The sequence below is a fragment of the Melanerpes formicivorus genome, unplaced genomic scaffold, assembly GCF_026170545.1.
Source record: "Melanerpes formicivorus ecotype bairdi unplaced genomic scaffold, bMelFor1.0.p_v2 SCAF_9, whole genome shotgun sequence".
Taxonomy (NCBI): Eukaryota; Metazoa; Chordata; class Aves; order Piciformes; family Picidae; genus Melanerpes; species Melanerpes formicivorus.
In genome coordinates, this window is record NW_027142361.1 from 20,560,442 (window position 1) to 20,632,530 (window position 72,089).

Genomic DNA, 72,089 nt, shown 5'->3' on the forward strand with positions numbered 1-72,089 from the left:
TTGGTGCACCAGAATTAGTCATAAAATCAAAGAATGGATTTGGTTGGAAGGGACCTTCAAAGAGCTTCTAGTGCAACCACCTGCAGTGTGCAGGGAGATCTTTTCAAGAGGGGATTGGATGTGGCACTTGGTGCCATGGTTTGGTAGTCATGAGGTCTTCGGTAACAGGTTGGACTTGATGATCTTTGAGGTCTTTTCCAACCTTATTGATTCTATGATTCTATAATCTTCAGCTAGATCAGGTTGCTCAGAGCCTCATCCAACCTGACCTAGAATGCTTCCAGGGATGAGGCTTCTACCACCTCTCTGGGCAACCTGAGGTCTCATTACTCTCAGGACAGACAATTTCTTCCTTCTGTGCAGTCTCTAAATCTCCCCTGGTTTAGTTTGAAACCATCAACCCTTCTGTCACAATAATCCCTGCTAAAAAGATCATCTCCATTTTTTCTTATAGGTCCCCTTTAAGTACTAAAAGACCACAATAAGTTCTCTCTGGAGCCTTCTCTTCTCCAGGCTGAATAACCCCATCTCTCTCAGTCTGTCCTCACAGCAGAGGTGCTCCACCCCTCTGATGCTTTTCTGGACTTGCTTCTTTGCCTTTCCTGTGCTGAGGACTCCAGAGCTGGACACAGCACTGCAGGTGAGGTCTGTGGGTTAAAGACAACCTTCTAACACCCCTAGCAAAGAAGCAGTAACTGGTATTTCTTTCCCTAGTGAATGTGATTCTTCTCAGTTCACTGATGAAGCATCATCTTCTACTGATCCATGTCAAAGTCAGAAGTGCTGAGCCACTGGTGTTTGCAGAAACTACATCTTTGTTGGTGACATGGACAGTGGAATTGAGGTCACCCTCAGGAGGTTTGCTGACAACATCAAGCTGTGTAGTGCAGCAGACACGCTGGAGGGAAGGGATACATCCAGAGGGACCTTGACAGGCTTCAGAGCCGGGCCCAAGCCAACCTCATGAGGTTCAACAAGACCAAGTGCAAGGTCCTGCATCTAGGTCGAGGCAATCCCAAGCACCGATATAGGCTGGGCAGGGACTGGCTTGAGAGCAGCCCTGAAGAAAAGGACTTGGGGGTGCTGGGGGATGAGAAGCTCAACATGAGCCAGCAGTGTGCACTTGCAGCCCAAAAAGCCAATCACATCCTGGGCTGCAGCAAGAGAAGCACAGCCAGCAGGTCAAGGGAGGTGATTCTCCACATCTGCTCCACTCTGGTGAGACCCCACCTGGAGTACTGTGTCCAGTTCTGGAGCCTCTATTACAGGAAGGATCTGGAGGTGCTGGAACTTGTCCAGAGAAGGGCCATAAGGATGAGCAGAGGGCTGGAGCCGCTCTGCTATGAGGACAGACTGAAGGAGTTGAGGCTGTTTCATCTGGAGAAGAGAAGGCTCCCAGGAGACCTAATTGTGGCCTTCCAGTATCTGAAGGGGGCTCCAAGAAAGCTGGGGAGGGACTTTTTAGGGGGTCAGGGAGTGATAGGACTAGGGGGAATGGAACAAAACTAGAAATGGGTAGATTCAGATTGGATGTGAGGAAGAAGTTCTTCCCCATGAGGGTGGTGAGAGACTGGCACAGGTTGCCCAGGGAGGTGGTGGAAGCCTCATTCCTAGAGGTTTTTAAGGCCAGGCTGGATGTGGCTGTGAGCAACCTGCTGTAGTGTGAGGTGTCCCTGCCCATGGTGTCTTCATCTCTTGTTCTTTCCACCCAGAGAGCTCAGGTTCTAGTTGCCAAAGGTATTTCTGGAGTATTTCTTGGTTTGCATGGGTTTGTTTCCTGGAGGGTTAAAGGGACAATTGGCTCCTGATTTGTTCTTGAGGAATAATATACAGTGCAATCAGCCCTGAGTCACAAGACAGAGGAAGAGCAGTGAACGCTGGGGTGAATGAGCACAATCCTGATGCTAAAAATGCAGAGGCACTGCCAGGAAACACTCAGAGGATATCTGAAAAACAGCATAGGAAATGAGATGGAAGCAAGGTCTAATTTAGGGATGAACTATCCAATTTGCATTTATTATCCTCACACCCCCTCCTCTGCCTTCCCTTTGGCCAGTTTCAGATCCAGGACCCTTTCTCTTTTTTTGAGGTTATCATAGAATTGTCAGGGTTGGAAGGGACCTCAAGGATCATCCAGTTCCAACCCCCTGCCATGGGCAGGGACACCTCACACTACAGCAGGTTGCTCACAGCCACATCCAGCCTGGCCCTAAAAACCTCCAGGGATGAGGCTTCCACCACCTCCCTGGGCAACCTGTGCCAGTGCTCACCACCCTCATGGGGAAGAACTTCTTCTTAGATATTGATGATTGTTTTAATGTTTACTTCAGCCAGGCACAGGAAAATGATCCTAGGTGATATGCTACCTGGCCAGAAACCAGACGAGAGTGAAATGGATTTGGTAGGGCTTGGTCTCTTCTCCCAGGCAGCCTGTGACAGAACAAGAGGACACAGTCTCAAGCTGCACCAGGGGAGGTTTAGGCTGGATGTTAGGAAGAAGTTCTTCCCAGAAAGAGAGATTGGCCATTGGAATGTGCTGCCCAGGGAGGTGGTGGAGTCACCATCATTGGAGGTGTTTGAAAAGAGACTGGATGGGGTGCTTGGTGCCATGGTTTAGTTGATGAGATGGTTCTGGGTGATAGGTTGGACTTGATGGTCTCAAAGGTCTTTTCCAATCTGGTTCATTCTGTATTCTGTAAATCTGTACAGCAGGGGTGTACACAGCTTTGCCCAGCAGCCCCTGCCACCTGGCTTCCTCAAAAACATGCTAGCAGCCCAAACATGTCCAGGCCCTTCCTTCAGGTGGGAGAAAGCTGAGTTTCTCCTGGCACTTCAGATGTTCTTCATGGACCAATTTTCCACAGGCAGTGGAGCTGCCAAACACACAGCTGAGCACCAAGATGTTCTTGCAGCTTAATTTTTGCTAGTCTGCATTTTATCAGCTTGCACAGGAAATGCAGATCACAGAAGACCATGGAGAAAGTTTGTGTCCACCAGCCAGAGGCTCCAGCATCCAACTTCACCATCTCACTGCATGCAAATGCACAGACAGCAGCAGAGCCCAGCTGTGCAGGGGAGCATCCTAAAGATGAAACACACCTCCAGCCTTCCCTCCTCTGGGTTACCTTCACAGTCTACAAGTCATTCAGTTTTTGATATAGAGTTGGCCAGCTTCATCAGGCAGTGCTGGAGAGGATGTCATGGCTCATTCCTGGGAAACAGATTCTTTCAGTCTCAGTTTCCTGAGCCTGATTTGGTCTATGAACTAAAATATCTTATTTGCTGCCAAACATCTCCACCACGGGGCTCTCCTGCACCCTTCCTCCTGTGTCACAGAGAGGGTATCTGCTCTGACACAGTATTTGGGGACATGGTGGGGATGAGGACCCAAGCCCATCTCTGCAGGAAATCCCTCAGTAGCCTTTCAGGAAAGAATTTGGCTGTTTGAAACCAAAACATGAAGGCTTTACCAGTTTTCAGCTGTGCCTTCTGGTGGTAACAAAATTTCCACTACAAAAGAAGGTAAAAGAAGGCCCCCCCCAAAACAAAACACTAAGAAGAAAACTGAATTCTCAGTCCTGTATCCCCTTTTGCCCTTGGAAAACACTGAAAATGAAGAATTGCTGACTGTTCCCACTGCAGTGCCATGAGCCGAGTGAATGGAAGCAGCTGAGAACAGCCAGCTCAGTGCACGCAGAGCCACGACTTGCAGCTGGGAGGAACCAGTGGGGGGCTGGATCCACTTTGCCTTGCTCCCAGAAAAAGAATCATAGAATCAACAAGGTTGGAAAAGGCCTCAAAGATCATCAAGTCCAACCTGGAGAGATGCAAGTCAGTGCAGAGAGTCTCCCTGATTTGGGGGGGGCAGGGGGATGGGGCGAAACCAGTATTTGCTCATAAACCCGGATGACGTGTATATCACCTTAATTGATGTCAAACTTCCAACCTGACATGATCTATAAACCATGGGCAGCTTTGATCTCCTTGTCTTGGCCTAGAAATGCAAGGATTAAAAAAACATTCTGAAAAGGAAAGAAAAAGGGGGCACCAAAAAATGTCTTTTACCAAGGTACTTTGCTCCAGCAGATAAGGCTAATAAGCACAGAAACTCCAAGTATTAGGAAACCAGGCTGCTGCTTTTCTTTTTCCTTCCAGGGATATACTCCAGAGTGGTGGAAGGGTGAAAAGTCTGAAGGATATTGATGCCTGTGCTCCCCCTGTCATTATTCCACAATATTGTTTATATCCCTGGGATGTGGATAAAGGTAGCTGTCACTTCTGGCACCGCTCTCCCTGCCAGGAGATTACAGAAAACTGTGTCTGACACTGCCCAACCTTGCGTTGACTGACAGCCCCCCGTGGCATGGTTACTGTCAGAGCCCTCAGAGGGCTGGGAGTGCCCGGCTCCATGAGGGATGGGGAAGGGGAGGGGGGCTTCTGGAGGGTGGTGGGCTCTGCTTGGCCTCCAGCACTTCAAGCAGGAGGAGGCAGCTCCTCTCCGTGCGGTGCTAGTAGAGTTGAGGGAAGGTGGTTTTTAACCATCTTTTTGTCTGCAAAAGGCTCGAGTCCCAAATGTTGGCTTCCCTTTCAGATGTTTTAGTGCCCTGCCCCCCCAGGATACTCAGGGATGTAGACAAAATGAGGCTCTGCAATGCAGGGGGAGCGGAATCTGAGCACAGGGAGAAAAGCTGAGCCTGCTGTAGAAGAGAGGTTGGACTAATGTAACTACAGCACCGGAGGTTCCACATCAACATGAGGAACTTCTTCACTGTGAGGGTCACAGAGCACTGGAACAGGCTCCCCAGAGAGCTTGTGGAGACTCCTCTGGAGATATTCAAGAGCCATCTGGATGCATTCCTGTGCAACCTGCACTAGATACTATGATCCTGTTCTGGCAGGCGGGTTGGACTAGAAGATTTGGACTAGAAGATTGGACTAGAAGATTTGCTTGTGGGTAAGAATTAGAGGGAAGACCGGCAGGGCAGACACCCTGGTTGGAGTCTGTTATAGACCACCCAAACAGGAGGAAGATGTTGACAAAGCATTCTATAGGCAGCTTAGGGCTCTCTCAAGATCTCCAGACCTTGTTCTCATGGGCGACTTCAACGTGCCTGACATCTGCTGGGATCTCAACACAGCAGAGAGGAGACAGTCTAGGAGGTTCTTAGAATGCCTGGAGGACAGCTTCTTATCCCAGGTGCTGCGAGAGCCTACCAGGGGCAAGGCTATGCTTGACCTCCTCTTCACCAACAGGGAAGGGCTGGTGGGTGATGTGGTGGTGTAATGGGTTGGGGCAAACCCCCTCCCCACCACAGGGCAGAAACAACGACTCAGACAAAGGGATTGCAAAAGTGATGGAAAGTTTAAATAGAAAAACAATTTAAAAACAAACAACAATGAAAGCTTTACAGAGAACCACTAGCACTGTGACAAAGAGAGAGATCCCAGAACATGCCCAAGAACATCCCATCCCCACCTGGGTGTACACCCAAACCCCCCCCAGGGCTCTTTCCTCCCCCCCAACCCAGCCTTGGGCCTGGGCAGGCCCAAGGGAGGCAGCTCATGCCATTTTACCTAGGCTGCAGCTGGGGACAAAAGAGGAAGTGGAGACCCCGCATGGACATTTTATAGGGGAGCAGGGCATTATGGGAAATGGAATACCTGCTTGTGACCACCCCCGGGGCTGGGCCCACCTGTAGGGACCTCCCAGGTGTGTTCTGTGCAGTGGCATCCGGGCCAGCACCCAGCCTAAACCACCACAGGTGGTTGGAGGGTGTTTGGGGTCCAGTGACCATGAGATAATTGAATTCTCGGTATTTGGTCAAGATAAGAGGGGCAGCAAGAAGACCTCCACTCTGGACTTCCGGAGGGCAGACTTCAGGTTACTCAAGGAACTAATTCAGAGGGTTCCTTGGGATAAAGCCCTTAAAAACAAAGGGGTCCAGGAGAGCTGGACCTACTTCAATGAAGAACTGTTGAAGGCTCAGGGACAGGCTGTGCCAATGTGCCAGAAGATGAGCCGCTGGGGCAGATGGCCAGCCTGGATGGCTAATGAACTTTTAATAGAACTGAGGGAAAAAAAGAGGGTGTATCACCTTTGGAAGAGAGGGGAGGCAACCCACGGAATGTTTAAGGATGTTGCCAAATCATGTAGTAAGAAAATTAGGGAGGCAAAAGCACACTTGGAGCTTAAACTGGCCTCTAATGTGAAGGACAACAAAAAGCCCTTCTATAAATACATTAATAGCAAGAGGAAGGGAAAGGACAACCTCCACTCCTTGGTGGACACGGAGGGGAACATTGTAACAAAGGATGAGGAAAAGGCAGAGATACTTAACACCTTCATTGCCTCAATTTTTACTAGACAGACAGAACGTCTTCCTGACAGCTGGCCTGCAGAGCTGGCAGAAGGAGCCAGGGAGCTGCACAGTTTCCCTATGTTCCATGAGGAGGTGTTTGGAACTCTCCTCAGCAGCTTGGATCCCCACAAGTCCATGGGACCAGATGGGATCCATCCTAGGGTGCTGAGAGAGCTGGCAGATGAGCTGGCAGATGAGCTGGCGAAGCCACTATACATCATTTTCCAGCAGTCCTGACTCACTGGAGAGGTCCCAGAGGACTGGAAGCTGGCCAACATGGTGCCCATCCACAAGAAGGGCCCGTTGGATGAGCCAGGGAATTATAGGCCTGTCAGCCTGACCTCAGTGCCAGGCAAGATCATGGAACAGGTCATCCTGAGTGCAATCACACAGCACTTACAGGATGGCCAAGGGATCAGGCCTAGCCAGCATGGATTTAGGAAGGGCAGGTCCTGCCTGACCAACCTGATCTCCTTCTATGATCAGGTGACCCGCCTGGTGGATGTGGGGAGGCCTGTTGATGTAGTCTACCTGGACCTCAGCAAGGCCTTTGACACCGTCCCCCATAGCAAACTGCTGGCCAAGCTGTCAGCCCATGGCTTGGACGGGAGCACACTGCATTGGGTTAGGAATTGGCTGGATGGCCGAGCCCAGAGAGTGGTGGTGAATGGTGCCACATCCAGCTGGCGGCCATTCAGTAGTGGTATGCCCCAGGGATCAGTGCTGGGCCCCATCCTCTTTAACATCTTTATTGATGATCTGGATGAGGGCATTGAGTCCATCATCAGTAAATTTGCTGACAACACCAAGCTGGGGGCAGGAGTTGATGTGCCGGAGGGTAGAGGGGCTCTGCAGAGAGACCTCGACAGGCTGGACAGATGGGCAGAGTCCAACGGCATGAGATTTACCACATCCAAGTGCCAGGTTCTGCACATTGGCCACAACAACCCCATGCAGAGCTACAGGCTGAAGTCAGAGTGGCTGGAGAGCAGCCAGGCAGAGAGGGACCTGGGGGTACTGGTCGATGGTAGTCTGAACATGAGCCTGCAGTGTGCCCAGGCAGCCAAGAGGGCCAATGGCATCCTGGCCTGCATCAGGAACAGTGTGGCCAGCAGGAGCAGGGAGGTCATTCTGCCCCTGTACACTGCCCTGGTTAGGCCACACCTCGAGTCCTGTGTCCAGTTCTGGGCCCCTCAGTTTAGGAAGGATGTTGACTTGCTGGAACGAGTCCAGTGAAGGGCAGCGAAGTTGGTGAGGGGCTTGGAACACAAGCCCTATGAGGAAAGACTGAGGGAGCTGGGGTTGCTCAGCCTGGAGAAGAGGAGACTCAGGGGTGACCTTATCACTCTCTACAACTACCTGAAGGGAGGTTGTAGACAGGCGGATGATGGTCTCTTCTCCCAGGCACCCAGTACCAAAACAAGAGGACACAGTCTCAGGCTGCGCCAGGGGAGGTTCAGGTTCACGAATGATCCACCAGGACATTCTGTGGAAACCGAGGGGAATTGGCACAAGAGGAGGACAGGGCCGGCCCAGCTGAAGTGCTTCTATGCGAATGCGCGCAGCTTGGGCAACAAACAGGATGAGTTAAGGGCCACTGTGCTGCTGGGATGCCACGACATAGTGGCTGTTACTGAAACTTGGTGGGATGAATCCCATGACTGGGATGTAGGGATAGATGGGTATAAACTCTTTAGGAAGGATAGGCAGGGAAGGAGAGGAGGAGGTGTTGCCCTCTATGTCAATAGCCAGTTGGAATCAGTGGAGCTCCAACTGGGGAGGGATGATAAGCTAGTTGAGAGTGTATGGGTCAAAATTAAAGGCAGGACAGGGGAAGAAGATATTACTGTGGGGGTCTCCTACAGGCCACCTGACCAGCAGATCCAAGCAGATGAGGCCCTCCATAGGCAAATAGAAGCAGCTTCCAGGTCACAAGCCCTGGTCCTCATGGGTGATTTCAACCACCCGGATATCTGCTGGAGGGACAACACAGCAAGGCACCAGCAATCCAGGATGTTCCTGGACTGCATAGAAGACAACTTCCTCCTCCAAATGGTGGAGGAACCAACAAGAAATGGTGCTATGCTGGACCTTGTTCTCACCAACAGGGAAGGGCTGGTAAGCAATGTGAGGCTCATAGATGGCCTTGGCTGCAGTGACCATGAAGCAGTTGAATTTAACATCCTCAGGGCAATCAGGAGGAAGTATTCCAAGCTCACGACCCTAGACTTTAGGCATGCAGATTTTGATCGCTTCAGGGATCTGCTAGCCAAAGTGTCATGGGACAAAGCCCTGGAGGGAAGAGGGACCCAGAACAGCTGGTCAGTATTCAAGGACCACCTCCTCTGTGTCCAGGAGCTCTGTGTACCAACAAAGAGAAAAGCAGGTAAGAATGCTAGGAGGCCTGCCTGGATGGGCAAGGAGCTACTGGACACACTATTACTTAAAAGGAAACTCTACAGGAAGTGGAGGGAAGGACAGGTAGAACAGGGGGAATACAAGGAAGCTGCCCGAGCAGCAAGAGTCCTGGTTAGGAAAGCCAAAGCAGAGTTTGAGTTGAATCTAGCCAGGGAGATTAAAGGGAATACTAAGAACTTTTATAGGTATATTAATGGGAAGAAGAAGACTAGGGAAGGTGTGGGCCCCCTCAGAAAGGAAAATGGTGACATGGTCACATGTGATGAGGAAAAGGCTGAGGTACTTAATAACTTCTTTACCTCAGTCTTCACTGCAAGGGCCTCTAGCCACACTCCTGATGTTATGGAAATCAAAGCCAGGGACGGGGAGGAAGAACTGCCCATTGTAAGTGCAGATCAGGTTCGTGATCATCTGAAGAACCTGAAAGTGTTCAAGTCCATGGGACCCGACGGGTTACACCCACGGGTGCTGAGAGAACTGGCAGATGAGGTTGCTAAACCCCTCTCTATTATATTTCAAAAGTCCTGGCAGTCTGGTGAAGTCCCCACAGACTGGAAAAGGGGAAACATTGCCCCCATCTTCAAAAAGGGCAAGAAGGAGGAACCAGGGAACTACAGGCCAGTCAGTCTCACCTCTGTGCCTGGAAAGATCATGGAGCAGATCCTCCTGGAGTCACTACTCGCTCAAAAGAATAGTGAAGAGGTGATTGGGAGCAGTCAGCATGGCTTTGCCAAGGGCAAATCCTGCCTGACCAACCTGGTGGCCTTCTATGAGCAGGTGACAAAATTAATAGATGAGGGGCGAGCAACTGATGTTGTTTACCTGGACCTGAGCAAAGCCTTCGACACTGTCCCACACCACATCCTGGTCTCCAAACTGGTGACACATTGGTTTGATGGGTGGACCACTAGATGGATAAGGAACTGGCTTGATGGCCGCACCCAAAGAGTGGCTGTCAATGGCTCCATGTCCCAGTGGAGGCCAGTGACAAGTGGAGTCCCTCAGGGATCAGTCCTGGGACCTGTCTTATTCAACATCTTTGTGGGGGACATGGACAGTGGCATTGAGTGCACCCTCAGCAAGTTTGCTGATGACACCAAGCTGTGTGGTGCAGCAGACACACTGGAGGGAAGGGAGGCCATCCAGAGGGACCTTGACAGGCTGGAGAGGTGGGCACAGGCCAACCTCATGAAGTTCAATAAGAGCAAGTGCAGGGTCCTGCATCTGGGTCGAGGCAATCCCAGGCACAAATACAGGCTGGGCAGTGACTGGCTGGAGGGTAGCCCTGAGGAGAGAGACTTGGGGGTGCTGGTGGACAAAAAGCTCAACATGAGCTCTCAGTGTGCACTTGCAGCCCGCAAAGCCAATCAGATCCTGGGCTGCATCAGGAGAAGTGTGGCTAGCAGGTCGAGGGAGGTGATCCTCCCCCTCTACTCAGCCCTGGTGAGACCCCACCTGGAGTACTGTGTCCAGTTCTGGAGCCCCTATTACAAGAGGGATGTGGAGGTGCTGGAACGTGTCCAGAGAAGGGCCACGAGGATGATCAGAGGGCTGGAGCACCTCTCCTATGAGGACAGACTGACGGAGTTGGGGCTGTTCAGTCTGCAGAAGAGAAGGCTCCGAGGAGACCTAATTGTCGCCTTCCAGTATCTGAAGGGGGCCTACAGGAAGGCTGGGGAAGGACTTCTCAGGATATCAGGTAGTGATAGGACTAGGGGGAATGGAATGAAGCTGGAGGTGGGGAGATTCAGGCTGGATGTGAGGAGGAGGTTCTTCACCATGAGAGTGGTGAAACCCTGGAATGGGTTGTCCAGGGAGGTGGTCGAGGCCCTGTCCCTGGGGGTGTTTAAGAGCAGGCTGGATGAGGCTCTGTCCAGCCTGATCTAGTGTGGGATGTCCCTGCCCATGGCAGGGGGGTTGGAACTAGATGATCCTTGTGGTCCCTTCCAACCCTGAATGAAACTATGAAACTATGAAACTATGAAACTATGGATATTAGGAAGAAGTTCTATACAGAGAGAGTGATTGCCCATTGGAATGGGCTGCCCAAGGAGGTGGTGGAGTCGCCGTCATTGGAGGTGTTCAGGAGGAGACTTGATGGGGTGCTTGGTGCCATGGGTTAGTTGTTTAGGTGGGTTGGATTGGTTGATGGGTTGGATGCGATGATCTTGAAGGTCTCTTCCAACCTGGTTTGGTTTATTCTAAATAAAGGTTTATTCTAAATAAAGATTTCCTGAGTTCCCTTCCAACCCCTAACATCCTGTGAGCCTGTGACTAGTTGATCTGCAAGAGTCCCTTCCAGCTCCCACCATTCTGTGATCCTGTGAGATGGAGATGAAGAAGGCAAATGATAAAACAGAGCTGTAAGACTTGGCATGACAAGTCAGGACTCAGGTTTGGATTAAGATTAATCGAGTTCCCCAGGCCAGTGTCTCCCTGCGAGCTGGATGTCTAAATTCCCTTTATATTCCCTTTACTCCCCATAGCACCCTTAGACACAATTTAATCGGCCAAAGAGAGGCAGTGGGAATGCCTGAAAGCACCTGAGATGTCAATGCAAGCTTAGAAGACACAGCATAAAACTCACACTCATCTGAAGAGCAGCAGAATCTCCAGCTAAAATTACCTTAGATGCTCATGTGACAACCAAATCCCACCCCAGGGCTGAAGCCAACAGTTACTTGTTCCACTCAGCAGCAGAGACCTAGGCTTGGTCAGCTGCATGACTGACTTGTGGACACTGAAATGTGGGGTGTTCATAGCTGCAGACCAAGAGCCTTCCCCGTTCTCCTTCCACAATAGGAACCACTCATCCCAGTCCATGGGAAGTGTCTGAGCTTTTGAGGAGCTTTGTATAGTTGTGGCATTATCTTTGAAGTTAGCTATGAAGTTTTTTCCTTGGTGTAAGGTCTCAGATGGAGCACTGAGACCTCTTTCTGGGCCCTGGGCTTCAAGTTAAAAAGGGCTCAGACTGGGGGCTCAGCCCCCCAAAAATGTGAAGAGAATGACAAAGGGAGTAGAAATCAAAGACTGAGGAGGAAGCTCTGAAATTGGTTAGTCTGCATAGATGCTTGAGGGATGGCATTACTTCATGAAAGGTAAAAGAAGGGAGGGAGGAAGGGAGTTTAGTGGCAAGTTCAGGGAAGGCTAGGAAGGGGAAACTCAAGCATCCTTCAGAACAGCATCTGACAAGGATAAGTAGGCAGATACAGCTGAGTCTGCCTTGGGGCAGGAGGGTGGATGAGATGCCCTCAAGGAGCCCCTTCCAAGGCAGTAGTACTTTGGCCCTTGTCTGCCAGGGCTGTGGCAGCTGCCATGGGATGTGACTTGCCGCAGATGTCTCTGTGCTTTCGGGGTGGAGCAGGGAACAGGACCCATCTCTGCGGGCGCCCACACCGTGTCTGGCTGCAGGGCCACCCTCTGTATCTGCCTGTGTCTGTCAAAAAAGCTGATTAAGACATCTGAGAAAAGCAAAACCCAGGGGCTGGGACTGTCTTTTGATGGCATGGCTTGGGTCACAGCAGGTGAACTCTCCCAGGCCTTGTCAATGAAAATGTCCAGCCCTGCTTGCACTGTCCCAGGCTTTGCCATATTCCTGCAGGACATTTCCCACTCTTCTCACTTTGTAGGCTTCTATTTACCCAAACAAAGCCACTGCAAGCAGGATTTGCCACTCTCACAAGACAGAGGGATGCACCTAACCTGCCCACGTGATGGGATTTGAGTGGAACATCAAATGAAAAAGAAAACCAAATCAGATGTTTACATGAATGAAATCACAGAATCAATGTGATTGGAAAATAAGATCATCAAGCCCAACTGTTAACCCAGCACTGCCAAAGTACCACTAAACCATGTCCCTAAGCAGCACACCTTCCTGTCTTTTAAATACCTGCAGGGATGGAGACTCCACCACTTGACATTGCTAATTAACATGATTTAAGATGGCAGGCCATCTAGAAGGGACATTAGCTCTCCTGCTTTGGGGGTTGAAAGCAAGCGCCAGTTTTACAAGTCCAGTTAAGTCTTCTTTGAGAAATGGGAATTGGGCTCCTAAATCAATTAGGCTGCCAGCTCTACAAAGGGAAATTTATAACAGAGCAGAGAATTAACCCTGGACCTTGCAAACCATGTGCCAAGCAGCTGAGCACTGCCTCTCGCCTCTTCACCTACCATGCACATGGCCTGGAGAGAGAAATTACTTTGCAGTAATACTGTCAGAGACCAAAGCAAATCTGATGCTCCCAAGCATGTGGAGGGCAAAGGCCTTGACCTGTGACTGTAACCATCTGCAAAGAAAGGACCCACCCATCTGAGCATGAGAGGAAACCAGTGTGCAGCATCGCTGGTTTTCTGCTAACTGCCTCTCCGCTCCACCTGAGCTGGCTGTGAGAGGAGCCCTGTCAAAGTCCAGCATTGTCCTAAGAGCCACCAGCATGGTCCTGAACTCAGCTTTATACACATTACCTTTCCACATGAAAGACAGAGACCGTTCAAGGAAGCATGTTGGAACATTTTCTTCACCAGATATCAGTCCAGTTCTGGGCCACTCAATTCAAGAAAGATGTTGAGTTGCTTGAATATGTCCAGAGAAGGGCAGCGAGGCTGGTGAGGGGTCTGGAGCACAGCCCTGGGAGGAGAGGCTGAGGGAGCTGGGGTTGCTTAGCCTGGAGAAGAAGAGGCTCAGGGGAGACCTTATTGCTCTCTACAACTCCCTGAAGGGAGGTTGTAGCCAGGTGGGGGTTGATCTCTTCTCCCAGGCAACCAGCACCAGAACAAGAGGACACAGTCTCAAACTGCAAAGGGGGAAGTTTAGGCTTGATCTTATGTGACCGTTTGAGGCTGTCCCCTTAAGAAAGGGAATATGGTGGATATTTGTAAACGAAAAAAAGGATCTAAACTAATTTCATTGGTAGATTGGGAGGAAGCACCTCTTGAACTGGGAGTGCAGGAGGGTATCCTGGGCATTCCTGCACTTTTCTAGTCAGGCTGTCTTCCCTCCTTCGGTGGCTTTGCAGCTCACAGCGTTCTGGGCTTTCGGCCAAGGCTTGACCTTGAAACTGATAAACTGAAAGGCCTGTATTAACTGCTTTCCAATTAACACATAACTGCTTCTAATTTTTTTCTCTTTTCTCTCTTTCTAACCCTCTCTGGGGAAAGGGGGAGAGAAGGGGGAGCAGAGGTGGGGAACCCCCTCAGCAGAGGGGGGGAACTCTCTTATTTCTGTGCTACTTTATTGTATATTTTTGTATATATTGTAAATATTGTAAATTTGTATATTCCCCTGCATATCCTGTATTGCTTTGTAACTATACAGCACCCAGTGCTTTGCTAATTCAGCTGTGAGTTTTTTTTTCCTTTCACTTTCCGGGGGGAAGGAGAAGGTGCTGGCCTTTCCCTTCCAACCCTACGACATTTTTTTTTTCTTGGCGCCCAACGTGGGGCAGATAATTAGTTTAATTTATTACTTGATTGATTTAGTGTTTTCTAGCTGAATTAGCAAACATGAAGGTGTTGTGGTTTGTAGAGCGGTTATTCTTTTCAATTTTTGGGGCTCTGGTTTACAGATATTGTTTGGGTTTGATTTTGGATTACCTGGGCAAATATTTGGTGCGGACAATTTATCTGTGGGTTATGTATAGAGTTACATTATGGTATGGAAAATGCGTGGATTTCTTATGGCCAGCGAGATACAGAAATGTAACCTCCACCACTCTCCCAATTGAGATAAAGGGTTTTAAGATTCCACTGGAGGAGAGAGTAACTTTGGGTGATGGCTGGGATCCAAAGGTGATTTATTTGGTGTCTGTGATCCTGCTCTCGGTGATAATTAACGTGTATCTCCTGATTTCTTTGTGGCATAAGAGAAAGGTGTCCAGAGCTTGTTTTGTTATTAAAACTAGATCAAAGAGAAAACGGCATAGCTCTGGGTCAGTCCCAGAGACATCTAGCGATGAGGAGTGTGGAGAATCTGTGTCAGTAAAAAAGAAAGCTAAGAAGTTAATTGGAAAGGCTGCTCTAAATTACTTTGCTGCTGATTCTGGCAGGCTGCCAAGAGCGGCGGCTGGTATCAACATGGTGCCTACTCTTCCCCTCCTCCTTCTTCTCCGTCGGCCATTAACGGAGCAACGTCATTTCTGCCCAGTCTCTCGGTGGGACTGGAAGTCACTGCCCCAGCAGCTGATTTATCTCAGGACCTGTCAGCTTCTGATAAGGTGGCTGTAAATTCAAACACAGCTCCAGTTAAGGTGGCTGTTTTAAAGACTAGAAGTGGAAAGACCAAAGATGATGGAGAAGAAGAGCTAGAGACTGATCCTGGTGAGGAGCCCTCCACTCTAAGAAATCCTGCTGAGGAGGAAGAGAAGATTTGTTTTAAAGATCTAGTTAACCTAGTGAGAGCAAAGCAGGATAGAGATGAAGCTAGGAAAGGAGCTGGCAAAGGTGGTTCTCAGCTTAAAGAGATCCTTGAGAAAATGACAGCAGGATTATTAGGGAAACCAGTTGAGGGGGAGGAGCTACAAGATGACATAACTGAGTTTTCGTCTCACAGTATCACAGTATCACTTAGGTTGGAAAGGACCTCGAGGATCATCGAGTCCAACCTATCAACACAGACCGCATGACTAGACCATGGCACCAAGTGCCACGTCCAATCTCCCCTTGAACGCCTCCAGGGTCGATGACTCAACCACGTCCCTGGGCAACCCGTTCCAATGACGAATGACTCGCTCAGTGAAGAACTTCCTCCTCACCTTGAGTCTAAACCTCCCCTGGTGCAGCTTGAGACTGTGTCCACTTGTTCTGGTGCTGGTTGCCTGGGAGAAGAGGCCAACCCCTTCCTGGCTACAACCACCCTTCAGGTAGTTGTAGAGGGCAATGAGGTCACCCCTGAGCCTCCTCTTCTCCAGGCTAAACAATCCCAGCTCCCTCAGCCTCTCCTCATAGGGCTTGTGTTCAAGGCTTCTCACCAGCCTTGTTGCCCTTCTCTGGACACGTTCAAGTGTTTCGATATCCTTCTTAAACTGAGGGGCCCAGAACTGGTCACAGTACTCAAGGTGTGGCCTAACCAAAGCAGAGTACAGGGGCACAATGACCTCCCTGCTCCTGCTGGCCACACCATTCCTAATGCAGGCCACGATGCTATTGGCCCTCCTGGCCACCTGGGCACACTGCTGGCTCATATTCAGGTGGCTGTCGATCAGCACACCCAGGTCCCTCTCTGTTTGGGAGCTCTCCAGCTACTCCAACCCCATCCTATAGCTCTGCATGGGATTGCCGTAGCCAAAGTGCAGCACTCGGCACTTGGACTTGTTGAATGCCATCCCATCGGACTCTGCCCATCTGTCCAGTCGGTCAAGGTCCCTCTGCAGAGCCTTTCCACCCTCTAACTGACTAACATCTGCCCCTAACTTGGTGTCATCTGCAAACTTGCTGATGACTGACTCTACCCCTTCATCCAGATTATCGATGAATATGTTGAAGAGGACAGGGCCCAGCACTGATCCCTGGGGGACACCACTGGTGACTGGCCTCCAGCTGGATGTGGCACCGTTCACTACCACTCTCTGGGCCCGGCCCTCCAGCCAGTTCCTAACCCAGCACAGAGTGTAATGGTCCAATCCACGGGCTGACAGCTTAGTCAGCAGTTTGCTGTGGGAGATGGTGTCAAAGGCCTTGCTGAAGTCCAGGTAGACCACATCCACAGGCCTCCCCATGTCCACCAGACGGGCCACCTGATCATAGAAAGAGATCAGGTTGGAGAGGCAGGACCTGTCCTTCCTAAATCCATGTTGGCTGGACCTGAGCCCTTGGCCATCCTTCAGGTGCGCAGTTATTGCACTCAGGATAATCTGCTCCATCACTTTCCCTGGCACTGAGGTCAGGCTGACCGGCCTGTAGTTTCCAGGTTCCTCCAACCGACCCTTCTTGTGGATGGGGGCCACATTGGCCAGTTTCCAGTCATCTCCGAGGGAGGAGCTAAGAAATGTCCACAAAGACTACACCAGGGCACATAAGAAGCCAGTTCTAGCTTGGCTTAGTAGGTGTTATGATACAGGTGCTCCAGCTCTAACAGTTGGAGACAAGTCAGCAGCTCAGTTAGGAACTCTCTCGAGGGATAATGGAATAGAGAGACATCTAGGCAGGGTTCTCGGTAAGGTTAATCTGTGGATACACCTTTTAATGGCAGTTGCCCTGAGATACCCTTCCCAAGATGATCTACCATGGAATCCTAAGCCCTGGACTACCATAGATGAGGGAATTAAGCGCTTGAGAGAATTTGCTGTTAGAGACATACTCTATGGTGAACATGAAACTCTGAATCCTGATGACATTCCTGTAGGTACAGGTCTTGCTAAAAAAGATCATCAAACTTGCTCCTTCTAATTATGCAAACATTCTGGCAAGCAGAATTGTGTCAAGAAATTATGGTGGAGCTCCTGCTACGGTTGGCCAATTCAGTGATCTAATGAGACAATTGGAGGATAGCATGACACGTGGTTCTTTGGTTTCGGCCATTAAAACTATGTCTGGAAAAATGGAGAGTTGCATGAAGGATCTGAAAGACTCCATATACCAATTGGCACAGAAGGATAATTTCAATTCTTCCTCCAGGTGGATACAAGTTTCATCTGTGAGGAATACACGTCCTCCAAGGAGGTCATTCCAAAACAGATAAAATCAAAACAGACCACCAAGGCAATCACGTAGAACTATTTGGATAACTCTGCGTGATCAGTTTGGTGAGAACATGAACCGCTGGGATGGCCAATCAACTTCCAATCTTTTCAGGAGACTGAGGGAACTGCAAAGTGGCAGAACCTGAGGTAGCAATACCAGAAGGGTAGCTGTTACTTCCACAGTTCCCCAGAACAACCCTAGTAGCTCCAGCAGCGGCTCCAGTTATAACATGCAAAGCTATAACACTGCACACTGTGCACAATGCACATGTGGGCATGTTCCCCATAACTAGGGGTGCCCTGCCTCCCGCCAGGGGGAGGAGAGGGATAACAGAGATAATAGAATCTATTGGGATGTGTACATCCAGTGGCCTGGCACTTCACAATTTCGGAAGTACAGGGCCTTGGTTGACACAGGAGCTCAGTGCACCATAATGCCATCAAATTATCAGGGATCAGAGTCTATAACTATTCTGGGAGTCACTGGGGGATCTCAAGAGGTAAGTAAGGTGGAGGTTAGTATAAGTTTAACTGGTAAACAATGGAGGAAGCATACAGTTATGACCGGACCTGACGCACCTTGTATTTTGGGAATTGATTTTCTGAGAGAAGGGCGTTTCAAAGACCCTAGAGGTTACAAATGGGCTTTTGGAGTAGCTTCTGTAGAAATGGATGGACAAAAATTTAAGCTGTCTGCTAGACTTGAGCTTTCTGATGAATCTGCAGTTGTGGGACAACATAAGATACAGGACATTAAATTGCCGGTTGCTTCTCAGACTGTGCATCACAGACAGTACAGAACCAACCGTGACTCTTTGTTGCCCATTCAGAATCTGATTCGTCAGTTGGAGAGTCAGAAAGTCATCAGCAAAACTCATTCACCTTTCAACAATCCAGTGTGGCCTGTGCGGAAGCAGAATGGAGACTGGCGTCTGACGGTAGACTACCGAGCCCTGAATGAAGTAGCACCACCTATGAGTGCAGCAGTACCAGACATGATGGAGCTACAGTATGAGCTGGAATCCAAAGAGGCCAAATGGTATGCTACCATAGACATTGCTAATGCATTTTTCTCTATTCCCATGGCAGAGGAATGCAGGCCTCAGTTTGCTTTCACCTGGAGAGGAATCCAGTACACTTTCAACAGATTGCCAATGGGCTGGATCCATAGCTCTAGCATCTGTCATGCAGTGATCCACGATGCTCTGGAGAAAGGTGGTGCTCCAGAACACATCCAGTTCATCGATGATATCATCGTCTGGGGTAAAACTGCTGAGGAAGTCTTCGAGAAAGGTAACAAAATCATTGACATTCTTCTGAATGCAGGTTTTGCCATCAAGCGAGACAAGGTGAAAGGACCTACCACAGAGATTCAGTTTCTGGGAGTGCGGTGGCAGGATGGACGCCGACACATTCCAGTGGATGTGGTAAATAGAGTCTCTACCATGGCAAATCCCACAAACAAGCAAGAGACCTTAAGTTTCATGGGTTAGTGGGATTTTGGAGACTGCACATTCCTGGATACAGTCAGATTGTGAAACCTCTGTATGATGTGACACGAAAAAGAAACAGTTTCCACTGGGGACCGGACCAACAAGCAGCCTTTGACCAAATAAAGCAAGAGGTAGTTCAAACAATGGGTCTGGGACCTGTCCGAGATGGTCCAGACATTAAGAACATTTTGTACACGGCTGCAAGTGACAACGGTCCAACCTGGTGCTTGTGGCAAAAAGCTCCAGGTGAGACACGTGGACGACCTCTTGGTTTCTGGAGTCGAGGTTACAGAGCTTCAGAGGCAAATTCTACTCGAACAGAAAAAGAGATTCTAGCTGCCTATGAAGGAGTAAAAGCATCTTCTCAAGTAATTGGAACTGAATCACAACTTCTCTTAGCTCCCAGATTACCAGTTTTGAATTGGATGTTCAATGGCAAAGGCTCCACACCACATCATGCCACAGACTCAACCTGGTCTAAGTGGATGGCTCTGATAACACAGAGAGCTCGAATGGGAAATCTTGAAAGACCTGGTCTAGTGGAGGTGATCTCAAGTTGGCCTGAAGGTATCAACTGTGCTAAAACTCCAGAGGAGAAAGTAACTCGTGCTGAGGAAGCTCCTCCTTACAATGACCTTTCTGACGATGAAAAGAAATATGCTTTGTTCACAGACGGTTCCTGTCGTCTTGTTGGAAACAAGCGAAGGTGGAAGTCTGCAGTGTGGAGTCCAACACGCCGAGTTGCAGAGGCAAGAGATGGAGAAGGAGAATCCAGTCAGTTTGCAGAGGTAAAAGCTGTCCAGCTAGCTCTCGACGTGGCTGAACGTGAGAGATGGCCAAAGCTTTATCTCTACACCGACTCATGGATGGTAGCCAATGCTCTATGGGGTTGGCTAAAGAACTGGAAGAAGAGTGGTTGGCAGAGAAAAGGAAAACCCATTTGGGCGGCAGACCTGTGGCAGGACATTGCTGATCGAATCGAGAGAATTCCAGTGAAGGTGAGACACATCCATGCTCACATTCCTCAGAGCAAAGCTACTGAGGAACAGCAACACAACCATCAGGCAGATCTAGCTGCAAGAGTTTCTCAAGTAGACATGGACTCTAATCTTGATCTCGACTGGAAACACCGAGGTGAGATATTCTTAGCTCGGTGGGCTCATGTTTCATCAGGACATCAAGGCAGAGATGCAACATACCAATGGGCTTGTGACAGATCCATAGACATTTCCATGGATGCTATCACACAAGTCATCCATGACTGTGACATTTGTGCTGCTATTAAGCAGGCAAAACGACTTAAGCCCTTGTGGTATGGTGACAGAGGGTCCAAGTACAAGTATGGTGAAGCTTGGCAGATTGACTACATCACTCTACCACGTTCTCGTTCTGGTAAGCAATACGTGCTTACTATGGTAGAGGCAAACACTGGATGGTTGGAAACTTATCCAGTTCCACATGCAAGTGCACGCAACACCATTCTCGGTCTGGAGAGACAAATCCTGTGGAGACACGGAACTCCAGAGAGGATTGAGTCAGACAACGGAACTCATTTCAAGAACAACCTTGTAAAGAACTGGGCAAAAGAGCTCGGTATTGAGTGGATATTCCATATTCCCTGCTATGCACCAGCTTTAGGGAAGATGGAACTCTACAACGGTTTGTTGAAGACCACTCTTAAAGCCATGGGGGGTGGATCTTTGAAAAACTGGGGAAAACATTTAGCACAAGCAACCTGGCTGGTGAATAGTAGAGGTTCAGTGAACCGAGCTGGACCTGCACATTCAGATTTGCTACGGAAAGTAGAAGGTGATAGAGTTCCTGTTGTTAGAGAAAAGAATCTGTTAGGTAAAACTGTTTGGGTATTTTCACCCTCAGGAGAGGCTAAGCCTGTCCGAGGGGTGGTTTCAGTTGAAGGTCCGGGTCACACTTATTGGGTAATGCAAGAGAATGGTGAAATTCAGTGTATTCCACAAAGAAATTTAACTTTAGCTGAAAGAGGTTAATTTCAAACTGTTATACGGCTACATCGCATCCAAAGGAAGAATCAACGGGGAATCTACGGTGCACGAACCCTAATATCACTGAGAGCCCTGAGTCAACTAAGAGACCCTGAGATTCCCTGTTTCCCTTTTCTTCACTTCGTCGGTGAAGAGACAAACTGTTTTCCATTTTTCTCATTTTCTGATTTTCTTGGACTTTTGAATCATCTACATCTGAGTATAGCTGGAGTGGACTATGATCTTTAGTCATGAACTGTAAATATCGTTTTGGATTGGATGGACAGTATGAACAGCCAATGAAATTGTTTAGAAGGGGTGGACTGTGACCGTTTGAGGCTGTCCCCTTAAGAAAGGGAATATGGTGGTCAGATATTTGTAAATGAAAAAAAGGATCTAAACTAATTTCATTGGTAGATTGGGAGGAAGCACCTTTTGAACTGGGAGTGCAGGAGGGTATCCTGGTCATTCCTGCACTTTTCTAGTCAGTCTGTCTTCCCTCCTTCTGTGGCTTTGCAGCTTACAGCGTTCTGGGCTTTCGGCCAAGGCTTGACCTTGAAACTGATAAACTGCAAGGCCTGTATTAACTGCTTTCCAATTAACACATAACTGCTTCTAATTTTTTTTCTCTTTTCTCTCTTTCTGACCCTCTCTGGGGAAAGGGGGAGAGAAGGTGGAGCAGAGGTGGGGAACCCCCTCAGCAGAGGGGGGGAACTCTCTTATTTCTGTGCTACTTTATTGTATATTTTTGTATATATTGTAAATATTGTAAATTTGTATATTCCCCTGCATATCCTGTATTGCTTTGTAACTATACAGCACCCAGTGCTTTGCTAATTCAGCTGTGAGTTTTTTTTTCCTTTCACTTTCCAGGGGGGAGGAGAAGGCGCCGGTCTTTCCCTTCCATCCCTACAACATCTTATAAGGAAGTTCTTCACAGTAAGAGAGATTGGCCATTGGCATGGGCTGCCCAGGGAGGTGGTGTGGTCAACATCCCTGGAGGTGTTTGAGAAAAGCCTGGATGAGGTATTTAGTGCCATGGTTTAGTGGAATAGTTAGGGTTGGGTGATCAGTTGGACTTTATGATCTTTATTGGCGCCCCACGTTGGGCGCCAATAAAAAAAAATGTGGTGGGTTGGAAGGGTAAGGCCAAGAAGCCTCCTCCCTTCCCCCTTGTAAAGTAAAAGGGAAAAAAAAATTGAAGGGAAAGGAAAAAAAAACTCACAAGCTGAATTAGCAAGGCAGTGGAGCTATATTTACAAAGCAGTGTAGGATTTGCAGGGGAATATTTGCAAATTTACAATATCTACAATATATACAAAGATATACAACAGAGTAACACAGAAATGCGAATAACCCCCTTCGGCAGAGGGGGTTCCCCACCTCTGCTCTCCCCTCTCTCCCCCCACTTTCCCCAGAATGGTCAGAAAAAAGGGAGAAAGAAGAAAGAAAGAAGTTAAAAGCAGTTTTGTGTTAATTGGAAAGGAGTCAATACAGGCCTTCTATCTTATCGGTTTCAAGGCCGAAGTCTTGGCAGAAAGCGCAGCAGAGAAAGAGCTGCTACCCAAAGAAGAGGCGGAAGCAAGACTGACAGAGAAGTGCTGGAAATGCCCAGTTCACTCCCAGTTCAGAAGGTGCTTCCTCCCACTCTTCCAATGAAATTAGTTTAGATTATTCTTTCCGTTTACCAACTTCCGTCCACCATATTCCCTTTCTTAAGGGCACAGCCTCAAACGGTCACAGAGGTCTCTTCCAACCTGGTTGATTCTGTGATTCTGTGAAGACCACAGACTGATGAAGGACACACATAGTACCTGATCTTGTAAATATGTCTTCAGAGTAATTGGTAGAATCACAGAAGTTTGGCTAGAGTCATGACATAGAATCATAGAATGATAGGGGTTGGAAAGGACCTCCCTGTCTAAGCAGAATCACTTAGGACAGACCACAGGGGAATGCATTTTGGTGGGTTTTGGAAGTCTTAATTTCATTTGTACCCACAAGAATCATAATGCCTTTCGATGTCCCAGCTCTATACCACACATCTCCTCCAGACAAATGGGTCACTCAACAGCCATTTGTGGCATAGAAACAGAAATCAAAGAATCACAGAATCACCAAGGTTGGAAGAGACCTCAAAGATCATCAAGTCCAACCTGTCACCACAGACCTCATGACTAAACCATGGCAGCAAGTGCCACATCCAATCCCCTCTTGAACACCTCCAGGGATGGTGATTCCACCACCTCCCTGGGCAGCCCATTCCAATGGCTAACAACTCTCTCAGTGAAGAACGTTCTCCTCAAATCAGTCATGAATTGTCAGCCAATCTGGCCTCAAATCTGACTTTGGAGTAATTTTTTCATGCACACAAAATTTGGTCAGGTAGGATGAGACATCCAGAGCCCAAGTAACCTGCTTGGACTTTAGCAGCTTCATTCAGTTTACCTTGAGTAGGCATCAAGTGATATTTTAGAAGCTCTTAGCCTCTTGAAACTGTTCTTCAAGACCTGCATAGGTATCCCACAGATTTGTTGTCATATCTGTGTGACACCAGATAAATGTAAATGTCTCAGAGAAAAAAAAAACTCTTGGGGTTGGAGCTTGATGATCTTTATGGTTCCTTCCAATGCAAACCAGTCTGTGATTCCATGGTAAACCCTAAAACATCTCAGAAGCTTCACGATACGACTGGGTGGGTTTAGACAGGACATTAGGAAACATTTTTTTCACAGAAGGAGTGGTCAGGCTTTGGAATGTGCTGCCCAGGGAGGTGGTGGAGTCATCACCCCTGGATGTATTGAAAGGTGCTTTGGATGTGGTGCTTGGGGATATGGTTTAGGGGTGAACCTTGTAGAGCAGGGCTGTTGGTTGGACTTGGTGATCCTGAGGTTACTCCCCATGGCACCCTTAGACACAATTTAATTGGCCAAAGAGAGGCAGTGGGAATGCCTGAAAGCACCTGAGATGTCAGCACAGGCTTAGAAGATAGTTTCATAGTTTCATAGTTTCATTCAGGGTTGGAAGGGACCACAAGGATCATCTAGTTCCAACCCCCCTGCCATGGGCAGGGACACCCCACACTAGATCAGGCTGGACAGAGCCTCATCCAGCCTGCTCTTAAACACCCCCAGGGACGGGGCCTCGACCACCTCCCTGGACAACGCATTCCAGGGTCTCACCACTCTCATGGTGAAGAACCTCCTCCTCACATCCAGCCTGAATCTCCCCACCTCCAGCTTCATTCCATTCCCCCTAGTCCTATCACTACCTGAGATCCTGAGAAGTCCTTCCCCAGCCTTCCTGTAGGCCCCTTTCAGATACTGGAAGGCGACAATTAGGTCACCTCAGAGCCTTCTCTTCTGCAGACTGAACAGCCCCAACTCCTTCAGTCTGTCCTCATAGGAGAGGTGCTCCAGCCCTCTGATCATCCTTGTGGCCCTTCTCTGGACACGTTCCAGCACCTCCACATCCCTCTTGTAATAGGGGCTCCAGAACTGGACACAGTACTCCAGGTGGGGTCTCACCAGGGCTGAGTAGAGGGGGAGGATCACCTCCCTCGACCTGCTAGCCACACTTCTCCTGATGCAGCCCAGGATCTGATTGGCTTTGCGGGCTGCAAGTGCACACTGAGAGCTCATGTTGAGCTTTTTGTCCACCAGCACCCCCAAGTCTCTCTCCTCAGGGCTACTTTCCAGCCAGTCACTGCCCAGCCTGTATTTGTGCCTGGGATTGCCTCGACCCAGATGCAGGACCCTGCACTTGCTCTTATTGAACTTCATGAGGTTGGCCTGTGCCCACCTCTCCAGCCTGTCAAGGTCCCTCTGGATGGCCTCCCTTCCCTCCAGCGTGTCTGCTGCACCACACCGCTTGGTGTCATCAGCAAACTTGCTGAGGGTGCACTCAATGCCACTGTCCATGTCCCCCACAAAGATGTTGAATAAGACAGGTCCCACGACTGATCCCTGAGGGACTCCGCTTGTCACTGGCCTCCACTGGGACATGGAGTCATTGACAGACACTCTTTGGGTGCGGCCATCAAGCCAGTTCCTTATCCATCTAGTGGTCCACCCATCAAACCCATGTGTCACCAGTTTGGAGACCAGGATGTGGTGTGGGACAGTGTCGAAGGCTTTGCTCAGGTCCAGGTAAATGACATCAGTTGCTCGCCCCTCATCTATTAATTTTGTCACCTGCTCATAGAAGGCCACCAGGTTGGTCAGGCAGGATTTGCCCTTGGCAAAGCCATGCTGACTGTCCCCAATCACCTCTTCACTATTCTTTTGAGCGAGTAGTGACTCCAGGAGGATCTGCTCCATGATCTTTCCAGGCACAGAGGTGAGACTGACTGGCCTGTAGTTCCCTGGTTCCTCCTTCTTGCCCTTTTTGAAGATGGGGGCAATGTTTCCCCTTTTCCAGTCTGTGGGGACTTCACCAGATTGCCATGACTTTTGAAATATACTAGAGAGGGGTTTAGCAACCTCATCTGCCAGTTCTCTCAGCACCCGTGGGTGTAACCCGTCGGGTCCCATGGACTTGAACACTTTCAGGTTCTTCAGATGATCACGAACCTGATCTGCACTTACAATGGGCAGTTCTTCCTCCCCGTCCCTGGCTTTGACTTCCATAACATCAGGAGTGTGGCTAGAGGCCCTTGCAGTGAAGACTGAGGTAAAGAAGTTATTAAGTACCTCAGCCTTTTCCTCATCACATGTGACCATGTCACCATTTTCCTTTCTGAGGGGGCCCACACCTTCCCTAGTCTTCTTCTTCCCATTAATATACCTGTAAAAGTTCTTAGTATTCCCTTTAATCTCCCTGGCTAGATTCAACTCAAACTCTGCTTTGGCTTTCCTAACCAGGACTCTTGCTGCTCGGGCAGCTTCCTTGTATTCCCCCTGTTCTACCTGTCCTTCCCTCCACTTCCTGTAGAGTTTCCTTTTAAGTAATAGTGTGTCCAGTAGCTCCTTGCCCATCCAGGCAGGCCTCCTAGCATTCTTACCTGCTTTTCTCTTTGTTGGTACACAGAGCTCCTGGACACAGAGGAGGTGGTCCTTGAATACTGACCAGCTGTCCTGGGTCCCTCTTCCCTCCAGGGCTTTGTCCCACGACACTTTGGCTAGCAGATCCCTGAAGCGATCAAAATCTGCATGCCTAAAGTCTAGGGTCGTGAGCTTGGAATACTTCCTCCTGATTGCCCTGAGGATGTTAAATTCAACTGCTTCATGGTCACTGCAGCCAAGGCCGTCTATGAGCCTCACATTGCTTACCAGCCCTTCCCTGTTGGTGAGAACAAGGTCCAGCATAGCACCATTTCTTGTTGGTTCCTCCACCATTTGGAGGAGGAAGTTGTCTTCTATGCAGTCCAGGAACATCCTGGATTGCTGGTGCCTTGCTGTGTTGTCCCTCCAGCAGATATCCGGGTGGTTGAAATCACCCATGAGGACCAGGGCTTGTGACCTGGAAGCTGCTTCTATTTGCCTATGGAGGGCCTCATCTGCTTGGATCTGCTGGTCAGGTGGCCTGTAGGAGACCCCCACAGTAATATCTTCTTCCCCTGTCCTGCCTTTAATTTTGACCCATACACTCTCAACTAGCTTATCATCCCTCCCCAGTTGGAGGGAGTTGCAGCACAAAACTCACACTCATCTGAAGAGCAGCAGAATCTCCATCTAAAATTACCTTAGACACCCATGTGACAACCAAATCCCACCCCAGGGCTGAAGCCACCACAGTTACTTGTTCCACTCAGCAGCAGAGACCTAGGCTTGGTTAGCTGCATGACTGACTTGTGGACACTGAAATGTGGGGTGTTCATAGCTGCAGACCAAGGTCTTTTCCAACCTGAGTGTTTCTCTGATTCTGTGATGTGTGCATCTGATTGGATGCTTCTGATCAAGCTCATGATCCCTGGGCTCCCTTTGCAGTCACTTGCAGAGCCTTGCAGACAAGCAGGCATGAATCGCTTGACCCCTTTGAGATGGAAGGACTTCTCAGGATCTCAGGTAGTGATAGGACTAGGGGGAATGGAATGAAGCTGGAGGTGGGGAGATTCAGGCTAGATGTGAGGAGGAGGTTCTTCACCATGAGAGTGGTGAAACCCTGGAATGTGTTGTCCAGGGAAGTGGTCGAGGCCCTGTCCCTGGGGGTGTTTAAGAGCAGGCTGGATGAGGCTCTGTCCAGCCTGATCTAGTGTGGGGTGTCCCTGCCCATGGCAGGGGGGTTGGAACTAGATGATCCCTGTGGTCCCTTCCAACCCTGAATGAAACTAAGATCATGTCTGCCTCTAGGCTGAGAGGAATTCTGCTTTGCAAGTTCCTGCCTCTCCTCTGACTACAAAGTAAGCTCAGGGTGATTAGCTGAGCTCTGGATGTTTACAATGCATATGGCAAAATTTGACCAGAGGACTCTCACCCTTGGGCCTTTGCTGCTCTGCATGTCCCTGTGTCCCTTCCAAGGCTGGCTTTCTAACAGAGGAAGGGGGAAAAAAGGAGGACAAAGAGGCCCTCCCACTCTGTCTGTGCTTACATCGTCCTTACACTAAATGGAGAGGATCCTAATAGGATATTTAGAAGAGGTTAACTCTTCAGAAGCCTCCGTCTCTGCCCTACATCCTGGCCGCCTGCCAAAGCAAAGCCAAGGATAACAAACCAGCTTTCGTTCAAGTATTCTGAGCCAATTAAAAAAGACAAATTAGTTGGGCCTTATCTTTCCCTCCTCCTCCCCCTTTCCACCCAAGAGACAAGAGGGGATTCGCGGAGGAATGTTTCTCCTCTGTGATGGCTCTGCCTCGCTGAACTCTTCAAGGTCTATGATGGATGAAAGCTCTCCGTTCCATTACGCTTCCGACAGCCCCCTGGGTCCTAATGGGATGGGGGGCAGGGGCAGCACTGGGGAGGCTTGGAGTGGCAAAGCAGGGAGAAAGCGTCACGTGGGGAAGGAGGGCAACAGAGCTAATGGACATCTCTTCCCCATCCAAGCTCAGCTTGGGGAACTCTGCACCCTGGCAAGCTCCAGTGGGAGATAAACAGGAACTACCCTGCTCTATCTGCCCACTTCTTCTGTTGCTTGCTTTCTTCTTTTCTTTTCTTTTCTTTTCTTTTCTTTTCTTTTCTTTTCTTTTCTTTTCTTTTCTTTTCTTTTCTTTTCTTTTCTTTTCTTTTCTTTTCTTTTCTTTTCTTTTCTTTTCTTTTCTTTTCTTTTCTTTTCTTTTCTTTTCTTTTCTTTTCTTTTCTTTTCTTTTCTTTTCTTCTCTTCTCTTCTCTTCTCTTCTCTTCTCTTCTCTTCTCTTCTCTTCTCTTCTCTTCTCTTCTCTTCTCTTTTCTCTTTTCTTTTCTTTTCTTTTCTTTTCTTTTCTTTTCTTTTCTTTTCTTTTCTTTTCTTTTCTTTTCTTTTCTTTTCTTTTCTTTTCTTTTTTCTTTTCTTTTCTTTTCTTTTTCTTTCCTTCTTTCTTTTCTCTTTCTTTCTTTCTTTCTTTCTTTCTTTCTTTCTTTCTTTCTTTCTTTCTTTCTTTCTTTCTTTCTTTCTTTCTTTCTTTTCTTTTCTTTTCTTTTCTTTCCCTTCCTTCCTTCCTTCCTTCCTTCCTTCCTTCCTTCCTTCCTTCCTTCCTTCCTTCCTTCCTTCCTTCCTTCCTTCCTTCCTTCCTTCCTTCCTTCCTTCCTTCTTTCTTTCACTGCAGCTGCTGCATTTTCCATGTGCTGCCAGGTGAAACTCTGTCATGTCAGGAGGGGAAAGGGAAAAAATAAAAAGCCAAGAAAGGCTGTTGGGAAGAACTCTCAGGTTGAGTTCTGGGGTTTTTAGAGCCATCATGTGCTGATTTGACCTCTGCCATGCTCTGAGCTCATCTGCATGAAAAGCAGGGCAACAGCATCTGAGCAGCCGCAATGAGTCAGAGCAGAGCCCTGTCTGCTTACGCACTCCTTCCCAGCCCTGGCCACTAGCAAATGTTTATGTAAAGGGTTTAAGAAGCAGGACAAGAGGAGTGATGCATCAACAGGCTCAGCTGTGCTGTGTCCACATGCTCACCATACCCAGGGTCGGTCCAGATGGGGCACCCCAAAGGAACATCCTCTGCTTGAGGCAACATCCCTATGCTCGGACCAGAAACACATTGTCTTGTGCAGGTTGAGGATGGCTTAGGTTAGGACTAGTTGATTGAGGCTAAAACTGTCCCAAGTTTCATGCCAGTGACGTAGGCAATCAAGTTCCAGCATCTGTGCTTGACGCTGTAATTTATTCACAGAGCTGTGTCCTGTGACGGAAACGATCTTCTCATGGCCAAGATTAGAAGCCCACTTGTGCTTGTTATTCATGATAAAGCTGAGCTCTTTTTATCACACTTCTGCACTGCCTTTATTCTACAGCTGGGGAGATGCTGCAAGGAGGGGAGGTTAAATCCCATCCCACTTTCCAAACTCCCTACCCACTGGGTAACTAAATACATCTTGACTGGATTACTCATTGCCTAGAGGAGGCAGGGGCAGGGCACAAGAAATGCTAGAGGTAACCCTAAGGTGCTCTGTTCCCTCTCCACAAACCTTGGTCTGAAGAAATCCAGAACACCCAAGCAATTCAGGAGAAGGAGATTTCTTGTTTTCTACCCAGTTTCAATCTCCTGGGCTCTTTATGGATTTTTGCAACATCCTGCTTCTGTTCAGAAATACTGCAGGATGTCTTCACAGCTACATTGTAAAGGAGCAAGAAAGACTCTTTGAGAAGAGGAGGCTCAGGGGAGACCTTATTGCTCTCTACAACTACAGGAAGGGAGGTTGTAGCCAGGTGGGAGTTGGTCTCTTCTCCCAGGCAACCAGCACCAGAACAAGAGGACACAGTCTCAAGCTGTGCCAGGGGAAGTTTAGGCTGGAGGTGAGGAGAAAGTTCTTCCCAGAAAGAGTAATTGGCCATTGGAATGTGCTGCCCAGGGAGGTGGTGGAGTCACCATCCCTGGAAGTGTTCAAAAAAGGTTTGGATGTGGCACTTGGAGTCATGGTTTAGTTGTCATGAGGTGTTAGGTATTAGGTAATAGGTCGGACTTGAAGATCTCTGAGATCTTTTCCAACCTGGTTGATTCTATGATTCTGTGAATTTATAGGAAGGTCCCTGCTAAAGTCTGTGGTCCCATTTGTGAAACATCTGCTGGGAAGGATTTTTATGCACTTAAATTTCTGCCAATGCAGTCTAATGGTTGGAAAAGTGGAGAAACAATAGCACAGCAGGAGATGTGGGGACAGCAAGAGGATGGGCTCTGAGAGACAGAGAAAGGATGAAAGTACAATAAAAGTCAGAGGTCCATGGAGAGAAGATGCTCATTTGCACTTTGTTAGTTCTCTGTGGTGTAGGCCGAAAGCTGGGTTTGAAAGGCTGATGAGGTATGGGGGGGGGGGGGTGTAGCACTGTCTCTTCTTCATATTTAATCAGGCTGACCAGCCACTGCTGCTGACTAACAGGATGCTAGACAGACCCAGATTTTCCACAGCACAAGCATCTTTCACACAACAGCAGTGCAAGACTTCTGCTACCTCACCCCACCACTTGCCTCTTCCCTACCACCACTACTGCTTTATAAGGAGAGGAGAGGCCTCCTTCCATCACAGGGAGTTTAGTTTCTGATCTGCATCCTTACAGCTGCTCTGCAGGGACCCTGCAAGCAAGAGTAGTTGGCATGGCATGGACGCTTCTTGGGTAAAACTCCGGGTAGGGGAAAGGGCTCATGAATCATTTAGGTTAGAAAAGTCCTTCAGGAGCATCAAGTCCAATCTTTAATCTGGCACTGCCAAGGCCACGGCCACCACTAAAACACATGCCTCAGCTCCACATCTAAATCATCTAGGGAGTGGAGGCAGGAGATGTGCACAGCTCAGGATGGGTCACACTCTATCCTCCCTAATGTCAGCTTTTTTAAGGACCTGGCCTCATCATCGTGCCTGCAGCAGCAGTGACTTGGCAGAGACATGGGCCAAACACCAGACACAGCTTTCCCAGGGCAGAGCTGTGACTATGAACCCGTGGGCAAGGTGCCAGGAGGGCTTTCTAGGAACCACTCAAAGGACCTGTGGGACTTGAGGTCAATGCTGCAGCACTTTCACATCAGTCCTCTGGACGGTGAGTGTAAAAGACTAACAGAGGCACAGGAGCAGTCTCTTGGAGGGGCTTTGGCCAGGCTATAAAAGGAGCTGCTCTCTGCTAAATTCCATGGGAAGGGAGCATGCTGTAATGATGCTGGTGCTGCCTCAATCACCAGTGGCACAAACCAGAACCTTCCAGTTCTGCGATGGGGAACAGCTGCCAAAAAGAATAAAACCAACAAGCTAACAGCAAAAAAAAAACCCCAACCCTGCCTTGTGCCCTTGAAACAGGGAGCCTGCAAATTAAAGTTTAGTCTGAAGCTCCACTCCTCTGCAAGCTCAGCCCTGGCCTTGGGAAGGAGGCTGTGCATGTGGGCTGCTGGGAGAGAGAGAAACAGTGGGAGAAGAAGCAGGAAAGGGAGATGTGGAGGGGGAGATGCAAAAAAGGTGAGAAGAAAGATTCAGGATAAACATATCCCAGCTGATAAGCAATCAGGGTCAAGATAGGAGGGGATGGAAAACCTGCTCAGAGGAATGAACAGAGGGCTTCTTTTCCTTCAGTCATGCAATGAAGGGCATCAGGGTTTATCTATGTGCAAGAGCCTCCAGCCCCTTGCTGCCATGTCAAAGGCTGTGCACACAAAGTATGAAATACTTGATGCCCCTCAGGGTTGGGAGCTTACCTCCATCTCACATGGAGATGACCAGCCTCAGTCCTCATCACAAGAAGGACATGTTGGCCACACTGGCTAGACTTCCAGTCAGCAGACTTTGGCCTGGTTTCAAGACTGGTCAACAGAGTCCCTTGGGAGGGGTTTCCTAAAGGGCCAAGTAGTCCAGGAAAGCTGGATGTTCTTCAAGAAAGAAGTCTTAAAGGTACAGGAACAGACAATCTCCATGTGCTGAAAGACAAGCTGGTGGGAAAGACCAGCCTGGCTGGCTGCCCAGGCAGGTAGTGGAGTCACCATCACTGGAAGTGTTTAAAATAAGACTTGATGAAGCACTTACTGCCATGGTTTAGTTGATTAGATGGTGTTGGGTGACAGGTTGGACTTGGTGATCTCAAAGGTCTTTTCCAACCTGGTTAATTCTGTATTCTGAACAGAGATTTGGTTAGAGCTCAGAGGGTAAAGGAGAGTTTATGGTCTTTGGAAGAAGGGGCAGGACACTCAGGAGGACTACAAAGGAGGGAGAAAATAGAACTCAATCTGGCTTCAGCTGTTAGAGAAAAGAGGAAATCCCTCTACAAATATATGAGTAACAAAAGGAGGACTAAGGAGAACCTCTGTCCTTTGTTGGCTGCAGGGAGGAACACAGTCATAAAAGATGAGGAAAAGGCTGAGGTACTTAATACCTTTTTTTGCCTCAGGCTTTAGTAGAAGGAAAGGTTGTTTGCTGGAAGCCCATCCCCCTGAGCTGGAAGATAGGAATGAGGGACAGAATGAAGTCCCCATATTCCAAGAGGAGATGGTTAGTGGACTGCTGCACCACTTAGACATACACAAGTCTCTGGAGGCAGATGGCATACACCTGAGGTTACTGAGAGGACTGACAGAAGTGTGCACTAAGCCACTTTCCATCATTTATCAGCAGTCCTGACTAACTGGTATCATAGTATCATAGTATCATAGTATCAGCAGCTCCCTCGGGACAGCACCCAGACCAGCAACCGCCGGGGACCAGCCGCTGCTCTCCTTTTCGGGCTGCGGGAATCGCCATCGCTGCCGAGTTTTGCCGCGGGGAAGGAGCAGCCGCCCTTTCACATGGTCAGACTCGTGATCCCAGCGGCGGGAGCGGCTGAATTTAAAAGGCTCTGCTGCAGCTCAAGCGGGTTCTCTTCGTCGGGCAGCCCGTATTCTCTTGGACTCTCACGCGCTGCCCTTTTTTTTTTTTTTTTTTTTTTTAAATTGGCAGTTGGTTGTAACTCGCAGCACAATCTCCCTAAAAAGATCAGTGTCGACCCAGACCGAGGTAGAACAGAAGCAGGTAGCTGTCCAGGTATCTGGCTGTAGAGAATGCTGGAGCCTGGCACTTGAGACGCAGGGTAGTGGGGGCAACTCTTGTATAAGGTGTGAGCAGGTTGACTATCTGCTTAATATGGTGGCCAGACTGAAGGATAAATTTGCTAGCCTTAGAAATGTAAGGAAATGTAGGAAAGAGATGAACCAGAGGAGGAAGGAGATGGGCCAAAGGAGGAAAGAGGTGAATCAGAAGAGGAAAGAGTTGAATCGGAGTAAGCAGGCTCTGCAGGCTCCCCCAGCAGAGGCTGGTTATTCAAAAAGCAGAGGGGAATGGACGCAGGTTCCTCTCAAAAGACGCAAAGTTAAACCTCCTTGCCTCCCCTCACCTTCCCCGCTGCTCTTGGAAAACAGATATGGAGCACTGGAAATTGAGGGTGAGGTGGTCCTGATGCCGGAGGACACACCATCTGGGGTTCTCCCTAAGGCTAAGCAGCCTAAGGTTAAACAGCCTAAGGCAAAGCAGCCTAAGGCAAAGCAGCTGTCATAGTTTGGGCTGGGTGTCCTCTGCTACAGGGGTGTTTCCTGTGTCCAGAAGTCCAGGGGGGGTTTGCCTCAACCCGTTACATTTTGGCGCACCAATGTGGGGCCGGCTGTTGTGCCCATTCTGCAGATCGATTGCAAAGGATGGAGAGTTTAAATTTAGTTCTGGGCGTTGGTTTGGGTTTGGCAGTTGGGGGCTCAAGTGATGTTGCCGGGGCGACCGTGTAAGTTCTTGTGGATTGTGGGGAGATAACTGGTGCGCGGCCGGTGGCTCGGACCTTCTGCTATTTCAAGCAGGGGTGGTTCTCGACCATCGGCATCGGGGTACCGCTTGAGAACGCGGAACCTGCCCTTCCTCCGCAGCGGGAAGCGAAGTGGGGGAGGGGCAGCAGCATGCAGATCAGAGTCAGGTCCGTTCTTGCTGCAGGGATAGAGCCAGCCGCTGCGAGCGGGCGAGCCAGCTCCCGAAGCCCCAGGGGGCCGATGGGGACTCCAGCTGGAAAGTCGTTTTCAAGGGCTCTGAGAACGCGTGTATGGCTTTCGCCGGAGAAGCCGTTTGAGTGTCCGAGGGGTGGAGGTGATTTTGATTCTGTGCCGCAGCGGCAGAGGTGGGCGGAGCCCTGCTGTGCGCTCGGAGGAGCGGCGGCGGCGGACCCGGCTGTGCGCTCGGGCTGCGGCAGGGCCGGCCCTAGTCTCTTCCCCGACTTTTTCGGACGAGTTCCGAAAATGGCACCGAGCACCTGGGTCCACCTCTCTCCTTCTCAGTGAGCTGTGGTGCAGCCCCTCCCTTTCTAGGGGGGGGGGTGTGTGCAGCCGGATGCTGTCATGCCTCGGTACGGCCTAGTGGGGGGGTGGAGTGCCTTGGACATGCAGCCGTGTAGTTTTGGACCGCAGTTGGAAGCAGTTGGTTGCGGCACCCTGGATGGATTGAAAAAGGCAGTCGTGGGTTGGATTGTTTCGACTGGCCTGCCCCAGGGGTGGAGAATATGCCGCCGAGTGAACATAGGTGAAAAGTAGAGGCTTGGCTGAGAAGTTGTGAGGATTTTCCAGGTGACCAGGATGTCCAACGGATCCATGGAGAACTTGCACCGCAGGAGAATGAGCTCTGCATCGCCGGGAGGTTCCATTGGATGAAGGAAGAAGAACTGGAATGGATAGACACTAGAGCCTGAATGAGAGACTGTTTAAGTGGAAGCCCAGATGAAGACACGGACTTTGCCAGACATGTCATCAGGTTTTCTGATTTGATGATGTGTTTGGGTGCAGGGATTATGGTATGAAATAAGGGGTGGCTCCTGTCGTAGTTTGGGCTGGGTGTCCTCTGGTACAGGGGTGTTTCCTGTGTCCAGAAGTCCAGCCCAGTGGGTGGGCACAGGAAATTAGGTTATTTCCTACCATGATCCCTTGCACCACTATAAGCTTCACGGCGGGGTCTGGCACTTCCTCTTTCCTTCCTCTCCGCCGCCTGGTAACTGGGGGAGAGATCTCCCGGCCATGGGCCTGGTTGGGCCCAAGGCCACGGGGGGATGGGCAGTCTCAGATCTGGCCAGCTGAGACTAGCCTAGCAGTGGAGGGGGGAAGGAGGAGCCCTGGGGGTTTGGGTGCACCCCCAGGTGGGGATGGGATCTCTCTGGGTCTGTTTTGGGGTCTCTCTCTTGTCACTGTATTTCTAGTTTTTCTGCACGCACTCACTGTTCTATTTAAACTTTCCATCACTTTTGCAATCCGTTTGTCTGAGTCATTATTTCTGCGCGTGGTGGGGAGGGGGTTTGCCTCAACCCATTACAGCAGCCTAAGGTCAAACAGTCTTCTGCTGGCATCAGGACCTATTCCCTCAAAAAAAAGAGGAGGGTAATTGTTATTGGTGATTCCCTTCTGAGGGGAATGGAGGGCCCTATATGTCGGCCTGACCCATCTCATAGGGAACTCTGTTGTCTGACAGGAGCCCAAGTTAATGATGTTACCAGTAGGCTGCCAAGACTGGTGCAGCCCTCTGACTACTACCCTTTACTAGTTATGCAGTTAGGGAATGATGATGTTGCAACCAGAACTCCCAGGGCTATCAAAGATGACTTCAGGGCCCTGGGAGACCTGGTTGAGGGGTCAGGTGCAAAAATAATTTTTTCATCAATGCCCTTAACTGCAGGAGGGAATACAGTAAGGAACAGGTCAGCAGCTATAGTTAACAAGCGGCTTAGAGGCTGGTGCAGTCAAAAGAATTTTGGTTTTTTTGATATTGGGAAACTTTCTACTGCACCAGGCCAGCTGGCAACAGATAGAGTACATCTGTCCCAGAGAAGGGGAAAGATCACTGTATATGTGAATGGACTGTCCCCCAAAGGTAAAAAGATCCTGGGTAGGGAATTGGCGGGTCTCATCGACAGGGCTTTAAACTAGTTTCGAAGGGGGAAGGGGCTGAAAACAGTCCTCTCAGACAAGAGTCTGGGGGCGACAAGCTAGAGTCGGAGGTGAAACCAGCAGCCCAGCTGAAGTGCATGTACACTAATGCACGAAGCATGTGTAACAAACAGGAGGAGCTGGAAGCCTTGATGCAGCAGGAAAGTTATGATGTAGTTGCCATCACAGAGACGTGGTGGGACGACTTACATGACTGGAGCGCTGCAATTGACGGTTACAAGCTCTTCAGGAGAGACAGGCAAGGAAGAAGGGGTGGAGGGGTGGCCCTGTACATCAGGAAGGCACTAGATGCTATTGAGATGGAGATTAGGGACAATTGGGTTGAATGCTTGTGGATAAGAATTAGAGGGAAGACCAGCAGGGCAGACACCCTGGTTGGAGTCTGTTATAGACCACCCAACCAGGAGGAAGATGTTGACGAAGCATTCTATAGGCAGCTTAGGGCTGTCTCAAGATCTCCGGACCTTGTTCTCATGGGCGACTTCAACGTGCCTGACATCTGCTGGGATCTCAACACAGCAGAGAGGAGACAGTCTAGGAGGTTCTTAGAATGCATGGAGGACAGCTTCTTATCCCAGGTGCTGCGAGAGCCTACCAGGGGCAAGGCTATGCTTGACCTCCTCTTCACCAACAGGGAAGGACTGGTGGGCGATGTGGTGGTTGGAGGGTGTTTGGGGTCCAGTGACCACGAGATAATTGAATTCTCGGTTTTTGGTCAAGCCAAGAGGGGCAGCAAGAAGACCTCCACTCTGGACTTCCGGAGGGCAGACTTCGGGTTACTCAAGGAACTAATTCAGAGGGTTCCTTGGGATAAAGCCCTTAAAAACAAAGGAGTCCAGGAGAGCTGGACCTACTTCAAGGAAGAATTGTTGAAGGCTCAGGGACAGGCTGTGCCAATGTGCCGGAAGATGAGCCGCCAGGGCAGATGGCCAGCCTGGATGGTTCATGAACTTTTAATGGAACTGAAGGAAAAAAAGAGGGTGTATCATCTTTGGAAGAGAGGGGAGGCAACCCACGGAATGTTTAAGGATGTTGCTAGGTGTTGTAGGAAGAAAATTAGGGAGGCAAAAGCACACTTGGAGCTTAAACTGGCCTCTACTGTGAAGGACAACAAAAAGTCCTGCTATAAATACATTAATAGTAAGAGGAAGGGAAAGGACAACCTCCACTCCTTGGTGGATACGGAGGGGAACATTGTAACAAAGGATGAGGAAAAGGCAGAGATACTTAACACCTTCTTTGCCTCAATTTTTACTAGCAGGACAGAATGTCTTCCTGACAGCTGGCCTGCAGAGATGGCAGAAGGAGCCAGGGAGCTGCACAGTTTCCCTATGTTCCATGAGGAGGTGGTTGGAACTCTCCTTAGCAGCTTGGATCCCCACAAGTCCATGGGACCAGATGGGATTCATCCTAGGGTGCTGAGAGAGCTGGCAGATGAGCTGGCCAAGCCACTCTCCATCATTTCCCAGCAGTCCTGGCTCACTGGCGAGGTCCCAGAGGACTGGAAGCTGGCCAACATGGTGCCCATCCATAAGAAGGGCCGGTTGGATGAGCCAGGGGATTACAGGCCTGCCAGCCTGACCTCAGTGCCAGGCAAGATCATGGAACAGGTCATCCTGAGTGCAATAACACAACACTTACAGGATGGCCAAGGGATCAGGCCTAGCCAGCATGGATTTAGGAAGGGCAGGTCCTGCCTGACCAACCTGATCTCCTTCTATGATCAGGTGACCTGCCTGGTGGATGTGGGGAGGCCTGTGGATGTAGTCTACCTGGACCTCAGCAAGGCCTTTGACACCGTCCCCCATAGCAAACTGCTGGCCAAGCTGTCAGCCCATGGCTTGGACGGGAGCACACTGCGATGGGTTAGGAACTGGCTGGATGGCCGAGCCCAGAGAGTGGTGGTTAATGGTGCCACATCCAGCCAGCAGCCAGTCACTAGTGGTGTGCCCCAAGGATCACTGCTGGGCCCTGTGCTCTTTAACATCTTTATTGATGATCTGGATGAGGCCATTGATTCCATCATCAGTAAATTTGCTGACAACACCAAGCTGGGGGCAAGAGTTGATCTGCTGGGGGGTAGAGAGGCTCTGCAGAGAGACCTCAACAGGCTGGACAGATGGGCAGAATCCAACAGCATGAGATTTAACACATCCAAGTGCCGGGTTCTGCACATTGGCCACAACAACCCCATGCAGTGCTACAGGCTGGGGTCAGAGTAGCTGGAGAGCAGCCAGGCAGAGAGGGACCTGGGGGTACTGGTCGATGGTAGTCTGAACATGAGCCTGCAGTGTGCCCAGGCAGCCAAGAGGGCCAATGGCATCCTGGCCTGCATCAGGAACAGTGTGGCCAGCAGGAGCAGGGAGGTCATTCTGCCCCTGTACACTGCCCTGGTTAGGCCACACCTCGAGTCCTGTGTCCAGTTCTGGGCCCCTCAGTTTAGGAAGGATGTTGACTTGCTGGAACGAGTCCAGAGAAGAGCAACAAAGTTGGTGAGGGGTTTGGAACACAAGCCCTATGAGGAAAGACTGAGGGAGCTGGGGTTGCTCAGCCTGGAGAAGAGGAGACTCAGGGGTGACCTTATCACTCTCTACAACTACCTGAAGGGAGGTTGTAGACAGGCGGATGATGGTCTCTTCTCCCAGGCACCCAGTACCAGAACAAGAGGACACAGTCTCAGGCTGCACCAGGGGAGGTTCAGGTTGGATGTTAGGAAGAAGTTCTATACAGAAAGAGTGATTGCGCTATGGAATGGGCTGCCCGGGGAGGTGGTGGAGTCACCGTCATTGAAGGTGTTCAGGAGGAGACTTGATGGGGTACTTGGTGCCATGGGTTAGCTGTTTGGGTGGGTTGGATTGGTTGATGGGTTGGACACGATGATCTTGAAGGTCTCTTCCAACCTGGTTTGGTTTATTCTAATAAAGGTTATTCTAATAAAGGGTTGGAAGGGACCACAAGGATCATCTAGTTCCTACCCCCCTGCCATGGGCAGGGACACCCCACACTAGATCAGGCTGGCGAGAGTCTCATCCAGCCTGGTCTTAAACACCCCCAGGGACCCCATTGACTGGAGATTGGCAAATGTGACACCCAGAGGGATCTGGACAGGCTGGATCAGTAGGCTGAGGCCAGCTGTATGAGGTTTAACAAGGCCATCCTGCACTTTGGCCACAACTACCCCATGCAAGACTCCAGGCTTGGAGAAGAGTGGGTGGAAAGAGCCACTGGGGATGTTGAATGCCAGCCAGCTGAACATGAGCCAGCAGTGTGCCCAGATGGCCAAGAAGGCCAGCAGCATCCCATACTCTATCAGAAATAGTGTGACAAGCAGGACCAGAGTAGCAACTGCCCCCCTGTTAACAATGGTAAGGTGGTACCTTGAGTACTGGGTTCAGTCTTGGGGCCCTCACTATAAGAAAGAAATTGAGGTGCTGGATCATGTCCAGAGATGAGCAATGGAGCCGGTGAAGGGTCTGGAGAATAAGTCTTATAAGGAGTGACTGAGGAAACTTGGGTTCTTTATCCTGCAGAAAAGGAGGCTGAGGGGAGGCCTTCTTGCTCTGTGCAACTGCCTGAAAGGAGGTTGGAGTGAGGAGGGTGCTGGTCTCCTCTCCCTGGTAACAAGTTATAGGGTGAGAGGAAATGGCCTCAAGTTGCACCAGGGGAAGTTTAGGTTGGATATTAGAAGAAACTTCTTCATTGAAAGGATTGTCAAACACTGGAATAGGCTCCCAAAGGAGGTGGTAGAACTACCATCCCTGAACATGTTTAAAAGATGTAGAGATGTGGTGCTAAGAGACATGGTTTAGCTTGGCTCAAGGCTGACTCAAGACTTGCTTGAGTTAGGTAATGGTTGGACTCAATAATCTTGAAGCTCTTTTTCAACTGAAATGATTCTATGATTCCACAGGTCTGTTGAAGTGAGTCAAAGGAGACCACAAAAATGAGGATAGGCTGAAAGACTTGCTCAGCATGGAGAAAAGGAGGTTCTGGGGAGAACTTATTGCGGCCTTACAATACTTAAAGGGGGCCTATAGGAAAACTGGGGACAGAGTTTTTAGCAGGGCTTGTTGTGACAGGACAAAGGGTGATGTTTTTAAACTAAAAGAGGGGAGATTCTGACTAGAGAGAAGGAAGACTTTTGTGCTGAGGGTGGTGAAACAGTGCTCCAGGTTACCCAGAGAGGCATTAGATTAGATTAGAATAGAATAGAATAGAATAGAATAGAATAGAATAGAATAGAATAGAATAGAATAAACCAGGTTGGAAGATACCTTCAAGATCATCAAGTCCAACCTATCACCCAACACTATCCAATCAACTAAACCATGGCACCAAGCACCCCATCCAGTCTCTTCCTAAACACCTCCAGGGATGGTGGCTCCACCACCACCCTGGGCAGCACATTCCAATGGCCAATCATTCTCTCTATGAAGAACTTCTTCCTAACATCCAGCCTAAACCTCCCCTGGTGCAGCTTGAGACTGTGTCCTCTTGTTCTGGTGCTGGTTGCCTGGGAGAAGAGACCAACCCCCACCTGGCTATAACCTCCTTTCAGGGAGTTGTAGACAGCAAGAAGGTCTCCTCTGAGCCTCCTCTTCTCCAGGCTAAGCAACCCCAGCTCCCTCAGCCTCTCCTCACAGGGCTGTGCTCCAAACCCTTCCCCAGCTTTGTTGCCCTTCTCTGGACACCTTCCAGCAACTCAACATCTTTCCTAAACTGAGGGGCCCAGAACTGGACACAGGACTCAAGGTGTGGCCTAACCAGTGCTGAGTACAGGGCACAATGACTTCCCCTGTTCCTGCTGGCCACACTATTCCTGGTGCAGGCCAGGATGCCATTGGCCTTCTTGGCCACCTGGGCACACTGCTGGCTCGTGTTCAGCCAGCTGTCAACCAGTACCCCCAGGTCCCTTTCTGCCTGGCTGCTCTCCAGCCACTCTGACCCCAGCCTGTAGTACTGCATGGGGTTGTTGTGGCCAATGTGTAGAACTCAGCACTTGGATGTGTTCACTCTCATGCCCTTGGACTCTGCCCATCAGTCTAGCCTGTGAAGGTCCCTCTGCAGAGCTCTCCTACCCTCTAACAGATCAACACCTGCCCTACATCAAAAAGCCAAAGCTGAGCATCAGTCTGGTGGTACAAAGGAGTTTTAGCCCTCACTGAGAAGTGTAGCTCATGCATAACCTGGCATACAGAAGCTTCAGAACATTTGCTTAGTGCTGGAGAACAGCATCTAGCCTGGGGTATCCTATAGCAATATGGGAGTGAGTGGAAGGAATGCAGAAGACAATAATCGGGAAGAGCAGAGAAGTGGAAAACAGAGACAATGAGGAGCAGTGGAAGGACATGAAGTCTTCTGTTCAAAGACCTAGGGTAAATATGTGCCTCATTTTCCCATCTAGGGAGGGAGTAGAGAAGAGGAACTGTGTCTCCATCAGCAGTGGTTTACAAGAACAGGCTGCACAAGGCGGAAAGGTTGTTGAGGTCTACCCCAGCCAAGGGAGGAGTGTTTGGACTGGTTGAGTTCTTCAAGGGCCCCTTCCTGTTACAATATCCTTCAGCTCTGTTCTCTCTTTATTCCTCTGTTACTGATGATTTGCTGAAGATTTGCTTAAGCTTCCCTCCTGATGGTCACACCTTGCAGCCTATAGCCCAAAAGTGGGTTTAGACCCTATTTAGCTGCCGGCAGTTTTCTCCAGTGAAGATCCATCAAGAGCTTGTTCTCAGAAGGGCAGCCAGAGCAAGATCAGAACAGATAATAAAGACAAGTCCATTTTGAAGAGGTGAAGTATCAAAGCATACAGTCTTCCTGGTTGCTTATGACCTGCAGACCCAGTAGGATCAGGGTAATACCACCAATATGAAATCAAAAGAAGACATTTCCTGGATTGCTCCAAGTTTTCCTGGTGAAAAGTCTCACTCTGGTTTCTCTATAATCACCTTGATTTGCTCAACTGTTAAACCTTACCTTAAGCAGAAGCTCCATGGCCATGAAGAATAGAATAGAACAGACCAGGTTGGAAGAGACCTTCGAGATCATCAAGTCCAACCTATCATCCAACACCATCTAATCAACTAAACCATGGCACCAAGCATCCCATCCAGTCTCCTCCTAAATACCTCCAGTGATGGTGACTCCACCACCTCCCTGGGCAGCACATTCCAATGGCCAATCTCTCTTGCTGAGAAGAGACCAACCCCCACCTGGCTGCAACCTCCCTTCAGGCAGCTGTTTACAGCAATAAGGTCTCCCCTGAGCCTCCTCTTCTCCAGGCTAAATAACTCACAATGAAGATTTGACTTCAGAATCCATGTGGGGAAACCTCTCTTTTACAGTATCACAGTATCACAGTATCACTTAGGTTGGAAAGGACCTCGAGGATCATCGAGTCCAACCTATCAACACAGACCCCATGACTAGACCATGGCACCAATCTCCTCTTGAACGCCTCCAGGGATGATGACTCAACCACCTCCCCGGGCAACCCGTTCCAATGACAAATGACTCGCTCGGTGAAGAATTTCCTCCTCACCTCGAGTCTAAACCTCCCCTGGCGCAGCTTGAGACTGTGTCCCCTTGTTCTGGTGCTGGTTGCCTGGGAGAAGAGGCCAACCCCTTCCTGGCTACAACCACCTTTCAGGTAGTTGTAGAGGGCAATGAGGTCACCCCTGAGCCTCCTCTTCTCCAGGCTAAACAATCCCAGCTCCCTCAGCCTCTCCTCATAGGGCTTGTGCTCAAGGCCTCTCCCCAGCCTTGTTGCCCTTCTCTGGACACGTTCAAGTATTTCGATGTCCTTCTTAAAGTGAGAGGCCCAGAACTGGTCACAGTACTCAAGGTGCGGCCTAACCAAAGCAGAGTACAGGGGCACAATGACCTCCCTGCTCCTGCTGGCCACACTATTCCTAATGCAGGCCAGGATGTCATTGGCCCTCCTGGCCACCTGGGCACACTGCTGGCTCATATTCAGGTGGCTGTCAATCAGCACCCCCAGGTCCCTCTCTGTTTGGGAGCTCTCCAGCCACTCCGACCCCAGCCTGTAGCTCTGCATGGGATTGCCGTAGCCAAAGTGCAGCACTCGGCACTTGGACTTGTTGAATGCCATCCCATGGGACTCTGCCCATCTGTCCAGTCGGTCGAGGTCCCTCTGCAGAGCCTTTCCACCCTCTGACTGACTAACATCTGCCCCTAACTTGGTGTCATCTGCAAACTTGCTGATGACTGACTTGACCCCCTCATCCAGATCATCAATGAAGATGTTGAAGAGGACGGGGCCCAGCACTGATCCCTGGGGGACACCACTGGTGACTGGCCTCCAGCTGGATGTGGCACCGTTCACTACCACTCTTTGGGCCCAGCCCACCAGCCAGTTCCTAACCCATCGCAGTGTGTTCCCGTCCAAGCCACGGGCTGACAGCTTAGCCAGCAGTTTGCTGTGGGGGACGGTGTCAAAGGCCTTGCTGAAGTCTAGGTAGACCACATCCACAGGCCTCCCCATGTCCACCAGACGGGTCACCTGATCATAGAAGGAGATCAGGTTGGAGAGGCAGGACCTGCCCTTCCTAAATCCATGCTGGCTGGACCTGAGCCCTTGGCCATCCTTCAGGTGCGCAGTTATTGCCGCCAGGATAATCTGCTCCATCACTTTCCCTGGCACTGAGGTCAGGCTGACTGGCCTGTAGTTCCCAGGTTCCTCCATCTGACCCTTCTTGTGGATGGGGACCACATTGGCCAGTTTCCAGTCATCTGGGACCTCACCTGTGAGCCAGGACTGGAGGAAAATGATGGAGAGTGGCCTAGCCAGCTCATCTGCCAGCTCTCTCAGCACCCTAGGATGGATCCCATCCGGTCCCATGGACTTGTGAGTATCCAAGTGGCTCAGCAGGTCCCGAACTAATTCCTCATGGATTTCCGGGGCATTACACTGCTCCCCGACCCCATCGCCCAGCTCAGGAGGCCACTCCTCCTGAACTCCTGCCTTGCTGTTAAAAATTGAGGCAAAGAAGGTGTTCAGGACCTCAGCCTTTTCCTCATCTTCGGTCACCATGTTCCCCTCCAGGTCCAATAGGGAGTGCAGGTTCTTCCTGCCCTTCTTCTTATTGTTAATATATTTATAAAAGTGCTTTTTATTATCTTTGACTGAGGTGGCCAGCTTCAGTTCCAACTGGGCCTTTGCCTCCCTAATTTTATTCCTACATAATCTAACAGCTTCCTTGAACATACCTCGAGAAGCCTTCCCCTCCTTCCAAAGGTGATACAGCCTCTTTTTCCCCCTTAATTCCTCCAGGAGCTGCTTGCTCATCCAGGCCGGTCGCCTTCCCTGCCGGCTTGCCTTTCGGCACGTGGGAACCGCCAGTTCCTGTGCCTTCAAGAGCTCCTGTTTGAAGTAGGTCCAACCCTCCTGAACCCCTTGGTTCATGAGGGCTGGTACCCAGGGGACTTTACAAACAAGTTTCTTAAATAGACTGAAGTTCGCCCTTCGGAAGTCCAAGGTGAAGGTTCTGTTGGTGCTCCTCCCTATCTCCCTGCATATTGAAAACTTCACTATCTCGTGGTCACTGCACCCTAGGCAGCCTCCCACGATCACGTCTCCCACCAGCCCTTCCCTATTGCAGAACAGCAGGTCAAGCAGAGCCTGTCCCCTGGTAGGCTCGCTTAACAGCTGCGTCAGGAAGCAGTCCTCCATTCGCTCCAGGAATCTTCTGGACTGCCTCCTCCCTGCTGAATTAAGTTCCCAGCAGATATCTTGGAGGTTGAAGTCACCAACAAGGACAAGATCTGATGATCTTGAGACGGCCTCCAGCTGCTTGTAGAACAAGTTTAAAACCATTACCCCTTATCTTGTCCCAACAGGCCCTGCTGAAAAAAATCTGTCTCCATTTTTTCTTGCAGGATTCTTTTTATGAACTGAAGGCCTCAAGAAGGTCTCCAGGGCAGATCAGGTTGACCCTGGCTTTGAAACAGTGCACATCCCACAGCATGTTGCAAAGTGGGACTTGGCATTGTTTCAGGACACAGTAAACAGGAAAGATCACCAGAGACCAAGAAGTGCTAGGTTTCACAGGCAGAGCTTTGCACTGTTCTGTTCTGCAGCTGAAACAAAAGCCATGGAGTGCCTAGAAGTGAGCACCATAGAATCATAGAATGGTCCAGGCTGATTCTATGATTCATAGAATGGTTTGGGTTGGAAGGGACCTCCAAAGGTCATCCAGTCCAACCTCCCCACAGTCAGCAGGGACATCCCCAAATAAATCAGGCTGCCCAGGGCCTCATAAGCCTCACCTTGAATATCTCCAGGGAAGTGGCCTCAACCACCTCCCTGGGCAACCTGTTCCAGTGTTCCACCACCCTCATAGTGAAGAACTTTGTCCTGATATCCAATCTAAATCTGCTCTTCTCTAGTTTGAATCCATTGCCCCTTGTCCTGTCACTGCAGGCCTTTGCAAACAGTCTCTCTCCATCCTTCCTGTAGCCCACTTCAGGTATGGCAGGCTGCTATTAGGTGTCCCCAGAGCCTCCTCTTCTTCAGGCTGAACAAGCCCAGCTCCTTCAGCCTGTCCTTGCAGCAGAGGTGCTCCCAACTCTTCTCCAGCAACCCCAATGAAAGAACACAAGATACACAGAACAGTGCCTCCCCAACACCCTCTTGCAGATTCTGGCCAGTGGCTACTGCAAGCCATCCTGAGCTGGATGAGCTGCTCTCATGTTTAGTGGCCATTGACAGACTGTTTTTCCTCCACCCAACTGTCCAGTTGCTTTTCTGAACCCTCATGAACCTCCAGCTGGGCTGGAGTTCAGCTTGCTGAGTTTGATCCTGCGCCCTGGTGTCAGAAGGCCAAGCTTCTTGCAGATGTTAGGGTTGAGGATGTGGCTGGGACCAGTGGAGACCTATCAGCCTTTCCCCCCTGCTGAACTCCTGCTGACACCGAAAGGAACCGGCCAGACTCCCCGGGATGCTGAGCACAGGGGAACTGTGCTGGCCACATCCCGAACAAACAGGAGGGAAAAGGCAGAAATTGGTCCCTGTAAAAAATGAGAGGGGGAAGTAAAGGGCAAAGTGAGAAGGGAAATGTCTGATTCATTATGAGCTTGTTTTGCTTTTGTCTTCTCCAAGGAGGAAGAGGATGGAGCGCCGTCGAAGACAGACAGAAGGATGTTTCCTGGCCCAGCCTGGGAGAGGATCAGATAATGAGCATATAACAATAGAAATGATGACTGAGACAAAAACATAGCCACTTGTCAGACAGAGAGAGCAACAGGCTCCACTATAGGCAGCCAGAGGCTGAAGAGGAAGAGGCGTGAGCGCAAACAGCTTCAGCGCATGAGCTGCCCCGAGTTGCCCCTTCCAGGTAGGGCTTCTGACAGCTGAGACTCTCCTGGTCTGCTACATCCCATTGCATGGGCACTCTCACATTCTTCTTCTGAGTCTGAGGACACAAGGGCAAATTCAAACCATCGATGTTGTTAGGCGTTGGAATGTGCTGCCCAGGGAGGTGGTGGAGTCACTGTCCCTGGAGGTGTTCAAGAGGGGACTGGACATGGCACTTGGTTCCTTGGTTTAGTTAGTCATGAGGTGTTGGGTGACAGGTTGGACTTGATGATCTTTGAGGTCTTTTCCATCCTTGTTGATTCTGTGATTCTATGTGGCTAGGGATGGGCAGTAACCATTTACCATGAGTCTCTCTGCCCACTGTGGTTCATGATTCTACTCTTGGTTCCCCTTGATCAACACTTCAGAACTGTCACCCAAGCACTCTGTCTGAAACTGAGTCTGTCAAGGATTTCCACTTATCTGATGGCTGTCAGCCTGTACAAAGGAGCAATAGTAAATAAAACTGACTCTGAAGGTTTTCTCAGAAAGGTCTGCAAGTAAAACATGCTGTGGTTTTCACACCTCTCCAGGGGTCAACATGCAAACGTAGTCATCTGGGGAATGCAAACACAGATGCAAAACTACAGGTAGGCAAATGCCAAAGTTCCAGGCTGAAGCCTGGTCTGTGAGAATGAAAAGTGCTGTTGTTCACATCTGAATTAGTAGTAGACAGGAGACACTACTCTGTATGAGAGTGTTGGGGCTGTTCAGTCTTGGGAAGAGAAGGCTCTGAGGATACCTTATTGTGGCCTTCCAGTATCTGAAGGGGGCTACAAGAAGGCTGGGGAGGGACTTTTTAGGGTGTCAGGGAGTCATAGGACTAGGGGGAATGGAACAAAACTAGAAATGGGTAGATTCAGATTGGATGTTAGGAAGAAGCTCTTCCCCATGAGGGTGGTGAGACACTGGCACAGGTTGCCCAGGGAGGTGGTACAAGCCTCATCCCTGGAGGTTTTGAAGGCCAGGCTGGATGTGGCTGTGAGCAACCTGCTGTAGTGTGAGGTGCCCCTGCCCATGGCAGACCTCACTGGAAACTTCTGCAAGGTGCCTATGTACATATCAGCCACCTTCTTCTTTGTGCAAAGCAGTTGTGCATGACTACTCCTGCCATCTCCATCACTCCCCAGACAATGGCCCAGAGGATGATGCTGACATAAGCAAAGAGTTTTCCCAGGGTTTGTATATGCAGTCCTCTGCAAGTTCCTTATATCTAAAGGATAAAATCCTAAGGGGTGCAAAAATAGATTCTGAGTAGCTTTTTGGAGCTCCCAGACTCTTCTTGTGTATCACAGAGTCATAGAATTCTTTGGGTTGGGAGGAACCTTTAAGGAGCATCTGGTCCAACCCCCCCTGCAGTGAGCAGGGACATCTTCAAGCAAATCAGGTTGCTCACGGCTTCATCCAACCTGACTTGAAATGTTTCCAGGGATGAAGCTTCCCACCACTTCTCTGGGCAATCTGTGCCAGTGTTTCACCACTCTTACTGTAAAGATTTTCTTCCTTACATGTAGAATCATAGAATCATAGAATCTTAGAATTGTTAGGGTTAGAAGGGACCTCAAGGATCAGCCAGTTCCAACCCCCCTGCCATGGGCAGGGACACCTCACACTACAGCAGGTTGCTCACAGCCACATCCAGCCTGACCTTCAAAACCTCCAGGGATGAGGCTTCCACCACCTCCCTGGGCAACCTGTGCCAGTGTCTCACCACCCTCATGGGGAAGAACTTCTTCCTAACATCCAATCTGAATCTACCCATTTCTAATTTTGTTCCATTCCCCCTAGTCCTATGATTACCTAACACCCTAAAAAGTCCCTCCCCAGCTTTCTTGTAGCCCCCTTCAGATACTGGAAGGCCACAATAAGGTCTCCTTGGAGCCTTCTCTTCTCCAGACCAAACATCCCCAACTCCCTCAGTTTGTCCTCATAGGTGAGGTGCTCCAACCCTGTAATCATCCAACTAGTCTGTATCCCCCCTCTTTAAGTTTAAAACCACCTCCTCTTGTCCTCTTTCAACAGACTCCATTAAAAAGATTGTCCTCATATTTCTTGTAAGCCCCTTTCAAGTATCACAGAAAAGCCTTGATTCTGACTCCAGCTCTTAAAAGGCAGTTCAGGGGTCTGTAGCAAGACCCATGGTTGCTTACCTTCCACATCTGGTGCTGAGGTGGCACCAGAGCTGCTTAGCCACTAAGGTGACAGATGTGCCTGCAGGCACCTATCTAGAGCCACACAATACAGCCCCTCAGCTGGGGTGAGTCACTCAGCAATTGAACCCAAAGTCCAATATCAATGCTGTCCTCTACTTGGTCATGCTGGGAACCTAAGAGAACTGAAACAGCCAAAGTATGACTCATCCCAGGTTCTTATTGCACATTGGCCACAACAACCCCATGCAGTGCTACAGGCTGGGGTCAGAGTGGCTGGAGAGCAGCCAGGCAGAAAGGGACCTGGGGGTACTGGTTGATAGTAGGCTGAACACGAGCCAGCAGTGTGCCCAGGTGGCCAAGAAGGCCAGTGGCATCCTGGACTGTATCAGGAATAGTGTGGCCAGCAGGAACAAGGGAAGTCATTGTGCCCTGTACTCAGCACTGGTTAGGCCACACCTTGAGTCCTGTGTCCAGTTCTGGGCCCCTCAGTTTAGGAAAGATGTTGAGTTGCTGGAAGGTGTCCAGAGAAGGGCAATGAAGCTGGGGAGGGGTTTGGAGGACAGCCCTTTGGAAACTGAGGAAGCTGGGGTTGCTTAGCTTGGAGAAGAGGAGGCTCAGGGGAGACCTTCTTGCTGTCTACAACTCCCTGAAGGGAGGTTGTAGACAGGCGGATGATGGTCTCTTCTCCCAGGCAACCAGCACCAGAACAAGAGGACACAGTCTCAAGCTGTGCCAGGGGAGGTTTAGGCTGGATGTTAGGAAGAAGTTCTTCATAGAGAGAGTGATTGGCCATTGGAATGTGCTGCCCAGGGAGGTGGTAGAGTCACCATCCCTGGAGGTGTTTAGGAAGAGACTGGATGGGGTGCTTGGTGCCATGGTTTAGTTGATGAGATGGTGTTGGGTGATAGGTTGGACTCAGTGATCTCAGAAGTCTTTTCCAACATGGTCTATTCTATTCTATTCTATTCTATTCTATTCTATGCTATGCTATGCTATGCTATTCTTATTCATAACACATGAATTACTTTACAGCTATCTGACAGTACGAGTGGTGGTTTTATGTGCTTTATGAAGATGTGTGCTGGCTGTAGCTTCTTTACCAGCTTACTGGGCTTGAGTAAAGCACCATATAAATGACCAAGTTCATTGTGTGAGGCCACACCTAGAATACTGGGTACAGTTTTTGGGGCCCTCTTTGGAAGAAGGACATTAAGGTGCTGAAGCTTGGGGCTGTTCAGTCTGGAGAAGAGAAAGCTCCCAGGAGACCTAATTGTGGCCTTATATGAAGGGGGCTAAATGTAATGAGGTGAAATTTTATGTCTTAATCACAGCTGAGCAAACTCACCAGATGAAGCAGCAGAAATATGCACTCTTTGGCCTTAAACCTGTGTGTACAGCAATTTTCATTTCAAGACCATGGTTTTCAGATGGATGCTCCTGATGCCTAAACTGGGAGCTGAAAGTAAGTAATTGATGGAAAGGCATCAAGAAACGCACAGTGAATTTCACAAAATCACAGAATCACCAAGGTTGGAAGAGACCTCAGAGATCATTGAGTCCAACCTGTCACCACAGACCTCATGACTAAACCATGGCACCAAGTGTCACGTCCAATCCCCTCTTGAACACCTGCAGGGATGGTGACTCCACCACCTCCCTGGGCAGCCCATATGTAGTACGGAGTTGCAATCTAAAAGAACTCCTCTCTCCAACCAGAGAAGGGGCATCTAGATACCTCTTTTAAGTACCTGATGTAAACTGCATGTTAAAAAAAAAAAAAATCTATCTGGTGTCCCTGACAGGCTTGGAAAGTTCAGAGGAGAAATCCATGAGGGGTTTCGTAGGGTGCAGATAAGGAGTCACAAATTTGATTTGCTATGAGCTGCTGAGCAGAAATTATGTTCATCAAATTGCTGGCTACAAATAGGCTACTCAGCTCAGGCTGCTAGCCCCCCTCCACCACCCAGCCAGACACCCCCCCCCCCCCCTCCTCCCTGCTCCATGCAGAAGGTCTCCTATCTCCTGAGAATCCTGATAAACCCTCCTCTCGTGCCCTCCCCTTCCCCCCTGAAATAAAAGTGAGCTGTCTTAGTGCTAGGATGCAGAAACCACTTCCAAGCTAGCATTACATCAACATTGCAGCTGATAAAGGGATGTGCAATGGAGTGTTAGACTAATAGAAAAACACAGCTCAGATAAGGCAGGCTCCTGATAGCCTGGGCTGATGTAAAATGCCATTGTCTCCTCTTCTGTCAGCTGAGTCATGGAGTGATAGGGAATTCCAGTGGCAACGGGCAAGGCAGGGGTCAGCAACCACAAACCCTGGGTAATGCAAATCCCCTGGCCTGGGCACCACTGGGGATGATGGAACTGGGCTGGGAGGATGTGCTTAGGGGTGCAGGTGGTGGCAAAATGCCTCCTTGGCTGCAGGGATGGGGAGGGAGGGCAAAGAATGGAAAGGGTGCAGGCTGCAAGGCTGTTCCAGGCTCTGTGTGCAGGGATGTAACCACAGCAGAGCTCTGGCTCTGGGTCTGTATGCAGGGATGTAACCACAGCAGAGCTCTGGCTCTGTGTGCAGGGATGCAACCACAGCAGAGCTCTGGCTCTGGCTCTGTATGCAGGGATGTAGCCACAGCAGAGCTCTGGCTCTGTGTGCAGGGATGCAACCACAGCAGAGCTCTGGCTCTGTGTGCAGGGATGTAACCACAGCAGAGCTCTTGCTCTGTGTGCAGGCATGTAACCACAGCACATCTCTGGCTCTGTATGCAGGAATGTAACCACAGCAGAGCTCTGGCTCTGTGTGCAGGGATGTGTGACCGTTTGAGGCTGTGTTTTTAAGAAAGGGACAGTGCTGGGACACTCTGGCTGAATGTTTTGGTGAAGACAATGAAAACATCGATGTTCTAAACGAATTTCTTTGGTAGATTGGTAGAATGCAGTTTTAAGTTTAAGTGCAGCTGGAGTTCTCTCTCAGTTTGCTCCTTTCCTTCTCCCTTCCAGCTTGCCTGCTTCTGGGCTCCTAGCCAGAACGACCTTGGACACCAGATAAGCACTAATCACTAATACTGCATGCGCTTTTAAGGCCTAACCAAAATTTCATCCTTATTAATTACCTTTTCTTTCTCTCTAGCCCTTTTTGGGAAAAAAGGGAGGTAGGGGGAGAGAAGGGGGTACAGGGGGGGAACCCTCCTCTGTCCAGAGGAGGGAATTTCGTTCCCGTATTCTTGTTTTTTTACTTTGCTGTATATTTCTGTATATATATTGTAAATACTGTATATTGTGTACATATCTTGCATTTTCCACATTGCTTGTAAAATATGGCATTTCTTCCACTTCTCCGGCTGAGTTAGCTGTGGTTTTTTTCGCTTTGTGGGGGAGAGAAAGCTAGGCCTTCTCTCTCGACCCACCACAGGATGTAACTACAGCAGATCTCTCAGTGCCACCACTTCTGGCATGGGACCCATCAGTTTTAGTGGCTTTTCTCTGCTGTTTCACCTTCTCACCCATCTCCTGTGTTTTCCTGGGAACTCTGAAGTCAGAGAGGGTGGGAAGTCAGCAGGAGAATGCAGGGGAGAGGATACTGATAGCACTGCTTTGGGTACCTGCAGTGTCCCAAGTTCCTTTGGGTCAAGATTTTGCACCCTTCAGTGCTAAAAGGGGGCCTACAAGAAAGACAGGGATAGACTTTTTAGCAAACTGTGACAGGACAAGGGCTGATGGGTTTAAGTTGAAAAGAGGGGAGATTCAGACATGATAGAAGGAAGAACTCTTTTACCAAGGTGATGAAACACTGAGACAGATTGCCCAGGGAAGTGGCAGAAGCCTCACCCCCAGAAAAATGCCAGGTGAGGTTGGATGGGGCTCTGAGCAACATGATCAAGTTGAAGATGTCCCTGCCCAGTACAGAGGGCTTGGATTGGATGTCCTGGAAAGATTCCTTCCAACACAAAACATTCTATGGTTCTTTCAGATGTTCTCTGCCATGGGCCTTGAACATCACCAGGCACAGGAGTGGCTGAATCTTGCCCTGAGCCACCATCACACACCAGTCCAATGATAAACTGGGAGAGGCATGGAGAAGGACACCATGCCCACACCAACCTGTGTCCCCGGAGCTAGAGGAGGATGTCTGTCTCCATCCATCCTCTGAAAGGGAATTCCAAAAGCCCACTGAGGGCTGTGATCAGTGCCTGGGCTGGTGACTGAGAGTGGTTGTTCCCTCTGTGGGCTCTGCTCTCATTTTCCTGTGCTGCCCTTTGATCTCCTCTCACAGGGCTCCAGCCCAGGAGGCTGCTCTAAAGGAGAAACTCCAGATTATGTGACAGACTTATGTAATTTTTCCAATGGACATGCTGGCCTGGCTTGCAGTGCAGAGGGCTTTTTTTAGTGCTGGCACTGCTCTCCTTGGCCACACAGGTCCTAGAGAAACACTGTGGTGAGGATGCTGCAGGGACCTTGTGCCCCAGTGAAAACCTGAGTGTGGTGGTTTGGCTCTGGCCTGGAGGCCAGATACCCACCAAGCCGCTCTATCACTCCCCCTCTTAAGTGAACAGGGGAAGAAGGGAAAGAAAATATAACAGAAGCCGGGGATAAGATAGGAGCAATTTAATAACACTAATAAGCAAACAGCAAATAGACCGCGCGGAAGCAAAGAAAGCAGAGAGAGAGATGTTAGTCTCTACTTCCCATCAGCAGGACGGTGGTCGGTCTCGGGAAGCAGGGCTCTCTAAGCTTGGTGGTTCCTTGGGAGGATAAACGCCATGGACGAATCCCCAACACTTCCTTCTTTCACGTCCTTCTTATACCTGAGCTGACGTCATATGGTATGGAATACCTCTTTGGCCAGTCTGAGTCAGCTGGCTCAGTTGTGTCCCCTCCCAAGATCCTGCCCACCCCTCAATGTACTCCTGGGGCAGGGAAATGTTGAAAGGACACAGCTCGGATACCGAATTCAGCCGTAGCCAAAACACTGCTGTGTTATCAACTGCTGCTGCAAAAACCCACAGCACTAAAACGATGCTGTGAGGAGAATTAACTCCACCTCAGTTCAACCCAATACAATCTTCACCCCTTATTCCATACCATTTGCATCAAGCTCAGGTTTTACACATTTCAATACATTTAACCATCTCATTTGATTCTTACACCAAAATAACAAAAGAACACAAAAATAACTTCTTGCTTACATTCACAACCTGATCTACATACTTAAACTATCTCAATACTTCAACCTATAGAGACTTATATCAATGTCTCAGTCCTCTCTTAAAGTTTTCTTTCTGCTCCTGTAGATGTCATTTGGGAATATTCAAGACAGAAGCAGGATATTCTGTTCTTGGGCACCAACTCCAGATGGTCTCAACCACTGTGTCATTCTTGATCCTTGGAAAACTTCCTCAGTCCGTGTTCTTCTTGCTTCATTACTTTCTGCAACATGCAATTCACATTATTCACATTCTAAATTACCTTTCCCCCAGTGCTAGGTCCCTTTGTGGCACACACTGAGTCTCCCCATTTCTTTTCATTACCCACCATGTACATCCAGGCCCCTGAGCAAAGACAATCCCATGAATGGGTTTGCCTTTCCCCATGGGAGGAGCAACCCACACTGCCTTTCCTAGCCACTTTCCCATGTGTACTACAGGGACTTTATCTCCCCCCACAGTGTGCAAGGGTTCTGTTTGGGCAGGACCAGGACGGTTAGCAGATCCTCGAGAATTAACCAGCCAAGTGGCTTCTGCTAAATTTACATCCCAGTGCCTCCATGCTCCATTACCCAATGCTTTCAGCATAGTCTTTAACAGTCCATTATATCTTTCAACCTTCCCAGAGGCTTGTGGGTGATAGGGAATGTGATATACCCATTCGATGCCATGTTTCTTGGCCCAGGAGCTGATGGCATTGTTCCTGAAGTGAGTCCCGTTGTCAGACTCGATCTGTTCAGGGGTACCGTGCCGCCACAGGATTTGCCTTTCAAGGCCTAAGATGGTGTTCCGGGCAGTAGCATGATTTACAGGGTATGTTTCTAACCAGCCTGTAGTTGCTTCCACCATGGTGAGGATGTAGCGCTTGCCTTGGCGTGTTCATGGCAGTGGTCCAATATAGTCAATCTGCCAGGCCTCGCCATAGCGAAAACCCAGCCACCGCCCTCTGTTCCAGGGAGACTTGGCTCTGGTGGCCCTCTTGATGGCAGCACAGGTTTCACAGTCATGTGTGACCTGTGTGATGGCTTCCATAGTCAAGTCCACCCCTCGGTCACGAGCCAACCTGTACTTAGCATCTCTCCCTAGATGTCCTGATGTTTCATGGGCCCATCGAGCTACAAACAGTTCACCTTTTTGCTCCCAGTCTAGATCCACTTGAGCTATATCAATCCTGGCAGCCTTGTCTGCATGCTCATTGTTTTGATGTTCTTCATTAGCATAACTCTTAGGTACATGAGCATCAACATGACGTACCCTCAGAGGCATGTTCTCCACCCGAGCAGCAATGTCCTGACACAGTGAGGCAGCCCAAATAGGCTTACCCCTGCGTTGCCAATTGGTCTTCTTCCACTGCTGTAGCCATCCCCACAAGGCATTAGCCACCATCCAAGAATCTGTGTAAAGATAAAGTACTGGCCACTTTTCTCTTTCAGCAATTTCTAGAGCAAGTTGGATGGCTTTCACCTCTGCATATTGACTTGATTCACCTTCTCCTTCAGTAGTCTCAACAACTTGTCGTGTAGGACTCCATACAGCAGCTTTCCACTTCCGATGGCTTCCTACTACACGACATGATCCATCAGTAAACAGAGCATAAGGCCTTTCATCTTCAGGTAACTCGTTGTATGGTGGTGCCTCTTGGGCACGAACCACTTCCTCAGGCGATGCTCCAAAATCCCTACCTTCTGGCCAATCCATAATCTCTTCCAGAATTCCTGGGTGGTTTGGTTTTCCCAGTCAAGCTCGCTGTGTAATCAGTGCTACCCACTTACTCCATGTAGCACTGGTGGCATGATGAGTAGAAGGGATGTTTCTTCTGAACATCCAATGCAGCACAGGCAGCCTTGGTGCTAAGAGGAGAGTTGCTTCTGTACCCACTACTTCTGATGCAGCTGGAACTCCCTCATAGGCTGCTAAGATCTCCTTCTCAGTTGGTGTATAGTGGGCTTCTGATCCTCGATATCCTCTACTCCAAAATCCTAACGGCCGACCTCGGGTTTCACCTGGTGTCTTCTGCCAGAGGCTCCAAGTAAGACCATGCTCCCCAGCTGCGGTGTAAAGGATATTCTGCACCGATGGTCCTGTGTGAATGGGCCCAAGTGCCACTGCACGAGCTATCTCTTGTTTGATCTGTTCGAAAGCTTGTTGCTGCTCACTACCTGTGGCCGGTTGACGTTGCCCCCTTAAGAAAGGGAATATGGTGGACGGAAGTTGGTAAACGGAAGGAATAGTCTAAACTAATTTCATTGGTGAAGTGGGAGGAAGCACCTTCTGAGCTGGGACTATACTGGGTTTTTCCAGCACCTTATCTTCAGTCTTGCTTCCGCCTTTTCTTCGTGCAGCAGCTCTGCCTGTGCTGGGCTTTCTGCCAAGGCCTCGGCCTTGAAGACAGATAAAGGCCGGTATATTAACTCCCTTCCAATTAACACGAACTGCTTCTAACTTTTTTTTCCTCTCTTTTCTTTCTCTTTCTATCCCATTCTGGGGAAAGGGGGGAGAGAGGGGAGAGCGGAGGTGGGGAACCCCTCTCTGTCCGAGGGGGGTCACTCTCATTTCTGTGTTACTCTGTTGTATATCTTTGTATATATTGTAGATATTGTAAATTTGTAAATATTCCCCTGCATACCTTACATTGCTTTGTAAATATAGCTCCACTGCTTTGCTAATTCAGCTTCTGAGTTTTTTTTTCCTTTCCCTTCAATTTTTTTTTTCCCTTTTACCTTACAAGGGGGAAGGGAGGAGGCTTCTCGGCCTTACCCTACCAAACCCACCACATTTTTTTTAATGGCGTACCCAACGTGAGGCAGATAATTAGTTTAATTTATTACTTGATTGATTTAGTGTTTTCCAGCTGAATTAGCAAACATGAAGGTATTGTGGTTTGTGGAGCGATTATTCTTTTCATCGGCTGGTATCAACATGGCACCTACTCCTTCTCCCACTCCTTCTCCTTCTTCTTCTTCTCCGTCGGCCATTAACGGAGCAACATCACTTCCACCCACTCCCTCAGTGGGACCGGAAGTCACTGCCCCAGCAGCTGATTTATCTCAGGACTTGTCAGCTTCTATTAAGGTGGCTGTAAATTCAAACACAGCTCCAGTTAAGGTGGCTCCTTTAAAGACTAGAGGTGCAAAGGGCAAAGATGGAGAAGAAGAGGAGTTGGAGACTGATCCTGGTGAGGGGCCCTCTACTCTAAAAGATCCTGCTCAGGAGGAAGAGAAGGTTTGTTTTAAAGATCTAGCTAACCTAGTGAGATCAAAGCAGGATAGAGATGAAGTTAGGAAGGCAGCTGGCAAAGGTGGTTCTCAGCTTAAAGAGATCCTTAGGAGAATCACAGCAGGATTTTATGGGCAAAGAATTCAGGGAGATGAAGATGAAGATGATATTACAGACTGTTCTTCTCCACGGGAGGAATTGCGTGATGTCCGTAAAGATTTCACCAGGGCAGATAAGGAGCCAGTTCTAGCTTGGCTTAGTAGGTGTTATGATACAGGTGCTTCAGCTCTAACAGTTGGAGACAAGTCAGCAGCTCAGTTAGGAACTCTCTCAAGGGACAATGGAATAGATAGACATCTAGGTGAAGCTCTCGGTAAGGTTAATCTGTGGATACGCCTTTTAATGGCGGTTGCCCTGAGAAACCCTTCCCGAGATGATCTTCCATGGAATCCTAAACCCTGGACTACCATAGATGAGGGAATTAAGCGCTTGAGAGAATTTGCTGTTAGAGAGCTACTCTATGGTGAACATGAAACTCTGAATCCTGATGACATTCCTGTGGGTATTGGTCTTGCTAAAAAGATCATCAAACTTGCTCCTTCTAATTATGCAAACATTCTGGCAAGCAGAATTGTGTCAAGAAGTTATGGTGGAGCTTCTCCTACGGTTGGCCAATTCAGTGATCAAATGAGACAATTGGAGGATAGCATGACACGTGGTTCTTTGGTTTCGGCCATCAAAACAATGTCTGGTGATATACAGAATTGCATAAGAGAGTTAAAAGATTAATTTAGAAATTCCATATCCCAATTGGCACAAAGGGATAATTTCAATTCTTCCTCCAGGTGGATACAAGTTTCATCTGTGAGGAATACACGTCCTCCAAGGAGGTCATTCCAAAACAGGTCATTCCAAAATAGGTCATTCCAAAACAGACCACCAAGGCAATCACGTAGAACTATTTGGATAACTCTGCGTGATCAGTTTGGTAAGAACATGAACCGCTGGGATGGCCAACCAACTTCTAATCTTTTCAGGAGACTGAGGGAATTGCAAAGTGGCAGAACCCGAGGTAGCAATACCAGAAGGGTAGCTGTTACTTCCACAGTTCCCCAGAACGACTCTTATGGCTCCAACCGTGGCTCCAGTTATAACATGCAAAGTTATAACCCTGCAAACAATGTGCAATGCACATGTGCGCATGTTCCCCATAACTAGGGGTGCCCTGCCTCCCGCCAGGGGGAGGAGAGGGATAACAGAGATAATAGAATCTATTGGGATGTGTACATCCAGTGGCCTGGCACTTCACAATTTCGGAAGTACAGGGCCTTGGTTGACACAGGAGCTCAGTGCACCATAATGCCATCAAATTATCAGGGATCGGAGTCTATAACTATTCTGGGAGTCACTGGTGGATCTCAAGAGTTAAGTAAGGTAGAGGTTAATATAAGTTTAACTGGTAAACAATGGAGGAAGCATACAGTTGTGACCGGACCTGATGCACCTTATATTTTGGGAATTGATTTTCTGAGAGAAGGGCGTTTCAGAGACCCTAAAGGTTACAAATGGGCTTTTGGAGTAGCTTCAATAGAAATTGATGGACAAAAATTGAAGCTATCTGCCAGATCCGAACTTTCTGATGAATCTGCAGTTGTGGGACAACATAAGATACAGGACATTAAATTGCCGGTTGCTTCTCAGACTGTGCATCACAGACAATACAGAACCAACCGTGACTCTTTGTTGCCCATTCAGAATCTGATTCGTCAGTTGGAGAGTCAGAAAGTCGTCAGCAAAACTCATTCACCTTTCAACAGTCCAGTGTGGCCTGTGCGGAAGCAGAATGGAGACTGGCGTCTGACGGCAGACTACTGAGCCCTAAATGAAGTGACACCACCTATGAGTGCAGCAGTGCCAGACATGATGGAACTACAGTATGAGCTGGAATCCAAAGAGGCCAAATGGTATGCTACCATAGACATTGCTAATGCATTTTTCTCTATTCCCATAGCAGAGGAATGCAGGCCTCAGTTTGCTTTCACCTGGAGAGGAATCCAGTACACTTTCAACAGGCTGCCAATGGGCTGGATCCACAGCTCAAGCATCTGTCATGCAGTGATCCACGATGCTCTGGAGAAAGGCGGTGCTACAGAACACATCCAGTTCATCGATGATATCATCGTCTGGGGTAAAACTGCTGAGGAAGTCTTCGAGAAAGGTAACAAAATCATTGACATTCTTCTGAATGCAGGTTTTGCCATCAAGCGAGACAAGGTGAAAGGACCTACCACAGAGATTCAATTCCTGGGAGTGCGGTGGCAGGATGGACATCGACACATTCCAGTGGATGTGGTAAATAGAGTCTCTACCATGGCAAGTCCCACAAACAAGCAAGAGACCTTACGTTTCTTGGGGATAGTGGGATTTTGGAGACTACACATTCCTGGATACAGTCAGATTGTGAAACCTCTGTATGATGTGACTCGAAAGAGAAACCATTTCCACTGGGGACCTGAACAACAAGCAGCTTTTGACCAGATAAAGCAAGAGGTAATTCAAGCAATGGGTCTGGGACCTGTCCGAGATGGTCCAGACATTAAGAACATTTTGTACACGGCTGCAAGTGACAATGGTCCAACCTGGTGCTTGTGGCAAAAAGCTCCAGGTGAGACACGTGGACGACCTCTTGGTTTCTGGAGTTGAGGTTACAGAGGTTCAGAGGCTAACTATACTCCAACAGAGAAAGAAATCTTAGCTGCCCATGAAGGAGTGAAAGCATCTTCTGAAGTGACTGGAACTGAATCACAACTTCTCTTAGCCCCCAGATTACCAGTTTTGAATTGGATGTTCAAAGGCAAAGGATCCACACCACATCATGCCACAGACTCAACCTGGTCCAAGTGGATGGCTCTGATAACACAGAGAGCTCGAATGGGAAATCTTGAAAGACCTGGTCTAGTGGAGGTGATCTCAAGTTGGCCTGAAGGTGTCAACTGTGCTAAACCTCCAGAGGAGAAAGTAACTCGTGCTGAGGAAGCTCCTCCTTACAATGACCTTTCTGATGATGAAAAGAAATATGCTTTGTTCACAGACGGTTCCTGTCATCTTGTTGGAAACAAGCGAAGGTGGAAGTCTGCAGTGTGGAGACCAACACGCCGAGTTGCAGAGGCAAAAGATGGAGAAGGAGAATCCAGTCAGTTCGCAGAGGTAAAAGCTGTCCAGCTAGCTCTCGACGTGGCTGAACGTGAGAGATGGCCAAAGCTTTATCTCTACACCGACTCATGGATGGTAGCCAATGCTCTATGGGGTTGGCTAAAGAACTGGAAGAAGAGTGGTTGGCAGAGGAAAGGAAAACCCATTTGGGCAGCCAACCTATGGCAGGACATTGCTGATCGAATCGAGAGAATTCCAGTGAAAGTGAGACACATCGATGCTCACATTCCTAAGAGCAAAGCTACTGAGGAACAGCAACACAACCATCAGGCAGATCTAGCTGCAAGAGTTTCTCAAGTAGACATGGACTCTAATCTTGATCTCGACTGGAAACACCGAGGTGAGATATTCTTAGCTCGGTGGGCTCATGATTCGTCAGGACATCAAGGCAGAGATGCAACATACCAATGGGCTCGTGACAGATCCATAGACATTTCCATGGATGCCATCACACAAGTCATCCATGACTGTGACATTTGTGCTGCTATTAAGCAGGCAAAACGACTTAAGCCCTTGTGGTATGGTGACAGATGGTCCAAGTACAAGTATGGTGAAGCTTGGCAGATTGACTACATCACTCTACCACGTTCTCGTTCTGGTAAGCAATACGTGCTTACTATGGTAGAGGCAAACACCGGATGGTTGGAAACTTATCCAGTTCCACATGCAACTGCACGCAACACCATTCTCGGTCTGGAGAGACAAATCCTGTGGAGACACGGAACTCCAGAGAGGATTGAGTCAGACAACGGAACTAATTTCATGAACAACCTTGTAAAGAGTTGGGCAAAAGAGCACGGTATTGAGTGGATATTCCACATTCCTTACTATGCACCAGCTTCAGGGAAGATTGAACGCTACAACGGTTTGTTGAAGACTACTCTCAAAACCATGGGAGGTGGATCTTTGAAAAACTGGGAAAAACATTTAGCACAAGCAACCTGGCTGGTAAATAGTAGAGGTTCAGTGAACCGAGCTGGACCTGCACATTCAGATTTGCTACGGAAAGTAGAAGGTGATAGAGTTCCTGTTGTTAGAGAAAAGAATCTGTTAGGTAAAACTGTTTGGGTATTTTCACCCTCAGGAGAGGCTAAACCTGTCCGAGGGGTGGTTTCAGCTGAAGGTCCGGGTCACACTTATTGGGTAATGCAAGAGAATGGTGAAATTCAGTGTATTCCCCAAAGAAATGTAACTTTAGCTGAAAGAGGTTAATTTCAAGCTGTTGTACAGCTACATCGCGTCCAGAGGAAGAATCAACGAAGAATCTACGGTGCACGAACCCTGATATCACTGAGAGCCCTGAGTCAACTAAGAGACCCTGAGATTCCCTGTTTCCCTTTTCTTCGCTTTGTCAGTGAAGAAATGAACTGTTTTCCATTTTTCTCATTTTCTGATTTTCTTGGACTTTTGAATCATCTACATCTGAGCATAGCCGGAATGGACTATGAACTTTACTCACGAACTGTAAATGTCGTTGTGGATTGGATGGACAGTATGAACGGCCAATGAAATTGTTTAGAAGGGGTGGACTGTGGCCGGTTGACGTTGCCCCCTTAAGAAAGGGATTATGGTGGACGGAAGTTGGTAAACGGAAGGAATAGTCTAAACTAATTTCATTGGTGAAGTGGGAGGAAGCACCTTCTGAGCTGGGACTATACTGGGTTTTTCCAGCACCTTATCTTCAGTCTTGCTTCCGCCTTTCCTTCGTGCAGCAGCTCTGCCTGTGCTGGGCTTTCTGCCAAGGCCTCGGCCTTGAAGACAGATAAAGGCCGGTATATTAACTCCCTTCCAATTAACACGAACTGCTTCTAACTTTTTTTTCCTCTCTTTTCTATCTCTTTCTATCCCATTCTGGGGAAAGGGGGGAGAGAGGGGAGAGCGGAGGTGGGGAACCCCTCTCTGTCCGAGGGGGGTCACTCTCATTTCTGTGTTACTCTGTTGTATATCTTTGTATATATTGTAGATATTGTAAATTTGTAAATATTCCCCTGCATACCTTACATTGCTTTGTAAATATAGCTCCACTGCTTTGCTAATTCAGCTTGTAAGTTTTTTTTTCCTTTCCCTTCAATTTTTTTTTTCCCTTTTACCTTACAAGGGGGAAGGGAGGAGGCTTCTCGGCCTTACCCTTCCAAACCCACCACACTACCCCATTCAAATTAATTCTTCTTTCGAGTTACTCAATAGAGAGGGCTGACAAGCTGACTGTAGCCTGGAACATGCATTTTCCAGAACCCCACAAGGCCTAGCAAGGATTGTGTCTCTTTCTTTTTGGACGGTGGAGACATGGCTGTTATCTTGTTGACCACGTCCATAGGTACATGACGGCGTCCAGCTGTCTGATCTTCTCTGTATTCACCGTGGCCACACCAAAAACCCATCTATAACCCTTTGAATCCTTGAAGTACCCTCTCTTGAGGTAATCAATACCAAGAATGCAAGGGGCTTCTGGTCCAGTCGCAATGGGATGTCTTTCCCACTTGTCTCCTGTTAGGCTCACATCAGCTTCTAATACAGACAGCTCTTGGCAGCCTCCTGTCACTCCAGAAATCCAAAGAGATTCAGCACCTCTATGCCCTGATGGCATCAATGTACACTGTGCCCCTGTGTCTACCAGCGCCTTGTATTTCTGTGGCTTTGATGTGCCAGGCCATCGAATCCACAGAGTCCAATATACTCTGTCATCCCTCTCCTCCTCCTGGCCAAAGGCAGGGACCCTCTACTCCTGGTCCTCATCAGAGCATTCACTGTCTGATCTGGGTAGTACCTGGCCAGAGGTCCCCTCATCGGGAACAAGGGGTGTAACCTCAATTCTTCTCCTGAGAGATCGTTGATTACTTTCCTGGCTCTTTACAGCAGATACCTTTGCTGTTTTCTTAAATGATCCCTTTTTAGTTGTTGTTTTTCCTTTCAGTTCACGTACCCGAGCTTCCAGTTTATAAGTGGGTTCACCATCCCACTTCCCCATGTCCTCTCCCTGGTCACGAAGGAAAAACCAGAGTATTCCACATGGTGTGCGTCTGGGGCTCCCTTTCCCTCCGATTGAGGCAGGAGGGGACAGATTTCTTGGAGTAGACCTGGTCAATGAGGCACTGGTGCGTGGAAATGAGTTAGTACAGAGGTTATCTTCAAAATTCTGGAGCCAGGCTGACACAATCTCCACAGACCGTGCGTCCTCATCCAAATAGTACATCATTGCTAGGCTGTTAGAATACGATGCTGGAGCGCCTTGGATCACTTTCCTCCACATGGCCCGTGTGCATGGGACATCTTCTGGATCTGTGGAGACACTTTGATCATCTAAATCACTATAGATAACTTCCAACACCGCTAATTCTCTTAAGTATTGGATTCCTTCATCTGCCGTATTCCACTTCCCTGGAGAACTCATAAGGTCCTCCTTGCATGGGTACCTGGCCCTCACACTTAGCAGGAGTCGTCTCCAGAGGCTGCATATGCCTGTCTCCTTTGCAATGCCTTTCTCAATACCTCTGTTTCTAGCAATGGGTCCCAATTGTTGGGCCTCTTTGCCTTCCAGCAGTTGGCTGTCAGCCCCATTATCCCAGCACCGGAGCAGCCAAGCAGCAATTTGCTCTTCTGGCTGGCGACTATAATCCTTGCGTATGTCTCTCAGTTCTGCTGAGGTCAAGGACCGAGTAGTCTCTGCTTCTTGTCTAATCTCACTCACTTCCTCTGATTTCCCACTTGATGGACCAGCCTCTTGATCATAATCTTCCTCATCCCTTACCAATCGATGAGAGGGACCTGTTGACCTCCTTGTCCACTGCTTCTTTTTTACAACTGGGGCAATCTCTCTGGTTGCTGTCTGGGTCCCCATCTCCACCATGGTGTCCTCAGGTAGTGTTTGGGTGCCTGCCTCAGCCATAGTCCTCATAGAGTATTGAACTGTGGCTCGGTAAGCACAGGCCAGGCCCCAGTAAAGTGCAAGAAGTTGTTTGTTCTCATTGGGATAAGCGAGGCACCCTTCTATCAGATGGCGAGTTAGTTTAGTAGGATCGCTCGCCTCTTCTGGGGTAAAGTCCCAGGCTATGGGAGGTGATAACCGTCCTAGGAATCTGCCCAAATCCTTCCACACACCCTGCCACCCAGGGACTGACCGCTTCAAGTCACACTTCAATATATCCCCACCCGAAGACTGTCTCTTCTCATGCCATGATGGAATCAAACTCCACAAAACCCGCAACAAGCCAGTAATGTTGATTAGCAGTACTAGGGAGCTCACATATGGATGGATCAAAATCTTGGGGGCCTTCATAATAAAATTCTCTACACTCATTTCAGGTGGGGAGACAGAAATGATGATCTCTCTAGCATAGCTCCCACAGAACAGCAGCCCTACAAACAGGAGAAAGAGACACATAGCCATTATTTGCTTCGGCATGTTCCTAAACAAATGAAGTATTTCCAAAACAAAGCAGAAATTATCAGCAAGCCACGTGACCAGCACAGAAGCCTGTATCATAAGCAAGCTTATATAAAAAAACTGCAGAAACTACAGCTATGTTATATTTTTGTTTCCCGGCCAATGCACCAAAAAGAACTGTGGTGGTTTGGCTCTGGCCTGGAGGCCAGATACCCACCAAGCCGCTCTATCACTCCCCCTCTTAAGTGAACAGGGGAAGAAGGGAAAGAAAATATAACAGAAGCCGGGGATAAGATAGGAGCAATTTAATAACACTAATAAGCAAACAGCAAATAGACCACGCAGAAGCAAAGAAAGAAGAGAGAGAGATGTTAGTCTCTACTTCCCATCAGCAGGACGGTGGTCGGTCTCGGGAAGCAGGGCTCTCTAAGCTTGGTGGTTCCTTGGGAGGATAAACGCCATGGACGAATCCCCAACACTTCCTTCTTTCACGTCCTTCTTATACCTGAGCTGACGTCATATGGTATGGAATACCTCTTTGGCCAGTCTGAGTCAGCTGGCTCAGTTGTGTCCCCTCCCAAGATCCTGCCCACCCCTCAATGTACTCCTGGGGCAGGGAAATGTTGAAAGGACACAGCTTGGATACCGAATTCAGCCGTAGCCAAAACACTGCTGTGTTATCAACTACTGCTGCAAAAAACCACAGCACTAAAACGATGCTGTGAGGAGTATTAACTCCACCTCAGTTCAACCCAATACACTGAGCCAGCCCTGGTCCTTCTGTCCCTGTTTGCTCACACCTCTGTGGTTCAGATTTTGCCACAAGCCAGCTGGGGCCAGACCATCCCTGACTGAAGCCCCAGTGTAAAGGCAGAGCACAGGATTTATGCTGGCGAATGAATGATATCTCCTAAACTAATGCTTGTGAGTTGAGCAGAGCTACAAGGACATCACACATTAAAGGGGCAGAAAACATGAAACTCCTGTGCAGAAGAAACTAACCTGGCTGCAAATTGTCACTGGTTACCCTCCTGTTTCATTAGAAATTGAGAGTTTTGCAGAAGGTGGAAACAAACCCCAAAATGTTGAAGAGTATAAACCTCCATGACTGTGAAGAAGCCAAGATGGCCAGGCAAAGCTGCTGAAGGTGGAAGATTATGGAGAATAGAATAGAATAGAATAGAATAGAATAGAATAGAATAGAATAGAATAGAATAGAATAGAATGGAATAGACCAGGTTGGAAGAGACTTCTGAGATCACTGAGTCCAACCTATCACCCAACACCATCTCATCAACTAAACCATGGCACCAAGCAGCCCATCCAGTCTCTTCCTAAACACCTCCAGGGATGGTGACTCCACCACCACCCTGGGCAGCACATTCCAATGGCCAATCTCACTTCTTCCAAACATCCAGCCTAAACCTCCCCTGGCACAGCTTGAGACTGTGTCCTCTTGTTCTGGTGCTGGTTGCCTGGGAGAAGAGACCAACCCCCACCTGGCTGCAACCTCCCTTCAGGTAGTTATATAGAGCAAGAAGGTCTCCCCTAAGCCTCCTCTTCTCCAGGCTAAGCAACCCCAGCTCCCTCAGCCTCTCCTCACAGGGCTTGATCCAACCCATCAGCTCACCCTATTTCAAGAGAGACAGAGACTGCTGTTTTTCTGCTGGGGAAGGTGTGACCGGTTGAGGATGCCCCCTTAAGAAAGGGAATATGATGGAAGGAAGTTGGTAAACGAAAAGAAGGATCTAAACTAATTTCATTGGTAGAGTGGGAGGAAGCACCTTCTGAACTGGGAGTGCAGGAGGGTATCCTGGGCATTCCGGCACTTTTATCTTCAGTCTTGCTTCCGCTCATCCTTAGGGCAGCAGCTCTCTCTGTTCTGGGCTTTCGGCCAAGGCTTGACCTTGAAAAACTGATAAACTGCAAGGCCTGTATTAACTGCTTTCCAATTAACACATAACTCCTTCTAACTTTTTTTTCTCTTTCTCTCTCTTTCTAACCCGCCCTGGGGAAAGGGGGAGAGAGGGGAGAGCGGAGGTGGGGAACCCCCTCAGCAGAGGGAGGAACTCTCATTTCTGTGCTACTTTATTGTATATCTTTGTATATATTGTAAATATTGTAAATTCTGTAAATTCCCTTGCATATCCTGTATTGCTTTTGTAAATATACAGCACCTATTGCTTTGCTAATTCAGCTGTGAGGTTTTTTTTCCTTTCCCTTCAATTTTTCCTTCCCTTTACTTTACAGGGGGGAGGGAGGAGGCTTTTTGGCCTTACCCTTCCAACACTCAACATTTTTTTTTCTTGGCTTACCCAACGTGGGGCAGATAATTAGTTTAATTTATTACTTGATTGATTTAGTGTTTTCTAGCTGAATTAGCAAACATGAAGGTGTTGTAGTTTGTAGAGGGATTATTCTTTTCAATTTTTGGGGCTCTGGTTTACAGATATTGTTTGGGTTTGATTTTGGATTACCTGGGTAAATATTTGGTGTGGACAATTTATCTGTGGGTTATGTATAGAGTTAGACTATGGTATGGAAAATGCGTGGATTTCTTATGGCCAGCGAGATACAGAAGTGTTACCTCCACCACTCTCCCAATTGGCATAAAGGGTTTTAAGATTCCGCCGGAGGAGAGAGTAACTTTAGGTGATGCCTGGGATCCAAAGGTGATTTATGTGATGTGTATAAATCTGCTGATGATGATGGTAATTGCATATTTACTGTTTTCTTTGGGAAGGGAGAGGAAGATGTCCAGGGCGTGTTTTGTTATTAAAACTAGATCAAAAAGAAAACGCCGTGGCTCTGGATCAGTCCCAGAGTCATCTAGTGATGAGTGTGCAGAATCTCTGTCAGTTAAAAAGAGGGCTAAAAAGTTAATTGGTAAAGCAGCTCCAAATGACTTTGCGGCTGATTCTGGCAAGCTGCCAAGGGCGTCGGCTGGTATCAACATGGCGCCTACTCTTTCTCCTCCTCCTTCTTCTCCGTCGCCCATTAATGGAGCAACGTCATTTCTGCCCACTCTCTCGGTGGGACCGGAAGTCACTGCCCCAGCAGCTGATTTATCTCAGGACCTGTCAGCTTCTGATAAGGTGGCTGTAAATTCAAACACAGCTCCAGTTAAGGTGGCTGTTTTAAAGACTAGAAGTGGAAAGACCAAAGATGATGGAGAAGAAGAGCTAGAGACTGATCCTGGTGAGGAGCCCTCCACTCTAAGAAATCCTGCTGAGGAGGAAGAGAAGATTTGTTTTAAAGATCCAGCTAACCTAGTGAGAGCAAAGCAGGATAGAGATGAAGCTAGGAAAGGAGCTGGCAAAGGTGGTTCTCAGCTTAAAGAGATCCTTGAGAAAATGACAGCAGGATTATTAGGACAAAAAGTTCAGGGAGAAGAAGAGGAAGGTGATATTTTAGAATGTTCCTCACCGTGTGAGGAATTGCGTTATGTCCGTAAAGATTTCACCAGGGCAGATAAGGAGCCAGTTCTAGCTTGGCTTAGTAGGTGTTATGATACAGGTGCTCCAGCTCTAACAGTTGGAGACAAGTCAGCAGCTCAGCTAGGAAATCTCTCAAGGGATAATGGAATAGATACACACCTAGGCAGGGTTCTCGGTAAGGTTAATCTGTGGATATGCCTTTTATTAGCGGTTGCCCTGAGAAACCCTTCCCAAGATGATCTTCCATGGAATCCTAAACCCTGGACTACCATAGATGAGGGAATTAAGCGCTTGAGAGAATTTGCTGTTAGAGAGCTACTCTATGGAGAACATGAAACTCTGAATCCTGATGACATTCCTGTGGGTATCGGTCTTGCTAAAAAGATCATCAAACTTGCTCCTTCTAATTATGCAAACATTCTGGCAAGCAGAATTGTGTCAAGAAATTATGGTGGAGCTTCTCCTACGGTTGGCCAATTCAGTGATCAAATGAGAGAATTGGAGGATAGCATGACACGTGTTTCTTTGGTTTCGGCCACTAAAACTATGTCTGGAGATATACAGAACTGCATAAGAGAGTTAAAGGATGAATTTAGAAATTCCATATCCCAATTGGCACAAAGAGATAATTTCAATTCTTCTTCCAGGTGGATGCAAGTTTCATCTGTGAGGAATACATGTCCTCCAAGGAGGTCATTCCAAAACAGATCAAATCAAAACAGACCACCAAGGCAATCACGTAGAACTATTTGGATAACTCTGCGTGATCAGTTTGGTGAGAACATGAACCGCTGGGATGGCCAACCAACTTCCAATCTTTTCAGGAGACTGAGGGAACTGCAAAGTGGCAGAACCCGAGGTAGCAATACCAGAAGGGTAGCTGTTACTTCCACAGTTCCCCAGAACAACCCTAGTAGCTCCAGCAGTGGCTCCAGTTATAACATGCAAAGCTATAACACTGCACACTGTGCACAATGCACATGTGGGCATGTTCCCCATAACTAGGGGTGCCCTACCTCCCGCCAGGGGGAGGAGAGGGATAACAGAGATAATAGAATCTATTGGGATGTGTACATCCAGTGGCCTGGCACTTCACAATTTCGGAAGTACAGGGCCTTGGTTGACACAGGAGCTCAGTGCACCATAATGCCATCAAATTATCAGGGATCAGAGTCTATAACTATTCTGGGAGTCACTGGTGGATCTCAAGAGGTAAGTAAGGTGGAGGTTAATATAAGTTTAACTGGTAAACAATGGAGGAAGCATACAGTTATGACCGGACCTGATGCACCTTGTATTTTGGGAATTGATTTTCTGAGAGAAGGGCGTTTCAAAGACCCTAGAGGTTACAAATGGGCTTATGGAGTAGCTTCTGTAGAAATGGATGGGCAAAAATTTAAGCTGTCTGCTAGACCTGAGCTTTCTGATGAATCTGCAGTTGTGGGACAACATAAGATACAGGACATTAAATTGCCGGTTGCTTCTCAGACTGTGCATCACAGACAATACAGAACCAACCGTGACTCTTTGTTGCCCATTCAGAATCCGATTCGTCAGTTGGAGAGTCAGAAAGTCATCAGCAAAACTCATTCACCTTTCAACAGTCCAGTGTGGCCTGTGCGGAAGCAGAATGGAGACTGGCGTCTGACGGTAGACTACCGAGCCCTGAATGAAGTAACACCACCTATGAGTGCAGCAGTGCCAGACATGATGTAGCTACAGTATGAGCTGGAATCCAAAGAGGCCAAATGGTATGCTACCGTAGACATTGCTAATGCATTTTTCTCTATTCCCATAGCAGAGGAATGCAGGCCTCAGTTTGCTTTCACCTGGAGAGGAATCCAGTACACTTTCAACAGATTGCCAGTGGGCGAGATCCATGGCTCAAGCATCTGTCATGCAGTGATCCATGATGCTCTGGAGAAAGGCGGTGCTCCAGAACATATCCAGTTCATCGATGATATCATCGTCTGGGGTAAAACTGCTGAGGAAGTCTTCAAGAAAGGTAACAAAATCATTGACATTCTTCTGAATGCAGGTTTTGCCATCAAGCGAGACAAGGTGAAAGGACCTACTACAGAGATTCAGTTTCTGGGAGTGCGGTGGCAGAATGGACGCCGACACATTCCAGTGGATGTGGTAAATAGAGTCTCTACTATGGCAAATCCCACAAACAAGCAAGAGACCCTACGTTTCTTGGGGATAGTGGGATTTTGGAGACTGCACATTCCTGGATACAGTCAGATTGTGAAACCTCTGTATGATGTGACTCGAAAGAGAAACAGTTTCCACTGGGGACCTGAACAACAAGCAGCCTTTGACCAGATAAAGCAAGAGGTGATTCAAGCAATGGGTCTGGGACCTGTCCGAGGTGGTCCAGACATTAAGAACATTTTGTACACGGCTGCAAGTGACAATGGTCCAACCTGGTGCTTGTGGCAAAAAGCTCCAGGTGAGACACGTGGACGACCTCTTGGTTTCTGGAGTTGAGGTTACAGAGGTTCAGAGGCTAATTATGCTCCAACACAGAAAGAAATTTTAGCTGCCTATGAAGGAGTAAAAGCATCTTCTGAAGTGATTGGAACTGAATCACAACCTCTTCTAGCTCCCAGATTACCAGTTTTGAATTGGATGTTCAAAGGCAAAGGCTCCACACCTCATCACACCACAGACTCAACCTGGTCTAAGTGGATGGCTCTGATAACACAGAGAGCTCGAATGGGAAATCTTGAAAAGCCTGGTCTAGTGGAGGTGATCTCAAGTTGGCCTGAAGATATCAACTGTGCTAAACCTCCAGAGGCGAAAGTAACTCGTGCTGAGGAAGCTCCTCCTTACAATGACCTTTCTGATGATGAAAAGAAATATCCTTTGTTCACAGACGGTTCCTGTCATCTTGTTGGAAACAAGCGAAGGTGGAAATCTGCAGTGTGGAGTCCAACACGCCGAGTTGCAGAGGCAAGAGATGGAGAAGGAGAATCCAGTCAGTTTGCAGAGGTAACAGCTGTCCAGCTAGCTCTCGACGTGGCTGAACGTGAGAGATGGCCAAAGCTTTATCTCTACACCGACTCATGGATGGTAGCCAATGCTCTATGGGGTTGGCTAAAGAACTGGAAGAGGAGTGGCTGGCAGAGGAAAGGGAAACCCATTTGGGCAGCCAACCTGTGGCAGGACATTGCTGATCGAATCGAGAGAATTCCAGTGAAGGTGAGACACATCGATGCTCACATTCCTAAGAGCAAAGCTACTGAGGAACAGCAACACAACCATCAGGCAGATCTAGCTGCAAGAGTTTCTCAAGTAGACATGGACTCTAATCTTGATCTCGACTGGAAACACCGAGGTGAGATATTCTTAGCTCGGTGGGCTCATGTTTCGTCAGGACATCAAGGCAGAGATGCAACATACCAATGGGCTCGTGACAGATCCATAGACATTTCCATGGATGCTATCACACAAGTCATCCATGACTGTGACATTTGTGCTGCTATTAAGCAGGCAAAATGACTTAAGCCCTTCTGATATGATGACAGATGATCCAAATACAAGAATGGTGAAGCTTGGCAGATTGACTACATCACTCTATCACGTTCTCGTTCTGGTAAACAATACATGCTTACTATGGTAGAGGCAAACACTGGATGGTTGGAAACTTATCCAGTTCCACATGCAACTGCACGCAACACCATTCTCGGTCTGGAGAGACAAATCCTGTGGAGACACGGAACTCCAGAGAGGATTGAGTCAGACAACGGAACTCATTTCAAGAACATCCTTGTCAAGAACTGGGCAAAACAGCACGGTATTGAGTGGATATTCCATATTCCCTACTATGCACCAGCTTCAGGGAAGATTGAACGCTACAACGGTTTGTTGAAGACCACTCTCAAAGCCATGGGGGGTGGATCTTTGCAAAACTGGGAAAAACATTTAGCACAAGCAACCTGGCTGGTAAATAGTAGAGGTTCAGTGAACCGAGCTGGACCTGCACATTCAGATTTGCTACGGAAAGTAGAAGGTGATAGAGTTCCTCTTTTTAGAGAAAAGAATTTGTTAGGTAAAACTGTTTGGGTATTTTCACCCTCAGGAGAGGCTAAACCTGTCCGAGGGGTGGTTTCGGCTGAAGGTCCGGGTCACACTTATTGGGTAATGCAAGAGAATGGTGAAATTCAGTGTATTCCACAA